This window comes from Sceloporus occidentalis, unplaced genomic scaffold (genome assembly GCF_023333645.1).
Source record: "Sceloporus occidentalis isolate IW3139 unplaced genomic scaffold, rSceOcc1.0.p SCAF_4, whole genome shotgun sequence".
NCBI classification, from domain to species: Eukaryota; Metazoa; Chordata; class Lepidosauria; order Squamata; family Phrynosomatidae; genus Sceloporus; species Sceloporus occidentalis.
In genome coordinates, this window is record NW_028316984.1 from 169,487,728 (window position 1) to 169,559,816 (window position 72,089).

A 72,089-nucleotide genomic window follows, 5' to 3' on the forward strand; every position below is an offset into this window, starting at 1 on the left:
TAGGTGATGAAAATCAAGGGCTAATTCAATTCAATGACTTCCATAACTTGAAGGAACACCTCTTCAAAATATTGTCTAGTTTGATCCTAGGGATGCAATGTTACGCATATTTACTTGAATTATTTGCTATTTATTCCTGAGTAAGCAAGCACTCAATGGCACTGTTACACAGAAAGAGGGGTTAAACTTCAAACTGAATTTATAGTTCAGCTAAATGAGTAATTATTTTTCTCAGAAATACCACTTCTCTTTTTCAACTTTAAAAAGAAAACACAGGTTTTCATATAGCATTACAGGCCAATCACAAAAGTGGCATATTTATTCAACAAGATATAGTACAAAATGAATCTGTACACCTTTCTATTAACAGGATTTGTTTACACATTTATATTACACTTTTCCAGCCTTTATACTGCATCATTTTAAATACAAAATAAAATGTACAAAACTCCTTATATACTCTTAGCATTTTGGGCTAACAGTAGACAAAAAACTTTTCTCACTAGCCCTCTCCAACTGTACATATTCAGTTGCATTTCTGTAATCATACCAACCTTTTAAAAATCTGGGAAAATTCTGTTTATCATGCTCTGTTTAAAATAGCAAAGAACTGGGAGACTTTCCATCCTTGTAATCAAATTAGATGGAATTAAATCCTCTTTAGAAATATCAGGGTGCAAGTTCTGGCCCTAATCTAGCTTCAAATTACCATGACTTTCAGCCTGATCCTGAATGCTTTTACTCAGAAGTAAGTCCTGCTGTGTCAAAAGAGACATAGAACCAGGCAAGTGTGCACAGGACAGCAACCTCAGTTCCACTGAAATTAAGGGAACACATCAGTTGCATCAAAAATCTCTGGATGAGATGCATGACACTGATGCCCTATTGTTGCACATACAAGAGCTAATTACTTTTTATACCCAATAAAATTTGCTTGAATTTTCATGCAAGTTCTATTTTTGCACCAAACTCAGCATCATGTGAAGTCAGACATCAGTCACAAACATGGTTCATTAGTTTCAATGAGGTTACCTAGCGTTGAAGAAAATGGCTACCTTTAGCTGGAGTGCTGTACATTTCTATTTAGTGGAAAACACTTTTCCTAATACACCAGCATTAGCTCTTAAAGGCAAGCTCCTCTCTCTTACTTTATTCCCCCAAGGATAATAGTCACAATAGTGCAATCTTCGCTCACACACAACCACACTGTGCATATCTGATTTATGCTATATGTGTGACGGCTACCAAGAAGACAAAGGCAGAACCTACAAGCCTCAACACAGATCTGTGGCAAAACAGCCACTATTATTTAAAATAACTTGTTCGTTCCCAGTTTAGCGATTTAAGACTTGAGTAACTCCCCACTCAAAGACTATTATTTCTCTATGTGCAAGTCTCAGGACAAATTTCTGTAAACATGAAGAGCACTACTTACATTCAGGTATGCAATGTTTATCAAAGCAAAATATAATCCTATTCTGTGAAACATGCTGCTCACATTCAGAACACCTACTTCAGCAACTTTTAAAGATGTTAGAAACTGAGAGGTTTTTAGTAACTTCTCAGTCAGTTCCTTTATATGTTCTAATCCTTCCTGGACAAAAATATTCATTCGGGGGGATGGAGGTGGTAAAGGAGACAACTTTTCATTGCACAGCCTCTGCTTTTGGGATATATTCACAGACCGAACTCAACCGTTTCATTTATGTCAATTAACACATTTAAAACTAGGTCCTATAAAGCTGTTCCTCCCTTTACTTCTAACAAGGCATCCCTTGCACAGTTGATACTCACTAAGATCACGACCCACAAGAAAACTTACAAGTCAAGGCCTATTTTCCTAGTACCAGCTGAATGCGAGCAATTTTCATACTGACAAATGCTAGATCTAGTTTGAAAGAAATTTTAAAAGGTTAAGAAAGAATAGAAGAGGGTATTCAAAGATATCAAATTCTTGTCAGATAACCTAGGTCTACGCAACGTTCTTAAATCCCTGAGTTAACTTGATGTTTTTCTATGTATTCTACTATGTCACATCCATAATGGATTTCCTTTAAATAGACTCAGCAATAGCAGAATCTGAGAAAACAAATTGCTTATTGCTTATTTTGATTTTTTTCCACCATTGGTAGGGAAGAAATCAGGTGGTTTGGTTATTTCTCAAAGTTTTTAACTGCATATGTGGCAATGGTTGCTTCATTTAGATGGAGATAACAGAGAAAACAAACCATCGTGTCCTTCCATCAATGAAAAAGAATTAGGAGTGCAACATGTATCTACAATAGCAATTAAATGTAACATTGGCGCTAAAAGACTTTGGAAATACATGAATACTATGTAGTTACTGTGACCCAGAGAAGTGACATTTTATTCCAATGAAACATGAAGAATTCTGTCACTGTTTAAATATCAATAAAATTAAGTATTTTTGGATTTCTGCTATAGTACTTTACACAAATTACAAATATTTGCAACCACCATTTCTAACAAGTTGAACATTTTCATAGTTGCAGGTTTTATTATGAAGTTTGTCTCTAGGGCTGTGAGAACTACTGAAATGGTAAAAAAAATAATTGTTTCACCATGCAGATTGCTCCTCTAAACTGCAGCCTGTATAGATACTTTCAACTGTGCCAGTTTCTTTTTGTCAAAATTATGGATACTTTTATTCATGGTAAGAGATTTTAATCTCATCCATTTGCTGGGTGCAAAATGTTCCAAGGTTCCACACAAGATTTTCTATCTTCACAATACTGTTGTTATGCCACAAAATGTCCTGCTGCTAGAAGACCTTCCCAGAATTTCTAGAATAAATTACTAGCAAGGCAGTCTTGTTCAACACTATCCATACATCTGAGAGACATAGTGTCTTTCATTTTAGAAGATGCCCCTGTTGCTCCAAATATAAATCAACTGCTTACCTAACAAAAGCTCTGTGGAAAGGTAGGTTGTATCCTTCTTAATAGATCCACATGAGAGCTACCTTCTAAAGAATGTGACTCAAAAGCAACAATGCTTTCAAGAGGACAGGCAGCTAATATGATGCTTCATAGAAACAGACATCTGCTCCTGCTACTGTAGTAGTAGAAAGGAACATGTTTTTTAGTCCTCAGAAAGCTATTCTTGTAGTTTTAATCTGTGTTATTTTAAAAAGAACAATATGTTAAAACATGAATCCCACAATCATGTCACTGCCTAGAACGTGTTTTAGTTGATTTCATAGCATGGCAAACTTTTGAATTACATTTTCCACTGTAACTCAGCCCTTAGTTCCTGCTTTGTGACATTCAGCTTTAGAAATCCCCACAATCTTTCTAATGGACAGCCCTAATCTGCAAGGAGGTTAAAAACCACATGTCCTCTACCCAGATCAGGACTGTCACAGGGAATTCTGCTGTCAAACTGGCATAATCTAAATGGTAAGACTGTTATTAACTAATACCTTTAGAACAGTTTAGTATATGCTAATATAGTGCTATGCACGCTAGACTGCATGTGCATTTTTTAAAAAAAGATTATGTATTTTAGAGAGGTATGCAGATTACATATCAAATAGCTCCACAATCCCCTGCCACTATGATATTTAATTAAGTCTAGCTCATTAAAACTGCATCATGATGAAACTGAAAAGTAAAGCAGCTACAAATGCAAGAGAGAGAGAGAGAGAGAGAGAGAGAGAGAGAGAGAGAGAATGAATATGAGACTGTATTAAAGGGGTTTTCTGAAATTGATTAAAATTGGTACTTTTTCCAGTCCACTGCTTGGCTAATCTTGGCATATTTGTGGAACAATTAAGAAAAGAAAGACTAAAAAAAGTTACCTTGTGTATTTGGGGGATGGCAGGAGAACACTGCAAGTTGTAGGCAGGCTTAATCAAACATATCTGAGTTTTACACACATTGTGGTTTTTTGTTGTTGCTGTTAAATTAAATTTTCTCTTTGATAGTGCAATTCATACCTCAATCCCTGCTATTAGGAAAAGACTATATCCAAAATAGGAAGGATACCTACAGAGCACAGAGAATCTGAAGTATATTTATCATATTTACTGATTGTCTTTATCTCCTTCTTATGACTGGTAGACCCAAGTTACAGCATCAAAAGGGTGCAACATACAAATAAGGGATTAAAATGATTTAGAAATAATTGGGAGAGCCAGAAAGTAAATCAAAGTTTATCAAAATGCAGAATGCACTTTGATATGAGCACCCTTTTAAAAAACTACTTAGTGGAAAAGCATGGGCCTGATTTTCTTGTACTGAGTTACACAATATTTTCCTTTCTGTTTAGTGCAACTTCCACAGGGCGTTCAACCTATTGAGGAATAATTCAAAAGAGCACTGAACAATGTGGATACAGCAGGCATCACTTTTGAAGTAGTACACTTTTGCTTCACAAAAAGCTGCTTTGTTATTCCATTGGCACTGAAATAACATTCAACTCCATCTTGAAGAAAGATGCTCATCCCTGAAAAAAAGGCATAGCTCTAAACTGTTTTCAGAATGTGTGTATGTGTATCTCTTGCAGATGTGGCCATTTGATCTGGTGTCACAAAATCACATGAGCTGTTCCAGGTTGAAAATCCAGTTCGCTTCACTAAGACCCCTGGTTCTGCTACTGTGCTGCCTGATGTTCTGGCGCAGGCTCCTGGGGAGGCACAGCTGGCCGCGGCCCTGCAGGCCTTGGGATTGCCTGATGTTGCCTCTGCCTGTAAGCTATAATTGTGCCCAGAAGCAAAGCAATGATGGTCATGAGGTAGAGGTCCCACTCAGGGCCCAAGAGCTGGTCCATGTCAAGATGTGAGAACACCTCTTTGATCTAAACAAAGACAAGGCATATTTTAAAAGAAGATCATGGGAGGGAAATCATTGGCAATATAATCATGACATTTAAGAAGTAGCCCAGACTATCAACATATCTTCTTTAGTAAGATCAGCATATCTAATAGGCAACAGCATATCTGAAACATCGCAGCAGAACAATCCAAGCTACTTGGGCATTCCATTCTAACATTAAATCTTATTCACTGCACTGGAATCTGGTACCTGTGTGAGAACCTTCGAGAGTTGTTTTTGTTTTGTATTTCCCATCGACATCCACTGGGTATTACACACACCATCTATTTCAATTTTATATCAATGTTATTGTAAATGCAAAGGGCAGCAACAAGACTTTCTACTCGCTCATCTCCAAATATCCCACTCCCCTGAAAAGCAGCCTCTGTCTTATCTTATAAACAGAGTGTTTCTTTCCTGTACTTCCTCAAGAGAAAAGAATCTTAAGTGACCACTCAGAAGGGTGTTTGGATGGAAGTGAAGTTTCAGGCCAGATTTTCAGCTTGACTTTTCTAGTTTAATGATTGGCAGAATCATGATCATATATGGTCAGGAAGAAGAAAGGTATGCAGGACCATCTAAGAAGCTAAAGGGCAGTCATTATTATTTTTTAAAGTCTATTACTATTATTTTTAAAGTAAAAAAATATGATTTAAAAATATTCCAGTTAAAAATGTGTTTTTAATTATTAATTTGTTTCCATTATTATGACAACTGGCTGTTAGCTATTATGGCTAAATGAAGTCTGTATCTGTATATCAAAAGACTTACAACCCCCTGCCCTGGTCAGGGCTTTTCTATCTGAGTGTTAAAGTCATCCCAAACTGACAATGAGTGTAATAAATCATTGGATCACACTGAACAGTCTCTGGGTCTACAAGACTTTGTAATTCACAATACTGGGTGTGTAGTGTTGAACAAAGGTAAAGTTTTCTTCCTCTGCACTAGTTGAATAGGAGTGAAATATGAGAAGTACTAAGCATGACAAAGAAATATAAAATCGAACTGTAATGGGAAAAGAAGAAAAACTAAGCACACAACATTAACTAGAAAACCCAACTCTACCAGAAACTGTTCTATCTATAGGTAAGTATTCTTACACTTTAACATTGTGCTACATAATATTTATATTTTAAGCCATCCAAGTTATTCACTTGAGAGGAGGAAAAGAGGTACACCATTCAACACCATTCTTTCCTTTGCAATACTTACATTAGTTTCCTGTACATACTGGAAGGCATAAATGATTCCTAGTTTACAGAGTGCAAGGAAGACAGGGACCTGAGCATCTGGACTAGCATCAGCTGCCATGTCATAGAAGCGTTTTGCAAGATGTATATCCTGCAATGTAAACACAAACATGTTAAGATATACTTTAAATAAAGCCCCAAACAGTTAACTCCAACTTGCTAATGCTGATTTCCAAATAGCAGTGAGAGGCATTACCCCCTTTTCCCAAGCTATGTATTTCATAAGAATTACTCAGATATGGTAGAAAGCATAAAATTCCTACAACCCTCCAGGATGGATGCTTATGCTACAGCAGATTGACAAAAATAACAGTATATCTCAAGTTGTGCTTACCTGCTTGATTCCAAGCCCTTTCTCATGCATATACCCTAGATTAAACATAGCTTGGGCACTGTGCTGTTGCTCTGTTGCCAGGCGGTAGTGAATAAATGCTGTTTCATAATCGATTTCAGTGCCAAACCCATAGAAGTGGTAATCACCAAGTTTCAGTCTAGCAACAGTATAACCTATCAGCAAAAAACAAACAAAAATCACATCTATATGAAGAGACCTGGAAGTTATTGTACATAAAGCTTTCATTTCAGCACCAGGTTCATTTGAACCACTGACAGAATATGAATCATCAGTATAGGGCTAAACATGAGTGTCTCAGCCCTTTTATGCAAAAGCACTGTAAATGGCATCTTTTGGGAAGCTTCAATGACTGACTTTAGAAATGACAAGTTTGGGACTTAGATTTTGTCCAGACTGGCCTGAAAGGCAAGCCTGAGGGCAGAGTCAGAGTGTAGCATTCTGACAACGCACGCCTGACTCTGTCCCCCCAGGGTACCCTGATGCCGTGCGTGCTCCAGACAGTGTGTGGCTTATCATGACATGCCTCTGACGCTTTGTCCAGATGACGCAGTGCCAAAGGAGCGCCATATAGGTATGCTGCTGTGGCTATGGCACCCTTTTGAGGGTACAAAAAGGAGCCACTTTTTGCGACTCCTTTTTGTGTCCTCGAAAGGCCAGACTGGGGCCACAGCATGAGGTTGCCACGGCCATGATCCAGCTGAAGAAGGGGCGGCTGGAGGCCACCCCTTCAGGGCTGTTTGTACAACCCCCTAAGCTGACTCCACCAGTTGTGGACCAAGACTGTATTTTGTCAACTGATGTAGATCTGATAATAGTTTATTTTTCTAGTATGTAGATCTGCCTTGGTCCTGCTGGTAGTTAGTACTAAAATCAGGGAGAGGGCAAAGAAAAGATTCATGTGGCATAAAGCAACACATTTATATAACTTGGAACATGTTTACCATGCTCTATTTCCTGTAATTAAAAGGCATCTCAACAACAGTGATCTTTCCTTCATTTACCAATCACTCCAGGCATTTTCAAAGGTGAAAACAGGATAAGTTCAAGTGTGACTGACCTTGAGAAGCTGCTCTGTTCCAGTGAAGTAAAGCTCTAGGGTAAGTCTCATTCTCTTCTATTATGCTAGCCTCTTCTGTAGAATCATGGGGGAAGAGGGAATGGAAGGATTGAGACATCAGTTAGTTAAATCCCTATTTTTTTTTTTAAAAACCCCACATGACCTATTCTTATGTTACTCGGTTGAGCAATTCTGGAAATAGGTTGGATCACACAAATCATGATCTACTGCACATTTAAGAATCTCAGATGGAAGCACAGTTGATTTGTGCTTTACACTTTACAGGATTGCTTATTTTTACACTGTGCTGTCACCTGAGATTATCACATGTCTAATCCACATAACAAGGTGTGCAAGACCACCACTCCCTTCCACGTGGCAGTTGGATATAAAGAAACATAGTACTCAAATATAACCTCCCTCCCCTTTTTGGAATATCTCTAGAAGCAATTCTATGAAGAGAAAATTTAACAACTTGCCTTCCTCAAGACAGGAAGTAGGAAGGAGTCAGTAACACATGCAAAAGGACTGTCAGTGAATTTTCTCACTGACGTTGGACTAACTGAATGCTAGAGGCCCTGCTTCCACTGTAAACTTTCACATCTTAATTCCAGTTCCTGAATCCTTAACTGACGATGTGGGTTGTAACCTAAATAATATTCAGGGGAATCCCTGGCCAAGGTAATGAATCTAACACACACTGGTTACAATACCAGTATGAAATTTCCAGTAGGAAATGAATGACGTGACAGTGCATCAACTGAAGTAACATCAAAAATTCAGAAAAATAATACCTGCATCCAATGAAACACAACTCAGAAAACCTAACTTGACTCACACATCCTACCAGGTTACTCTAGACCAATGCAAAACGGTGCCTATTTACTAATTTCAAATACACTTTAACAAAGACCTTTGTATTCAGGCAGGCCTTTGGCAAATTACCTCCTTTTTAATTGAAAGTATTTTTAATTGGATGGGAGCTCTATTTTTCTTTTATTGTATTTTTAATTTTAATGCTTTTATTTATCTTGAGTATGTGCATGATTGTACTGCAGGTGCTTGAAATCCCATTCATGGGAGAAAGCAGGAGATAATAAATGAGTTAACAAACAAGATTATGAGGAAGGAGAAGATAGTGACCACTTCAGCCTGCTAAACACTATTTTCTGGAAGACCTTTAAAGCAGTGCATGGAATTGGTTTGGATTTACACTTGGGTGGTGCAGGTAATAAGAAGACATTTTTATTGCATGTTTTATATATCCATCCATTTTTTAATAGGATCTAACACAGTAACTTCTGTTGGAGTTATACAATGTGGGCCATTTGACTTAGCAATATAGATCAGAAAGAGAACTAAAACATTTCCAGGAATTTGTGTTTTAGGCTGCATTTACACTGGCATGTCTCAATGCTATGGAATTCTGGGATTTGTAGTTTCATGATATATTTATATCTTCTGTCAGAAAGCTCTGGTGCCACAACAAATTACAAACCCCAGGATTTCATAGGATGGAGCCATGACAGTTATAGCAGCATCAAACAGCAATGATTCTGCTTTGTGGCATCAGCCTTAGTTTGTTTTTCTGACCCGTTCATGTTTTGATACAGGCTTTGAAATTTTATTTCTGTATTATTGTACTGATTTGTTTGTTCGTCATGACTGTCAGTTTGAAGACTGAAGATAACTTTATTCCAAAGTAATACAAATAGCTTGTCATGCTACTTCATGTCAGGTTCTTTTGCTCTCAGAGCCATGCCATTAAGAATGAGGCTGCCTGGATAATTAACATACATCAAGCTAGTATTATATACAAGCATTCACTTAATGACTTACTCTGATCAAGAATGAAGGCAGCATTGCTTTGTGCAACCTCATAGCCTTGTTCTGCCAATAGAAGATACTGAACAACTGCAGAATTTGTATCACCATCTTTGTAACTGTTGTAGGCAGCCATAAGCCTCTCAGACCAACGTCCTCTTTCACAGACATTCTTAAATAGCTGCAGAGAGAAAAATATACACACACCAAATATTGCACATATTCAGGATAGACATAAACTTCAGTTATTTTAGAAAGCAATACAGTATTGTTAAAAATACCATTGGGTACACAGCCACCGAACAAAGATGAGAGGAAGAATTAAAAGTGACAAGCACTAGATAAAAGAATTAGAAAAACTAGTCAGATGTTCATTTACAGCAGGGCATTTTACTTTTAAAACCTCTGTTTTGGGGGATAGGAGAGGTAGTATATGTTATCATGCTCTTCTTCTTTGTTTGTTTGCCTGTTTATATTTATGTTGAATTTTATGTAGACATACTTGTCTGTATTTTGAAAACTATTAATAAATATTTAATTAAAAAAACTTCTGTTTTATAAGAGCATACTTTCTAGGTCTTGCTGGCCTTAGAGCTCTTCACTGTGTTTTACATCAGGGTGGGAACTGTGATGTAATCCACATGTTTTATCTTATATTAATATTTTCATGAATATTTCTGTATTTTTTGTTTTAAAAATATATATTTTTAAATATGTTGTTAGCTTTTTTGAGTCCTATTATTGGATGAAAGGCAGGATATAAATGAATATAATAATAATAATAATAATAATAATAATAATAATAACAACAATAATAATGCAGTTCCTGGCAGCAATATGGCCAATGGTAAGTAAAGAAAACTCCAGTCAAACATGTGGAGGGTGCTTGATTCCTACCACTGCTTTATAATAAGCTCCAGAGCAAAGTGTTTAATGTGGGCTTTTTTTTACTAAACAACTCACAAGATATATAGACTTCAATACCCAAACATAAGTGATGCCTTTATCATATTAGTTGTTGTTGTGTCCCTTCAAGCCATTTCCAACTTATGGAAACCTTAATGTGACCCTATCACGGGGGTTTCTTTACAAGATTTGTTCAGAGGAGGTTTGCCATTGCCATCCCCTAAAGCTGAGAGCACGTGTCTTGCCCAAGGTCACTCAGAGGGTTTCACATTGTATTAGACTAATCTGAGTAGTTCATACAGATAAGTTCCTTTAAGACAGGTAAAAAACATTTAATTGAACACACTGGAACTAAACATTTACTAAAAGCATTTAAACTTAATGGACAGCAATTAGAATTCAATGTAATATCAACTCACAGTGTACAAAATACTGCCGCTTGCCTGCATCTGCAATTATTTTGTTCATGCTTGATTAAAGACAAAGGCAGAAAACAAACTGACTCCTACCTCGACTGCAGTATGACAGGAACGCATCACACCTGTGCCAGTGGCATGCATCTGTGCCAGGTTATAGAAGGCTAGAATATGGCCTCCCTGGGAAGCCATATTAAAATACTTATAAGCTTGCTTATAGTCTCTCTTGACTCCAATTCCATCTGCAAAAAGAAAAGTGACAACAGATGGTTAACATCAGCTGGAATGATTGAAATGGTATCCCTTGGAGTGGAATCCAATGGCACATGAAGAAAAGTCTCTTTATTCCATGGAATTTCCTCCCTCTGTCTTCCCTGTTCTCGTTGTTATGTGCCTTCAAGTCATTTCTGACTCATGGACTTATCACAGGCTTTTCTTGGCAGAATTTGTTAAAGGGGGGGGGGGTCCCTTTGCTTTCCTCTGAAGTTGCTAGAGTGTGACTTGCCCAAGGTCACCCAGTAGGTTTCCATGCTGTAACTTTTCTAAATTATGCTTCCGAAGGTCATCCAAAAAGAGATTCTGAGAGTGAATGAGTGAGTGTGTGCGCGCACATATGTTGCTGAGAAGGAGGGGAGGTATCTACCTCTTGGATCTGTTGATGGAACTGAATGATTCTATGATTCTATAAATGGATGCAAGCTGCAGGAAAAGAGATTCCATCTCAACATTAGGAGGAACGTCCTGACAGTAAGGGCTGTTCAACAGTGGAACATACTCCCTCAGAGTGTAGTGGAGTCTCCTTCCTTAGAGGTCTTTAAACAGAGGCTGGATGGCCATCTGTTGGGGATACTTTGATTGCGAGTTCCTGCATGGCAGGGGGTTGGACTGGATGGCCCTCTTACAACTCGATGATTCTATGATTCTATGAAGCAGTACATTTAACCAGTGAAAATACTGAATTGGATCCCACCATTGTCCTACCAACATTCACTCTTTAAATTCAAAAGCACAAAAGCTCCATTACTGCAGTATATTAAAAAAAAAACATTAGTCATTTTTATGGAAAAAAATAATATGTAAGTTGTGAAGGAGCCTAAGAACTACTAAATTTCTGGGTAAGTTGTGCCTTTTACTTTATCACATGACCCAATATGCTACCTAACTACTCATCCTAGCTTTCAAATATATCTTGTCCTAATTTTTATTAAGTTCTACAAGGTGTTCTTCCTTGTTAAGGCTGCAAATCATAGTCAGCTAAAAATAAAGTATATAAATCAACCCCCAAAAAGATAAAAAATGGGTAGGAGGATTGAAACATGCAAAAAAAAAAAAAAAAGTGAACTAATGCACACTTTGTCACAATCATCCTATTTACTTAGTCTGGACAACACCAACAAGAAGCATCAAATTGGAGATAGTTAACATCTGACTGAGGACACTTACTGTAATACATGGAGCCCAGCTGAAGCTGTCCATCCACCCATCCTTGTTCTGCTGCCTTTTGGAAATATTTAAGTGCCAACTCATAATTCTGCAGGAAGACACAAGTAATCGTTAGGAATACTAAAATTCTCTCTTACACTGAAAGACATAGACACCTAAACCCATCTTTGTGACTATTACTTCACTGTATAGACAAATACTGATATTCGAAAAAAGAATCTTGAACCTACTACTGAAAATTATAATCTCAGAATTATGGCAGATGGGAGGGGGAGCAGGTTGGCATAATGAACTGGAATGGATGATGATGCATTCTATGACAAAGCATTATTTTCTTTAGATAGCCGGTATCCAGTTTTTTTTTTCTTTTGGGTGTCAGGGAGTTCCACAATTTTGCTTCTATTTTAGTATAGGCATTGGCTGTGCAGGGACCATGGCTTGAAGACTTCATTTTTTAACTCATCCACAACACATTCTGTATCTTTCCAAGGATTCTTACTTATTTCCTGTCATTTTTATTCATCTTCTCCTTTCCAGCTTATATCCAGCTGCCAGTTTCCTTCATTCTTCCCTACAGAAGCTTTTATGTTTACTTCTCCCATAACTTCTGTCTCTTATCTCCTTTGTCTCTACTTCCAATTTTTAAAATGTATAATAATTATTTAAATAATTTTAACTCTTAACTTTTAAAGCTTCCTTTGGCCCTCTGATTGTTCTTTCAAGGCTGAAGAAGTGACTGCTACCATGTCCAAGAGGAGCAACAGCAGCCCAAGGTGCTCCCCCACTCCTCTCTTTGCATGTGCTCTTTTCACCGCACTTGGTTATTCAGTCTAGCTGCCTGTTTCTGCTCTCTTCTCTCTCTTTCCCTCTAACATGGCAGGGTCATAGTCTTATTCTCTAATTTCTGTTCTCAGAAATGCTGGAATGCAGGGAATTGCTAATATTGGCCTAACTTAAATCAGGACAGTGGCACAGTGAGGAAATTGAAGGAGGTGATAATGGGCAAACTGTCACGGTGGCCTATTAATCATCCCCAGCTCACAGGGTGAGTAACAGTGAACTAATAATAATAATAATTATTTATTAAAGTTTATTTATATAATGCCGTACATTTTACACACCGCTTTACATAGTCATCAAACAAGATACATATAAAAACCTGCCTACGGCATACAATCTAAAATAAAAAAGCAGCAAAATTATAAAATAGCAACTTAATATTAAAATAACCTTAAAATAGTAGGCTATAAAAACAATACATGTTATTATACTGTAATATAAAATTAAGATCTATAGATTTGCACAGTCATGATGTGTGTATGTGTTATGTGTGACAAGCTTTTTAACGTCCTTGTAAATATTAATAAAATAAAACTTATTTATACCCCACTTTTCTGCTACAGGAGTAATCAAAGCGGCTTACATGATTAAAAGATAGCCAATATACATTAATATATCTAACCCTCCTAAAAATAAATAAAACTTTTATTTATTAAACCTTGAGGTGGCTAGAAACTTAAATGTGTATTAAGCACTGCATCTGCCACTATGTATGACTCAGCATATGATATAATGCATTATGCCATATTCTGGAGAGTTGGATCAGCAGTGTATATAAGGCTGTGTCTAATGTAAATTATTGTCATGTTGGTTATTGAGATGAGTGGTTAGAGTGGTGGAAAGTGTAATTGCAGTTTGTAAGTGAGTATCAAAGAGTTCTGTGTGGCTGTGAGCTACTTGAGGAGGAAGACAGTGCATTCTTCCATCCTGGATCTCAGTTCTGTTCCTGCTTTTTAAATAGCATCTCCTTATCACTTGTAAATAAATATCTTAACTGTGAGCAATCCTCTTCCGCTTCCTGATTTGTTCAATGTATCTCAAGGCTGAGATAAAATGTATCTCAAGGCTGAGATACTGAAAATCCCATTCACATCTCTTCGCAGCAAGACAATACACGCTAATCTAATGGTTAAAATCAAGCTGTAAACTGAAAAACTTCCCTAAACAAAGTTGTCTTTAGTTCAGACTTAAATTTAACTAAGGAACTGATAGTCTGCAAATGTTTGGAAAGATGATTCCAGGAATGAGGAGCAGCAAGAGAGAAGGGGCGTATTCTAGCTGGGGAAGAGAAAACCCTTGGCTGGGTCAGGAGCCCTGAGTTCCTGGAACATAAAGCACGCACAGGATGGTAGGAAGAAACAAGAGCTGACAAATAAGGGAGGTGGGAGACAAATCATGCAGGGTTTCAAAGGTTAAAAGAAGGGGTTTATAATGAATCCTAAAAGGAAGAGGGATATAATGAAGAGATGACAGCAAAGGGTTAATATAGTCATAAAGGTGAACCGAAAAAATAATCCTGGCAGCAGAATGTTGAATAGAAATCAAGGAACCAAGGTCGGACAGACAGAGCCTCATCAACAGAAGGTTGCAGTAATCGAGGCGAGAAATAACCAGGGCATGAACCAAAATCTTAACAGTAGATTCTGAAAGAAAAGGTCTAATTTTAACTAGATTATTGAGAAAAAATCGGCATGATTTGGCTGCAGCCTGGATCTGAGGAACAAATGACAAAGAAGAATAAAAAACAAAGCCAAGGCAATGCGCTTCCTTCACAGGATGGATACAAATGTCATTGACTGTAACTGAAAATGAATATTGTGAAGTTGGTTTTGGTGGAAAAATAAGAAGGAAAGACTATGCTAAACACAGAACTTCCAGCTCTATCAGCCTGCGGGGTTTCTTGTTTGTTTCTGGACTGAACAGAAGCTCCTCTTTTAAACTTCAGGGCCCATATTACCACAACCCCAAGCTTGCTGCTCTCACAATTTGAACATATCCCTTTCCTTTAACTCCTGTTGCTTCAGCCTGCCAAAGCTCTCTTGCTACTTTGAACTCTGTCCTTCCTCTCTTGTTGGAACCATTTCCCAGAACACACTTGTTCTTGAAATCCACCTTTTCTATGAAGACATTGGCACAACTCACATACGCTCATATCTCTTTCACATAATATAATTTTAGCACTTATTTGCCATTCCTTCCTCTGTTTTCCCTATGCAAATTATAGATTGTAAGCCCTCTGGGCATGTACTTGTCACCTTGCATCTTGTTAAGCACTATGGATATTGATACTGCAAAATAATTTAGCAATCTAATTTATGTTACAAGTATGTGCCTCTTTATTGGAAAGTTAGCACTGTGTCAAGAAGACTTACCACTGGAACACCTCTTCCATACAGATAAGCCATTCCCAGTCCACTCTGTCCTACTGGATTACCCTGAAAAACAAAGAATAGAAATGGAACTTTAAGTTTGGATCTATACCTTCACTATGCATTTATAACACTCATAAGGAACAGACAGATGTTTAGGCCTTCTGAAATGTCATTTCAACAGAACACTATGATAAACTAAAAATCAGACACCTGATATTGTCAGGCATTTATCAAACTGCAAACATAAATCATATTGTATGATACTGGAAAGCAGTAATATTACAAATGGCAATGTCTGTGCTGATTGTTGCTATTGTTACCCTTCAGAGATTTTCTGGCCTGGTGTTTATATTCATTCTAATATGAAGGAAGATCACAGTCGAAAAAGTGTGGAATACAATAGTTTAACACCCAGTGAAATGAACATGGCAAGGTTAAAAATAATAAGAAACATACAATTACTTTATGTTTCTTGCTGTGCCATTTATAGCAGTATAGTAACATGAAAATGTGACAATATTTAGGCTTTATGTTAACATGGAGTTGTGACTTAAGTTAAAGACAAGTTACTATGCTGGCAGAGGAAATAAACTGTGTCTTCAAGGGAGTACTGGAACAAGATAGTACAGGTATCCCTCATATAGTCAATTTGTTAGGTTCTGCTGAATTTTCTGTATACAACAGCATGAAACTTAAAATGCATTTTCAATAGAAATGTACCATATCAGCAGCTTTCTTGAAGTACTGAAGAGCAGTTTCATTGTTCTGAGGTACAATATCACTTCCTTCTGAGTACATCTGGAGAAACAAAATGCAACTGCAGGTCAGACAAAGTTTAGAAAGAGTGACATGTTCAAATAATATGCTTTGGGAATACTTAATGTAAAACTAATCTCATTTTTTTAGCACAAATGTTTCTTTCAGGGCCATAACCTGACATAAAAATATGATTAGGAGTTTATATACAGATCAAACTTGCATACAGGTAAGACAACAACTTAAAACAGGAAGTTGACTTTGTTTTTATACCAAGTGTAGCAGACATCTTAGAAGAGGAACTGATCAACAGAGAGAGAGGGATGCCATTTTTAAAGGGCATTTGCTCATTATATGCAGTATCTGTCTCCAGTGATAATAGTGTCAGGATTGGTCAGAGAGTGTCAGTGTGCTATGATTTGAGTGTTGGACTAGGATTCTTGAACATCAAGGTCTGAGTTCCTGTTCAGCCATGGAACTTACTGGTACCCTTAGGCAAGTCACACACTCTGAGCCTCAGCAATGGCAAGCCTCCTCTGAATAAATCTTGCAAAAAGAAACATTCTGTGACAGGTCCACTATAATTCGAAGTCAACTTGAAGGCACATAAGGAAGTGTGCCCTTTTCATCAGCAGAGGTTCAGTTCTGGACCTTCTGCAAATGGGAAAAAATTCAAACACTCAAGCCCCATATTAGTCAATGGGCAGTGACATGTATGCATCCATACAAGGCATCCTTGGCACCACTGAATAATCTGGGATGTGGCAATCTGCAGATTGCCAGCCTGCTGATACAGTGGGTCCATTGTAATATTGGTCAGAAATGAAAAGTAATGTTGGTACTTACCTGTGATACATTCATTTCCAGCAGACAGGGTCCTAACATCCTGAAGCTCAGGTAGCTCCTCACATTTGCTCCTAGTAGCCACTGTTTCTTCTATATACTGCCTACTAGGAGCAAATGCAAGGAGCAACCTGAGCTTCAGGATGTTACGACCCTGTCTGCTGGGAAATCTTCACTGGTATGGGTTTGGAGTGAATTTTTATTATTTTTTAAAAAAATATTGTTGGGTTGCCTTGTGTTTAAATTTTCACTGATCATTTCCATAATAAAGGTGTAATCTGAGCTAGACTACATGTATTGAAAAATATATATTTTTTAAACTGGCTGTCCAGTTTGAGTTCAAACACACTTAACAGGAACAGCATTACAGGATCGGATATGCATTTAGATGTCTCTTTCCCTCCACTAGCAGTTAGCCTTATTTTTGACAGTAATAATAATATAATTTCCAAATATGCTGCCCTCAGTATCAGCACATATTACCTTCCCCAAAAATGCCATTGCATGGGAGTTGCCAGCACCAGCTGCTTGACTGAAGTATTCAAAAGCTCTCTAGAATGAGAGGGAGGAAAAATGACCAGTTGTTCCAAGTAAAAAAATTTGCCCATCAACACATCTCTCAATGTAAGAAATGAATAAACATTTTGTAAATTTTATAAATAAATTACGTGCTAAAAACAGAATGGTATTTAAGTTATTTATCTTATATCCTGGCTTACCTGAGGAAGGTTAAAAATAAAATTAAAACAGATTCAATTTAAAATACAACAATAAAATCTGAAAAATAGTTTCTTTGAGTTCTAGCCAAGTTCATATTCCAAAGGCCAATCTGAATGAGCCAATGTTTGCCTTCTGGTAGAAGGAAAAGAGGATGGGCCAGCAGAGCCCACCCCCTAACTTCAAGGAGTTTCAGGGTCTACATTAGTGGTCCCCAAACTGTGCCCTTCAGCTCCCAGAAGCCTTAGCCATGTTGGCCAATAGTCTGGGATTCTAGGAGTTGAAGTCCTAAATCCCTTAAAGAGCAATTTGGGGACCACTGGTCTACATGGTACCACCAAACTATAATTATAGAATACCACAGTTCTCATTGTTTTCACAAACAAGGTACAACAATTATTTCACTTTCAGGAATAACTTTATGAAGCAATGTTACTACTGTGCAATGCAACCCGCTGCCTTATTTGTATGAAAATAAACCTCACTTTGACTAATGGTACCTAAGTTGGACGACTTCTGATTCACTAGAAATAGTGCACATACCACTTAATCACAGTCCAACAGTTTGCTAGAGCTCTTGGTCCCCATTTAGGATGCACCAGTTGTTGGGATAAACAAAACTAGTTTTTTGGGGGTGGGGTGAGGGAGAAGGTTTCAATAGCCTACTAAAATTCACACAAAGCAGCTCAGCCATAATTATATATCAGGATCTGTTAATCTGTTAATCTGAGAACCACTTGGGGTTTTTTTCTTGCCATACAGAATGTCATACCTCTTGAAGTGTCATAAGATTTTAGTCTAAATAAAAGCTGCATGGTATCCAGCTTTGCAGTTATTCTACCCATAGTTCATCACACTCAGACTTTCCTTTAACTGGTTTAACTATGCAGTTTCCATATTGCCAGTGGCAGGACTTAAGATGAAGGAAGGTTTAAAAGCCATTTCTATGAAGCAGTAGTGAAGCACCTGAAAAGTTATCGTTCCCTGAAGTAGTCACAGGGATCCTGTAATATTGTGCAAAGGGAGAACATGTCTCCCTGCCTGACCCATTTCTGTGCATACTGCAGTAGCAAATTACCACTTCAACATCTTTTTAATTCTCCACATTCTTTTAGATGAATATGATGCAGCAGAATAATGGCAGAATGGATCACTCAAAGTGATGATCTGTTGACAGGTGCTAATTCGGGAGCCACCAGATACCACACCCTAGGGAGTTTCTAGGAAAAAAGAAACAGTTGTAGCCAATGGGAACAAATATGGAGCCACTGTTTGGCATACTGGAGGACAAATGCCACTCCCCTCATAGCCAGTAGCTTGAGAAGCACTTCTCTATCCCCCCCTCCATTAAAGAAACTAAGCCTGAAATAATGAAGCTTAAACTAAGAAACTAAAGATTTTTGTGGGTTTTTCGGGCTATGTGACCATGTTCCAGCAGAGTTTCTTCTTGACATTTCGCCAGCATCTGTGGCTGGCATCTTCAGAGAATGCTTTGCCTGGAAAAGGCAAAGCATTCTCTGAAGATGCCAGCCACAGATGTTGGCGAAACGTCAGGAAGAAACTCTGCTAGAACATGGCCACATAGCCTGAAAAACCCACTAAAAACTATGGATGCCGGCCATGAAAGCCTTCGACTTCTAATTGCCAGTGCCCTTGCTGTGGAGGGACAGAAGAGGCAGGCACAGCTCCATCATGTCTAGGCCCAGCAGATGAAAAGCCCTCCACTCCATCCCAATTTCCCTGCCCTGAAACTGGCATTATCTGCTTCACTTATACTCCCTAACCCCCACTGCCATTCTCTTTTCCTTGTGTCTAATTTAGATTGTAAGCCGGAGGGCAGGTGACTGTCCAACTGACAGTTTGTAAGCTTCTCTGAGAGCCTTTGTGGCTGAGCGGGGTTTATAAATATTTTAAATAATTAAATATCAAGCAGTGTTACTCCAGTAACTGGATAGATAAGGGTTATAACTGTACATAGTGCATTACAATTTTAGCCGAATTGCTTTTTTAATGTTTACTGACCTTTTATTTTCTGGAAACAACCACATGGAATTACAATAATAGCAAAGAATGGATACCTGATGATTTTGCTCTACTCCTCTTCCTCCATGCAGATGTAATTGCCCAAGTCCAACCTGGAACATCAATTCAAACACTTTTCTATAAAGCCGATCCACCCACAAGACACACAACAGCAGAATAAACAAACCACATAGTAAGAGTGCAATGGGCAAATTGAGAGATCCAAGAAACAGTTTGAGGAGAAAAATAACATTGCTTCAATAAACAAAATTATATGGATGACAACAACTACCAATAAATTACTGATAAGAATACAGTAGAGTCTTGATTATCCGACATAAACGGGCCGACTGATAGTCGGATAGCCGAAAATGTTGGATAATCCGAGGCTCAGTGTCCTCAATGGCGGTGCACATGCACACGCACCGCCATTGAGGACAAAAGTCCTTTGCCTCCCCTCCCTCCCTCCCTCCTCTCTCCCTGCTTACCTTAGTCCTTGGATGCAGCCTCCTCGAAGAGGTCTGGGTGCCCGGCCCTGGCCTGTCCTCTGTGGCCATGGAGGACAAGCTGGGGCCAAGGATGCAGCCTCCTTGAAGAGGCCTGGGTGCCTGGCCCTGTCCTGTCCTCTGTGGACATGGAGGACAAGCCAGGCCAAACACCCAGGCCTCCTTTCCCGTGCCTTCCCTTCCCTCGAATGGACTCCTGAGAGTCCGTTCGGGAAGAGGAAAGAGAAGCCGGGAGGGAGAGGCCTCGGCATGGGCCCAAATCTCTCTTTCCCAGGCCTTCCCTCTCCCTCAATGGACTCCCTGGAGTCCTTTGGGGGAGAGGGAAGGGAGGCAGGGAAGAAGAGGCCTGGGCACCTGGCCGGTCCTCCTCTTCCCAGACCTCCCCTTTACTCCAAAGGGCTCTTCGGAGTCCTTTGAGGGGAAGGGAAGGGAGGCAGGGCAGGAGAGGACTTGGTGAAGATAAGTAGGGAACGAGGGAGGGAAGGGAGGAAGGAGGGAGGAGGGGAGGCGAGGGGCATTGGATAATCCAGAGTGTCGGTTAACCGAAGGCCGGTTAACCGAGACTCTACTGTAATAATAAATGGGTACTGTTCAGAACCAAAGGACTACCTTTCATAGAGATGGTAAACCTAGGTCAAAAAGAAAGATGCTCTATTCCACCAGCAGATTATCCACTGGAATAGGGAGAGCCGTAATGTCCTTCTACTTTCTTCCACCTTCCAGAGCCCAAACTCCAGTGTGGACTCTAATTATTTTCCTACTCATCTTTCTGCTCTTTTTTTTTTTTTTTTTTTTGCTTTTCACTCTATTCTCTCCTCATCCCACCCTATCTTTTTATCCTTCTTGCACTGGTTCTGAATTTTCCTCCCCCCCCCCCCCTTTTATTTTAGTGCTCTGTTTGTTCTCTCTCATCTTCCAGCAGCTATGGTAAAGTCCATGGGACAGAAGACAAAGGTAGGAATTGGCGTGTGGGCATGCAGATGAAATAGAATGACTTGCATGTCAAAGAGAAAGGCTTTCATTTAACCTTTTTCTTAACATTTAGTTTTTCTACAGAGAAGTGTTTAATTATGTGAGCTCCAATCTACGGAATGAAACGATACAGGACAGGTTCTTCAATCTTGAGAAACAAAATACAGTGGAGAACTTATGATACAATGATAAAAAAATGTTAAGAATAAACCACAAGATGTCAGTTGCTAAATGGGACAGTTCTCCAACACCATCCTCTGAAAGTATAGCAATGTACTGCTTTTAACTGTTTTGATTGCAGAGAACAATTTTGATGGCATCTTTACTACTATTACCTTATAGCTTACCCTTATAGCTTTCTAGATGTTCACTTATGTGCAACTGCAACACCATTTTCTAACAACAATTTACTACTTGGCTTGGTAAACTAATCCATACCTGTGCTTGAACATCTCCCTTTTCAGCAAGAAACTGGTAATATTGTATCAAATCTTCCTCTAGCATTCCACTTGCCATTCCTGGATTTTCTACTTCATCTGGCAGGCGAATTCTCTGTACTACTGTGCCTCCTGTCAGAGAGATGTCACTTGCCACTAGAAAGAAAGAGGGCAAGTAGATTCAGCAGTTTGTTCATATAGTTGCCTAGAAGAAACAAAGGTTTACCTAAGGAACAGTTCTATCCAGATTTTGTGTTGCTGTGCACAGCTCAGTACACCAAACATGGTCCCAAGGGAGCTGGAATTACCCCAGCTACTCTAGTGTATTTGAATGAGAGATTGGTTCAGCCTTGGCATTCTTGGATGATTGCATAAGTAATCAACACAAATGTGGTTTACTCTCTACGGTCAGCACAAGCAAGTATGCATGGATTGTTTATGCAGTTATCCAGAGAAGAATACATATATTATTTGACAATCCTATGGTTTCAAGGGAGTGTCTGAGGAGTAACAGGACATAGCTGATTTTGCCCACAAGGTTGGAAACATTGGTCCTTGAAGAAGAAGATACCATTTCAGACTCCCACTCCTAGTAGAAATGGCCACAATGTTTGTTTGTTTGTTTGCCTGAGGTGTGAGTTCTGAACTCAAGGGCATGGTGAGTGTTTGCAGGGAAACAGTGTGGATACGCAAGATCCAGAATGCTCCCAAGGGATGGAAGGTACACCAGTCCTGGAGCTGGAATAATTTATTTCCCTCCAACTCTTAAGGGAGGAGGGCAAAACCTACTTTCATCCTTCCTTTCTGCCCTGCTGGCAAGAGCCTGACAGGAGTTTAAGTACACTGGAGCCTCTGTTATTTCACTAGTCTCCCAAAGTGAATGACTGTACCCTAAATCACCCCACATGCACATCTAAACACACAAAGTGTGAAATGGCACTCAAAAGAATACAGAACTACTAGAAAAGTAATAGGAAAATGTCCTATTGCTCCCAGTCAAGAGTACAGCTGCAGCATTCTGGCCCATGTGAAATCTCTGAAAACTTCTGGCATGCTGCAATATGTAGAGCATACAGGATATTAAGGAATGTGCCATTATAGATCTAGCACCTAAAGAAATGGGTCAAGTTGGCACCCTAGCCCTATCTATGCAAATCCTGCCTGCTACAAAAACATTTAGATATTAGGTAATTTCACTTTCACATTTGTTTCCTTAAAGTGCAATAGTGCTGGTAGCGGTGGGGAAGAGGATGGCCCCACCCACTGCCACTAAATAGCTTTTGACAGATTAGCCCTGATGCAATATGGGCCTCGTTTTCCACATATAGGTCAGCAAGTGATTCATTTTACCATAAAAGAAAACAGGGAGATGAATTACTATAAGAAAGCTGATTCACATTTTTAAGACATGCTAAAAAAGATTTTAGAAATAGATCAATATTTCTCAGTAACACTTAATATAGTCAAGTGTCACATTTCATGTAGGAGAGATAAGCAGCAAATGTAAAGAAGCATCTGAGTTAACAAGCTGTTGCAGTACTGAGGAAAGCATTAAATGGCAAGCTTATCACTCAATATCTGATGGACTAAAGAGAACTATAAAATAATTCTATAAATTTAATACTGGTTGTCCCCATGCCATGGTCACTAGGTGAAAATCTAGCTTATGTGTAACAACAATCATACAAACTTTATTTTATAAACAAGAGCTAGCATATTTTCTGAAATCAAATTAAGAACAACAAATTAAAAATATATTATTTTTAATTAATATATTTTAATAGTAATATAATAATATAATAATATTTATTATGTCTCACTGTACTGATACTCTGCATTGATACCCAGTGGAGAAAAATACAGTTGTTTGAGTATATTACCTGAAGTGAAAATAAATATGGAAAACACATACCATGGTTGGCTACTAGACGATAATGTGTAAGTGCAGATTCACAGCTCTGAAGAACTCCTATCCCAGCCCAGTACCGGTAGCCCTGGAAAGAAACAACTCTTATGATTCAGACTTAATAGTCAGACAAAATATTAAAACAAAAAATTCTGGCACTTTACAAGTGATAAATCTTGCTGTCTTACTGTCTTGAAACTACTGAAAGTGGTAGTGATGCTGAGGAAAGGAGAACGATATAGTCATATTGAAGTGTCCTACATCCAGCTTGTTTCAGTTCATGAGCTACAAAAGTAGTTACACTTTAAACAAAATTGAATCTAAAATTTGCCTTCCATAAATATAAAGGCTCTTTTCATCAACATTTTTTTATCCAAAGCAAGGTTTTTACTTTAATTCAGGGGTAAAAGCATGCAGAGCTCCTGATATTGGACTAAAAGTGACATCAACTCCGACCAGCATAGCAAATGATGAGGAATGCTGGGAGTTGCAGTCCCACTTTAGAAAGCCATTTGATTCCCTTGCTTTAGTGGGAATCTCAATCCCTTTAGAAGGCTATGGATCAGTGCCTCACAGGTTACAATCCCACAGTGTGGGCTTGGGAGAGAAAGGCAAGCCTTGAAAATGCACATCTAGGTTTAGAACTTTTATCCCCAAATTCATTCTATGTAACTAGGTGGGGAAATGTACTTACCAAAATCATATGGGCTATCAGATTCCCTCCAAGAGCTCCAAAAGTGTAATAAACCAGTGCCTTAAAACAGGGGGGGGGAAACTGGTTAATCAGACACATTTTTATTGGCATATTTAACAGAAAAACACAGGGAGGGAGAAAAAGCTCAATCAGAACTCTCGTACCTTAGCCTGGCTGGAATCAACACCAAGGCCAGACGCATAGAGAAATCCAAGGGCCTGAAATGGAAATAGAAAAGAGTTCATATGTGGCAATTTCAGGACTGCTTTAATACAGTCACAATCTGCTTTACAAGGTTACTGTTTCCCTATTTTCCTTTAATAACAAGTAAAGATTCCCTCCAAGAGCTCCAAAAGTGTAATAACTCTCTGGCTTTGCTTCACGAATGAAGATTCAGGAAGGACTCATCCCGCACTTTGTACAAGCGTGTTGGTGACTAAAAAGGCCAATGCGGGACAAACAGGTCTGGTTGCAGAAAGCACAGTGGAAAGTCTCTTTGGGTGATGTTTCCGGATTGCGGTTCTTTCTGTGTTGTCGTTTCTCTTCGAGACTCGTTCGGCGGGAGCTTTTGAAAAAAGTTGCAGCATCATGGATAGAGCGTCTCCATGCCTCCCAATGTGAGACCAGGGCAGACCATTGTTGGTTATCAATTTGGCCAAACCTGAGATGTTGTTTCAGGGAGTCCTTGTATCTCTTCTTTGGGGTGCCCCTCTTATGCTGACCCGTGGCGAGTTCACAGTAGAATACTATTTTTGGGAGGCGATGGTCCTTCATCCTAGAAACGTGTCCTGCCCAGCGCAGCTGCGTCCTCAATAGCATGACCTCAATGCTGGTGATCCCTGCTTGCTCAAGGACAGCAACATTTGTCACATAGTCAGTCCAGTGTATATTTAGAATTGTGCGTAAACAGTGCTGATGAAAGCATTCGAGGAGTCGTAGGTGTTGACGATAGGTGACCCATGTTTCAGACCCATAGAGGAGAACAGACAGTACAATGGCTCTATACACACTGATTTTTGTGCTTCGCCTCAAGTGTTTGTTACTCCAGACTCTTTTATGAAGCCTTCCGAATGCACTATATGCCTTTGCTAATCTGTGATCTATCTCTTTATCAATCTTGGCGTCTGAGGAGATGATGCTTCCCAGGTAGATGAACTGCTGGACGGACTTAAGCACAGATGTGCCTACAGTGATGTGGGGATGGTAGTGTTCTTCCTGTGGTGCCGGCTGGTAGAGGACTTCCGTTTTCTTCAGACTGACTTCCAGTCCAAAGAGCTCTGCAGCAGTAGCAAAGCAAGATGTGAGGCGCTGCAGAGCTGCTTCCGTATGGGCAACAAGGGCAGCATCGTCAGCAAAAAGCAGCTCACAGACTAGATAGTTTAGAGTCTTAGTGCGGGCCCTCAGGCGGCTTAAGTTAAACAGGCTACCATCAGTACGGTTGCGTATATAAATGCCGTCTTCTTCTTTCAGATCTGCCGTAGCCCTTTGGAGCATCATGCTGAAGAAGATTGTAAATAGAGTTGGAGCGAGAACACAACCTTGTTTCACACCATTAGTTATTAGAAAGGGCTCCGAGAGAGCGTTGCCACATCTGACTTGACCTTGCTGGCCTTCATGTAGCAGGATGATCATTTTGAGGAATTTGGGGGGGGGGGGGGGGGCATCCTAGTCGTTCCAGGATCTGCCACAGACCTTTTCTACTCACAGTGTCGAAGGCTTTGGCGAGGTCGACAAATGTTATATAGAAGTCCTTTGTTCTGCTCTCTACATTTCTCTTGCAAGTTGTCTAAGGGCAAATACCATGTCTGTAGTGCTCCTATTAGCTCTAAAGCCACATTGGCTTTCAGGGAGAAGCTCTTCTGCAATAGCAGGGCCTAATCTGTTCAGCAGTATCCTTGCAAGGATTTTTCCAGTGATGGAGAGCAGTGTTATAAAAATGTAATAAACCGGTGTTTAAAAACAGGTAAAAAAAACCTAGTTAATTAGACAATTTTTATTGTTTAATTTTATTGTCTATTGGAAGTTTTATCCATCCTTCCCACATGGTTGGCCTAGCCAATACAGTATGACCCCCTGTATCCAGGGGACCAGTACCCATGGTTTCATTTATCCACAATCCTTCCTCACCTATTCCTCAAGAGAAGCCTTGGATATGGAGATTGTACTGTACAGCAGAACACACTGAAATTAAAGGTCTTCCCAAACTTCATAACCCTATCATTGAATCTACATGCAACATAGTATGGTGATACAAGGTATATTTTGCTACAGAGGATGTCCCTCATTTTAACCTTGGATCACATTCAGTTCTGCAAGGTAGCTGAAAATGAGAAAGTGAGAAAACAAGAGGAAGCAAGTGAGAAAATAGTGAGAAAGCAAGAGGAAATCCTCATATCAAATGTTAAATTCTTGCATATACTCTTGATGTTTTAGAAAACTGGCAAGAAAGCTACACACTATAGATTTCTTTTTGATTATGAGAGGATATGATTGGCACCAGAAGGCATCTTATACTATCATAGTGAGAAATTAAGGTGGGAAGTCAGGTTCTATTATTCTGATTAGTGAATATTATGAAAAGGGAAAATGTCACTTGGACTGGTATTTTCACATTAAATTCTATTTCGCATTCAGTGAATATTTCAATTAACACTATGAATAGAAGGGTAGCATAAGAAAATCTGGTACTACCTAAAACCCTTTAGCTAATTATGCTGACCAGGAGAATTCCCTCCCCTTCCCAGTGATGACATAACTAGCACAATCTATTTGGACAGCTAATGTGCATTTTTACACAAACTACGGCAGCTAACAACAAATTAGTTCTTAAGCCTTATGTTAACCAGAATTGGAGGAACCTGTAAATAAATGTGCATGTCTTCAGTGACAGTAAATAAATGTGATCATTTTTAGTTAGTTGATAAGGAGAGGGGGATAAAACCGCACATAGGGCAAACTAATCACAATTCTACATTTCATACATTATTAGTAAAGAAGAATGCTTTAAAATATACATACTGTCTGCCCTTTAGGAGAACCTTCATCAGTTAATTTCTCAAAGAGTTCTTTAGCAGACTGAATGTTTTGCTTCAGGTAGTCTCCAAACAACATAGCATAAGACACTTTTTCCATCGCCTTTGTATGATTCATATCAGCTGCTCTCAGAAGATACTGATAGGCTCTTCAAGAAAAACAAATGCAAGCACACACATGCTCAATTATTTTTTCTGAGTAAAGAGAAAATGCTCCTTAGATGAAGGCAAGAGGGTTTCCTTATTATATTCAGTTAAAATTATAAAATATTAGCACTAAAAAACTAAATTACAAGGCCACAGAGACATTGGAAAGATGCTCAAGTGGGCAGTTCTTACATACCCTTTATATTTACAGTACCTGAAAAGAATTGTCTGGTATAGTAGCCTGACATTACTGTACTGTCCTTTATCATTTACGTATAGAGCATCTACGAGCTAGGGCCTAAGGCTGCTTGTTCCAGTTATGGATGCATCAGAGAGCTATCAGGGCTAACAGTTATTGACATCTTGAATGTTAAGTTATTACTGCATGGAATTGATCTATAAAAAAGTAACAACTCACTCTTTCTTTTGAGCTTTTTTACTGCTTTCATTAAGGATTTTCATCCCACTTTGGTAAACATCCTCCGCCTCTTGCATTTGCCTTCTCTTATTAGATTGTTCTTCAGCTAATAAAAGATGAAGAGATAAAAATATTAATACTTTGAATACTAAGATACTGCTCATATTTTGTCCAGGCCAAGCATTTTGGTTGTTACAGAACATCACACCATCTATTTTACAATGATCTACTATACTTTAAGAAACTATTCCCCTCTTGATCTGCAGCAGGCAAACAAATGCTCAGAAACAAAAATAAATTACAAACCCAAAGTAGTTAAAATTATTGTTTTGTGGCTATGTTACTGAGTGAAACACATTTCCCTGCATTTTAACAAGTCAAAGTTAATGGTTGAGCACTTGGTAGGTGAAAGCTGTTACTTGAAAAGAATATGCTAGGTGCTAAGAATCACCAACATTACACCATTAGTGTATACAAAACGTTAAAGAAACTGTTTAAAAAAGTAAGCAGCCAGTAGACAGTAAGCAACTGTTCTGGGAGTCTTTTGGGCTGAACAGTATTAATTACCTAAATAAATTATATAAATATATCAAATACAGAAAAGAGGGAAGAAAAATAGTTCTGATTTTGCTCAGTAGGAGATACCTAGCTACACCCACAAAAATGCAAGATGAAATTGGTTGTGGTTAAGTCAGATGCTTCTTGGAAGCCTGCAAGTAAAGCTTAAAGGCTATTGCTCCTGCGGATGCTTCAATACTATAGAAATAAATAAGTAAATAATGTAGAAAAATAAAGTTTGACACTATATTAAATACCATGACTCCATCCTACATAATCCTGGGATATTTAATTTTTTGAAGCATTAGCCTTCTTTGGCAGAGAAGGCTGCTGAAGATCATGTTAAACTACAAATCCCAAGGTTCCATAAAATGGAACTACAACACTCAAAATGGTGTCAAACTGCATTCTTTCTACAGTACAGATGCATCCTAAGTTACACTTTGTGGAACAGCAAATTCTATCCATTATCCTTTCTTAATCTACTGCCATCTGTACTAAGAGTTTTGTATTAAGCTTTTAAAATGTATGCTGCCTTGGAACCTATGCTGGAAGAAAAGTGGGATATAAATTAAATAAATACTAAATTAATAAGTCTGATGAAATTGTTGCCAGTTTCTATTGTTATAAAACCACAAATAAAATTTCTCTAAATCCTATTTGTCAGGTGAATCTCATGTAGCCTAAGAAGTAAGAATCTTAGGTTAGCTTTTTTACTCACTCTCACAGAATCCCCACTTTTGGTCACTTTTGTAGTCATAAGTTGTTGCACACCAGAGCCTGCCATCTTCTCTCCCATCCACAGTACACTCTGAGTACTCCTTTTCCAGGAATAGAAAAGGGAAGTGGCATGGTTCACCATCTGCAGTTCCACCAATAGCTGTCAAAACTAAAAAAACACAACACATTAAGCATCCAGAACTTTAATGTACTGCATTTTGATAGATCTCTACAGTAATAAAAATGTTGTTTCTTTTCATTTTCTATGTTAAACAGAACCTGTGGCTTTTTCAAACATTTTCCTTCAGAAATGTATGTTTATGGAATATATCTATCTCACCATTCACGTCTAGAAACAACAAAACCCACTCACAGAAATTTACTATCACGTATGAGCAGGCTAGCATTCTGCCAAACACTAATCATCACATGCAGTTAGAGAAAACACTAGTACAGAAACACTAGTTGCTTTCCCATATCCAGTTGCTGTTGCATAACAACTGCAGTCAGACACCACTGAGCCAACACTCACTCCCTCTTATACACACACACAGAGAATACACATACTTTACATAATTAATATTGGTTTGTAAAAAAGCAGTACAACAGTCTCAAAAATCTCAATTTACAACTGGGATAGTAAACAAAGTGGGCTAATTTTGTTTTTGTTTTCTTTTTAATACAGCTGTTATTTACGGTGAGTGAGCGATAAAATGTTATGATGCAGGGAACCTACCCAACCTTGATTCATCTATGATAAATTACATATACACTTATTTTCCTAAGGGGGGGGGGGGAAACAGCTTCAAGTTTTGGCAGGCTTATTCCTATAATCTAATTTTAGATGCAAGGCTTTGCTGAAAAGTACATGAAGTACAGCTGACATGGCATTAGGAGAGAAGTGAAAATCAGGTGGCACCTGCTGTTTCTGTGATACACAGTATGAAACAAGTCTTCTTTCTTTCTTTTGAATGTTATAGTTAGATATATAAAGGCTTTTCTTATTGGTTTAATGATTATATCTTTTATTCATCTAGAATCATAGAATCATAAAGTTGGAAGAGACAGCAAGGGCCATCCAGTCCAACCCCCTGCCATGCAGGAAATCACAATCAAAGCATCCCTGACAGATGGCCATCCAGCCTCTGTTTAAAAACCTCTAAGGAAGGAGATTCCACTACACTTCAAGGGAGTTTGTTCCACTGTCGAACAGTCCTTACTGTCAGGAAGTTCTTCCTAATGTTGAGGTGGAATCTCTTTTCCTGTAGCTTGCATCCATTGCTCCAGGTCCTAGTCTCTGGGGCAGCAGAAAACAAGCTAGCCCCCTCATCAATATGCCATCCCTTCAAGCATTTAAACAGGGCTATCATATCACCTCTTAACCTTCTCTTTTCAAAGAAATTTTAAGCATGTCCTCAAGCAACTGAGAAATTTCAGCTCTTATATGCTTTCTAAAGCACACCAAATTTACATAAACCCTATGTTCTTTGCACTAGATTCAAGAGGACTGCAGAAGGGATGTACAGACGAGAAGGAAGAAAATTTACATAAGTGACTGGAGGAGAAGCATGGAATCCTCTCTCATTTTGATAACCATGGTCCACACAATTATAATTGAACTCCCTTAGAAATTGAGATTCTCCAGACCTACAAATTTCATCTCAAAAAGTTTAAGCTCTGTAAGAAAAAATCAAAGACTGCACACAAGATCACCTGGTTTTTGTGTTTCTACCTCTTCCAAGCCCTTATTTAGTAAGGTTGACAGTTCTAGAGAATCTATCTCCTCCAAAATCCTTTCCTTCTCTTCCTCTTGGCTCCTGAAACTTGCTCCTTCTTCAGTGTGTGCTTCTTGTTCCTCAGAGTCAATGAAGATCTGACCTGCTACCACTTGGGTTCCTGCTGAATGGTCTTTCACTTGTTCTTCAGAAGGCAAGGTTGTCTATGGAATGAGTAGTATGAAAAAATTAAACAAAACAAGTTTTGAACTGTTTCTCATATCCGTACAATCCACATTCACCCAGCAAAACTGGAGTTCTCATTTTAGAATGTAAGTAAACAGTCAGAATTTACTACCTCAGATTAAGAAAAGTGTTTAGAATTTGTGAATCATTCCTCTCTGAAAAATCTGTTCAACTTAGAATCTTTTATTGGCTTACATCTGTCATCTACTGCTTCAGTTTAGAAGGTTAAAGCCTGTTCTTTGCTCACTGTAACTCATGTCCTCTCATGTACTTCCCACTACATTCATATATTTTAGCCCCAAATATCCTTAATTTTTCATTTTATTCCAAACTGATATTAGCTTCTCTTCCATTCTGGAGTATCTCAATAATTTTATTATATTCCAAGAAGAGTTGTATAAGGACAGAAAGTCAGATTATTCAAATGTTGTTTTTAACCACTGAGGCATTTCTCCTTAAAAACTCCCTGCTACATGAGACACAGTATATGGCATATGTAGATTAAATGTTCTAGAGCAGGAGTGAGTGGCACTTCATATAATTCTCGACTGAAATTTCCACAGTTCCTCACCACTGATTATGCTGAAGAGGCTGACAGAAGTTGCAGGGCAACATCATATAGAAGGTTTCCCTTTGTTCACCTATTTTAGAGTGTTGGTATGGGCAACTGAAAACCTAGTGGTGCTTCTCTCCTGGGAAAACAGGATCAGAAATATGAGGAGAATGTGCTCACCTTTGATTCAAAGGACTCTTCCTGAGCTCCTTCTTCATCTGCAAAATTAAACAAGTATAAATGAATGATATTCAGAGGCATTCAATGTCTCATTCCAAACATTACTTTGTATTTTTAAGAGTTAGATATTAGTATCTGTTTTATTTATTTATTCAAGCCTGAAGTGGTCACATGCTTATTTGCTCTGTTGAGATATCTCAATAATTTTTGTTAACTACTAGCACCTCTAGAAATGTGGAGTTGGACCCTCTAATATAGCTAATAACTTAGCAGAAAAGACCACAGTAACTAACATACATACTGAGGTGTAACGTATGTACGGAATTCCTCTGTAGCTGCATCTTACCAATATTCAGAATATTTGTGGCTCTTAATGAGTTTATGGAATACTTTGGCAGAAAGCAGGAGACAAACTTTCGCTTAAAGTCAGCCCTCCATATTCAAGCATCCATGGCTTGGAAATATTTTTATGAATAAATAAATAAATTCCAAAAAACAAACCTTGATTTTGCCATTTTATATAAGGGACACCACTTTACTATGCCACTGTATATAATGGGATTTGAGCATTCACGGATTTTGACATCCACATGGGGCACTGGAAACAAACCCCAGAAGATACCAAGAACAAACTATATTTCTCTTTCCTCTTTCTGCTCGCTGCTCTGGAGGACTGGCGGACTTTTGGAAGGTGCAGTGAGTAGCAGGGCAAAATCTGTGCAATTCCTCTTGCATTTCTCCAGTGATAATTTCCACTGGATCTCATTTCTTTGGTGAATGGAAGGAGCCCTTCTATCTGTAGAAGGGACACTTTAGATCTAACCCAAAGTACCTAATCACCACCCATCATTAAAATTAAGAGCTCAAATCTCTAATGCAGCTGGTTATACCTATATTAAGTGTTCTGAATAACATTGGAATACATTTTACATATTGCAGAGATCAAACAAAAGCAGTCTTTCTTCCTTGCCCATATTACCATATTTAGTTTTCTTTTTCTTTCATTGTCACTGTAGTTTTTTTTTTGGACAAAAATACCAAGAGTTGTATGGCAATCTTGTCTGCTTCAAACCTGCAAGACCTAAGTCCAAAACACGATGCAGAAAAATACTCCAGTTTGAGACTGCTTAAAGTGCCCTGACTCAGTCCTGGGAATTGCAGCACTAGAGGCGGCTAAATTTCTCACAAAACTGCAGTTCCCAGAATTCCCTAGGACTGAGCCAGGGCAGTTAGAGTGGTCTTAAACAGGATTATTTCTGCAGTTTTGGACCTTAGAGAAGGAACTTCATTCAAGGTAGATAACTCTGGCAATGGAAGAGCCTGAAAGTGAGGCCCCTTAAGAGCCTGGTCACTGAAGCCTCACTAGCAGTGTCAAAAAGTTAAACCAAAACAAAACCAACAAGGCAAAAGAAAAACATCAAAAGACTGTGTTCAAAGTTAGGCAATAACAGTAAATACGGAATTATAAAGTCAGTCTCAACAGGTTAAACTAGCTTTCATAGAACTTGCTTTCATAAAACTAGGTTAAGATTCTGGCTTGGTTTCATTCAGGAAAAGCAGAAAGTCAAAATTTTGAAAGGCAGGTCATGTCAAATTTCATCCCTAAAAAGATGCAAGAATAGCTCAGTAAAACAAACAAAACAAAAAACACCTTTATTATTTATTATTAGAAATTACAAAGTAGCAGATGATGCAAACAAAAGCATCCACATTTTTAACATCTAGAGTTAAAAAAGCTTGACCAATGTTTGCAATGAGAATACCAGGCATATTTTTCTTTCTGTTATGAAGCTGAAGCAATAGTATAAATAATGCTTCATTTAAACAGTAATACTATTGATAGGATTCACATAAGAAACCAAGATTATTTTACTGAACTATTCTTGCATCTCTTTAAAGATGCAATGTGACATGACGAGTTTCAAAATTTTGACTTCTTGCTTTTCCTGAATGAAACTAAGCCAGAATCTTAACCTAGTAACAAAACAAGTAAAAAAAAAGGATTAATGATGAAAGAACTTAGAAATAAATTAGCATCATGGTTTTGAACAAGAATTATATGGAGGAAGCACTGTTTTGATGTGAACCCTCCAAATTATCAGAAGGAATGAACATATTCTTTTCTGTACCCTGAGAGTGAAGCAAGCAGTGTTTCATTCTTGTTGCATCATGTAACATCTCTCTGAAGCAACAACCTCAACAGTAAGGTGCAGAAAAGCAGGCACTGATTGTTAAGAAAACAAATGTTATTTCCAAAGCAAAGTGTCAGAGGAAGAACAAGGCTGTGTTTGTTTAATTCTCTCTTTTTAGTATTTACTGTATATACTGGACTCTAAGTCAAGAAATTTATGCACAAAAATTGGCCCTAAAATCTTGGGTCGACTTATATACGGGTCAAAACAGTAATACTTTCCGAAAGATCCTGTATGAAGTCCATGATTTTGACCCTAAAATCTCAACTTATACAAAAGGTTGACTTGTACACAAGTACAGTACATACGGTATCCACTCTTTCCTTTAAACAGGCAGCTGATTTGTAGGACAGATCACTGAAGGGACCATTTACCATTCTTGGCAAAGAACATCTAAACCCTAGACCAGGCTTTTCAGTGCCCAACTGAAAGTAATACCAAGAACCCCAGGGGTATAAATATCAGTTTATGGAGCTTGAGCATTTACTCTGTTCATACCAATATGTAAAACAAAACAAGAAGACATGTTCATTATAGTTCCCATGAGATAAATCATAAGGATCACAAACAAGAGTCAGGATTGTTTTTCTAAGATGAACAACCAAGATTAAAAAAGGACAATCAGTGATTTCTACAATTCTATTAACTGAATTGCAAACTATATAATCACACACTTCTAGAAAATTACAGATATGGGATTAACTTTCGACTGTTTAAATCAAGCTAGTGTGAATTTTCAGTTATTGCTACAGAGAAAGCTAATATGCTAAACACGTGATCTGAATGCTTTGTATTTTGTCCTGATATCAAGAAAGTAGTAGTCAAGCACCTTAAGTGGTTTTTGTGCTAGCAGAGATTCTTTCCTAGCACTTATTTCACCTGAAAATACATTTGATGAAGTACATCTATCAGCTACTCTCACAAATCAAACCACTTCCATAGTGAATACAAGCAAGGTATAAAACTGAGCAGTCCCCAGCTCCTGTGTGCATATAGAGGGATATAAACCTGGAATCTTATAGTCATGATCTTTTTAAAAAACAAGAATGAACAAATTGCCACTAGGATCACAATAATACAATACTTCAATGAATCCTTACTTCAGGTAATAATAATAATAATAATAATATTTTCCCGCCTCTCCTACTGGATCGAGGTAGGATTACAACATAAAACCACATACAATACAATGGTATCTAAAATACATATTATAAACAATAATTAGTTAAAATTTGAATCGACAAGACTAATAAAAACATCAGTTACCATGTGATGTTACAATCAGAAGTGGGATTTCTTCCATTTCTTTACAGAAGATTGGGTGGGTATGCCTGCCTGAAGAGATCTGTCTTTAGTGCCTTCTTGAAGGCATCTAAAGTGGTGATAAGACAGATTTCCTCCGGTAAGTTGTTCCATAATGTGGGGGCCATGGCAGTGAATGTCCTATGGGAAGTTAATATTAATCTAGTCTTTGAGTATTCTAAAAGATTCTTCCCGGATGTTCTGAGAATGCGGGGCAGATTATATAGGGAGAGGTATTCCCTCAAGTAACTCGGGCCCAAGCCATGTAGGGCTTTAAAGGTGATGACCAACACTTTGTATTACGCCCGGAAGCTGATTGGCAGCCAGTGTAGAGATTTTAAAACTGGTGTTATATGATCTGATCTGGATGTTCCAGTGATCAGTCTGGCTGTTGCATTTTGAACTAGCTGAAGCTACCGAACTTGATACAAAGGTAGCCCCATGTAGAGCGCATTGCAGAAATCAAGACAAGAGATTACCATGTGTGTATCACTGTTTCAAGGTCCTTTTGGTCCAGGTAGGGGCACAGTTGGCATATCAGCCGAAATTGGTACCAAGCACTCCTGGCCATCACATCCAGTTGAGATAACAACTGTAGAGATGGGTCCAGGAGTACTCCCAAACTGCAAACTTTGTCCTTTAGGGGAGGTGTGATCCCATCCAGGACAGGTTGGCAAATCTCCATCCCTGGACTTGAGGAACCTATCACGAGAACCTCCGTTTTCTCTGGATTCAGCTTGAGTCTGTTTTCCCTCATCCAGCCCATTACTGACCGAAGGCAGGCATCCAGAGGAGAGAGGCTATCCTTAGTCACTGTGTCAGTCGGAGACATAGAAAGATAGATCTGGGTGTCATCAGCATACTGAAACACCGTGCTCCATGTCTCCGGATGATCTCTTCCAGCAGCTTCATGTAAATGTTAAATAGCATGGGGGATAGAACGGGGCCCTGAGGGATGCCAGATGTCAGCTCTCTCTTAGAGGCATTCCAGAAGCATACCATGGTCTATGGTATCGAAGGTTGCTGAGATGTCCAAGAGCACCAGCAGGGTCACACTTCCCCTGTCGATGCCTGGATGGAGATCATCGACTAAGGAGACCATGGCGACTAAGTAAGCATAAAAAATTTTTAAAATACAGAAACCAATTACCCACCCCACAAGAGAAAGTTTTTAATTCTGTTACCTTTACCTATAGATGACTAACTCATAGCAAAAATGGACTTGGATTTTTTCAGAATATTTATTTAATATATATATTTTTAGATATCCTCTCTTTTTCCTGACTGGAACACAAGACATGTAACAACAAGACTAAAATGCTGAAACATATGATCTGTAAAACAGCTAGTACCTCGGATTCCTTCTTCACCTTCCTTCACAAACTGGTTATTCTAAAAATACTTCTGAGAAAAGTGCAGATGGTTAGTGAGGATTACACATAACTAATCTCATATTTAAATAAGATAACAAACTAATAGCCCAGTCTTGTCAACATAGACACTGGGCCTGTGGCTCACAAGATCAGGAACATCCTACCACATGTTATGGCATTTAACCTCAGCTGTGTAAGGCATCAACTCACCATCAGTATTGGAATGTTCATGCTTTCCATGGAAGACTTAAATTAATCTGTTGTATGGAGAAGCTGGCTACTAAGCTATCCCATGAGGGTCCATCCCAGTTTTGAGAGAACATGATCCTCCTAAAGCTGAAGCAAGTTAGATCCCACTGAATTCAGCAGAAGACTTAAGCAAGTTCTTAAATTGCTCTCACTGAAATCGGCAAATCTTATAAACTACAGACATACATGAAAAGCAAACACAACCATAAACTTGCCCCCTAGAGATCAAAACGTACATATGTTCACAGAGCACAAAAAATGAAAAAAAAAATCAAAGTGACTATATTCACCATTAAGAAATACATAATTTCTATAGCCACAATATTTCCAGCAGTAATCAAATGCACTGCCTTGGTGTACTTTTAGAATAGGTGGGAACTGGTATATCTACAGACTTGAAGGTATACTAGAGTTGTAAGGCCATGCACCCATTCCTAATTTCAATGTAAATCCATCAGTCTATTTAAATCTGTTAGGTCCAAACCATGCCACATCCTGTGTAAGGACTGACACTGTCTTGAAGGTGGCATAAGTCTATTACTAATACATGATACACAACCATGAGGGTGTCTGTGAAAATGACTCTCAAATGAAATAACTCATCAGGGAATAGCATTTAAAGAAACTTTTTATTACCAAAATGGTTGTGAGCATTGGAATGACACTATAGGATATTTTCTAATTTCTTTTTTAACTGCATCATAGAAAGAAGCTAGCGACCATCGAAAACATTGATAACAAAGTGCAATTTTGCTTCAGCCATCATCAGAATGGTTTCTACATCTGCCCCCCTCAAAGGTGCCATGATGAACAACAAGACATAAGACATCTAAAGTTAACTTCCCTATTTGCTCTATGTTTTCAAGGTCAGAAATAAAACAACTTAGTACAAACACTTAGTTTAATCTTTGGAAGAAAAGGAAGCCGCTACCTGATTAAGGTAATAAAATATCACAATAGTTTCTATCGGCACCCTATGTTTGCTTACTAAACTAATGAAGTGACCTCTATTTTTCCACTCAGTTAATTACAGATACACTGCAGTGAACAAAGCAGATGTGTTCCTGGTCATTACTTTTTCAAACATAAAATTTGGCACCAGAGGCAGGAAAAACACAGAAAGAATAAGGATATGTTCCTACACCATGGAAACGCAGAGGAGTTCAATACAGGAATTTTTTCTATCCAAAACTAAAGTACCGCACATGTAAAATGAAACATCCCTGCCTAGCTAAATAAAAGTATGGGACTTTTTTGTTAATGTATGCTGAGTATGGTATTCTGGAGGCAGATGTAATTTATCTTGTCTGTCGTAGGTAGGCCCACATGGCTGTATGAGGTTCAGTTACAGAAGAATCCCATTCTTTCCCAGTTCAAATTTTACCACAGTGCTTACTACAGACATGCTGCTACAATCCAGCACTTACGCTGTGTGCTTTTCCAGCCTTCCTCCAGCATCTTCTCAATGCTGATGCTGCAAGAAAACTTCCAGCTAGACAGAGGGTAAAGAAAAAAGCAGATGGGGAGCCAAAGACTTTGTAAAAAGGACCCTCTTTGTCAGTTGAGGTATGTCTGTAACCTATCTAAGAATATCTGGTCTCTGTATTGTTGCCTCATTGACCTTTAACTTTCTTTGTTAGGCAAGTTTGTCCAGAATATTTACAACTGCAATTTTTCTGACAGCTTCACTTTGATAGGCAGAACCTTAACAGTGTGACAAGTGTGACAGTTTGCAATCCTACCCAATCTACTATAAGCTCCACTGAATTGTTACACGCAGTTATGTAATTGTTAACACGATCAGATGGTGTACCCCATGGACTAAACAATACTAGAAAGGAAAGAACTGAAAGAAACGTCAGGAATAAACTCTTCTAGAACATGGCCACACAGCTAGAAAAACCCACAAAAAACCATGGCTGCCGGCCATGAAAGCCTTAGACTTCACAAAGAACTGGCTGTTGTTCCCACAGATAAGGTGATGGAATGGTCCTTGCCATGTCACTTCTTTCTCAGGAAACCACATGGAAAGGTAGATGATTTCAACGTTTTCTAAGATGCATGGATACCTTTTATCTGGCAAAATAAAATCTCTTGACATCAGTGCAGTATATCACAGCCTACTTGATAAGTGAAACGGCTACATATACCAATCAACAGAAATAACTGAAACATATTTGCAATGCATTTGCCTGCTTGAGTAATTGCAAATATTAATGCTTATGCATCTGAGGAAGTATACTGAAGTCTACAAAATCTCATGCTGCTAACCTCTTTGTTTTAGTTACTCTCAAAGGTGCTATAAGATCCCTTCACATACTAATTTTCCAGACTAACATGGCTGTATCTTTGAATATCAGTCTAATATATTAGCTATACTGAAAAAGAATTAGTAGTGAATTGAACAATATCAGGATGGGAGTTACCTAGTTGGTTATTTGGTGAGAATAGTGGCCATCAAATCTCTACAATATAAGGCATAGGGATGGAAGAAGAGGTGGCAAACTGCCTGGAATAATATCTGTTGGGAGATACACTATGCTGTTACATCAAACGACTACAACAGAAGGGCTAACTCTGTATCTATTCCTGTAAGCCCACCAAGTCACTCAGTTCTTCTCCAAATGCTTCTTTGCGTTGTTCTTCATCTTACTCTTATTTCTTTTATCTATAATTCAGCAATAATCTTTTAACTGAGACTGTTGCACTTTGGACATATCATACATGAAAAGATATGACTTACTAGAAAATACAATAATGTTTGCTAAGGTAGAAAGCAGTAGGAACAGGGGAAGGCTGCATTCCAGATGGACTCAATCAAGGAAGCCATAGTCCTGAGTCTGCAAAACCTAAGCAGCTGATGATAGAGTGAGTTGGAGGTCTCTCATTCATAAGGTCACCATAAATCAAAGTCAACTTGATCAAAGTCAACAACAAATCTTCTAACATACTTTTAATTTTTGACCACTCTTCATCATAAACTATACTGAACTAAAGACAAAGATTCAGAAAGTAAAAATATTCACAGTGACCCAGCTACAAGCAATGAAAGCAGTACCAGAACAGTATCAGGCAGTTAAATCTGGGGACAGGAATAAGAAGGGAGCAGGTAACCCTCTCATATGACATATATAATAGACTCATTCCTTTTACAGCTTAATCGGTTCAGAAGGAACCCAGAATACTGGGATGTATCTCTAGCATTTTTGTTTTCTACAAAGTGACAGCACTGTACTAGGCTTTTTTATTCAGAAGTCCTATTGCAGCCATACTTGGATGTTTGTGTTCCTGGAACAACTAAGAATCCTGTTTGTAAGCTATACCTTTATAACAAACTACCCACTCATGAAGATTGGGGGGGGGGGGGGGGTTTAGGGCCAGTGATCATGGGTGTGATCTACTTAAGTCTTCTACTTACATGATTTTACACAGTTTGTGGCTGAACAGGGCTTGCGTTCAAAGGGGTTGACTAGGAAGTGAATAGATACAAGTTTTCAACCTGAGACAGCCAGCCAACCAGCCAGCTTCCTATTTTAAGTATGAAAGAAGCAACTCCTGAATCCTTATTATACATACAGAAGAACAAAAATGTGTTTCTGTTCTGCTGATGGAGATATCATGGAATACCTCAGTTGGACCTCACTCTTCTCAAATCCTTGGTTCTAAAGGCTGAAATAAAACTACCAATCTGGAACAACTAGGAAGCAGGTTCAATGTGGGTGTGTCGCAGAGATTAACAAACATTCGGTGTCTGTATTTTGTAATGCCTCTGTATGTGCCTTCAAGTCACCTGTCTGCATTTAATTCTTAGTTGGACTACTGTATTCTGTACTCTAGTGTATCAAACAAGGATGGTTACACATTCAGCGTAGCCAGTTAATTGCATCAATCACCCTGTCTCTACTCAATATGCAGTCCCTTCCCAGTTCTTTGTCTTTATACAGATACATGGCTGTTTGGTTGCTCACATAGCTGCTCCATACAAATTATGAACTACTCTCCCTCTCAAGGGTACCATGAATGCTTGAGTGCCACCCGCCATGCACCTACCATGTTCAATGTAACTTATTCCCACCTTTATTCAACAAGTCCATAACCCACAAGTTCAAAAGGATTCTACTTCCAGCTGGCACCCACCGATACACCTGACTGGAAAGCCCCAACTATCACCAAGATGGACTGGAGCACTGCTTTGGCGCAGCTTCTGGCCTCTTAAGATGCGTGTATCATTGAAACAGCATACCTCCAAAGTGACCCGAAGCAGCTTTATTCTGGCCTGTCTGTATGGGCCCAAAGGTTAACAGGAGGGACCCATACCACTGACACCCCTCGCCTTCCCTTCAGCTTCTAAAAACAGTATCTAGCAGATCTTCTGAAAAGGTAAGGGAGCCAGACTGCCTCCAGCCTTTCTAGAACCGAAACGCAGGTGTTAACTTAGCATGTGGATGTACCAGTGTGCTTAGCCAATTAATTTAAATGCCAGTTTCATGTGCATGGTTTACACTGATAAGACCATTTCCTGCGTTTGGCATGAATAATGTTGGTGAGAGGTAACGCAAGACCTCCAGAAGCTCCCATCATCCCATACCATTGGCCCCCGTGGCCAGGAGGGATGGGGACTGCGCTGCGTCAACAGCTGGAGGACAACACTCATTTGGCACCGTATTATAAATGAAAGCATAATAATAATACTAATATAGTAATGGTAAGGAGTAAGTGTGGTGTAGCTGGGCTTAGGGGCGAAGGTGGATGTGGGGAAACCGCAAATAATAACACAAGAACCCTATTCTTTTTAACTGAGAGGACACTCTCTAGGAACCCCCAGGTCCTCCAGCATAACTCTGTGGTCAGCGTCTGTCAGAGAGCGACCATAGAGCCAAACTGGAGGACCTACAGATGCCTAGAGGAGTCTTTTCTCTGTGAACTTTTAGGTCCTCCAGCACAACTCTATGGTCAACGTCTGGCAAGAGTGGCCCTGGAGGACCTAAGAGATTCCTAGAGAGGATCTGTGAGGGTCCCTGCCTCCGCAGGAAGGCGAGGCCCACCCTTTAACCAGCGCCATTACCGACCCGCTGCAGCCAAGCACAGCCCCGCCGCCAACAGCAACACAGACGCCGCCCGTACGAACCACCACCGCCGCTCCATGGCGCTCCTGATGCCTCCGCTGTGAAGCGAGAGGAGGAGGAAGCCAGGCTACGCTGTCGCAGGCTCCGCCCACCAACACCTTAGCCAATCACGGCCCTCCGCTTCGGCCTCCCCTCGGCCAATGGCGTTTCGGCGACCGACATGCCGCCTTTTCATTGGCTCCCACCTGCTCCGACATGGCCTCTCGGAATTGGACGAAAAAAACCCCTCAGATTCCAATACTGGGGCGGTATGTCAAGGCCTTCCCCCCCAACAGCCAATCAGGTTGCGAGGAGCAAGAGGAGGCGGGGCCTTAGGATGAGGAAGGAGGCTGACGTCATGTCCGGTTTCTGTTCTCAACGTTCCCTGACAGGGGTTTAAAGTTCCATAAACAGAAATAAATAAATACAAATACAAACAAATAAATAAAGACGTTTGTGGTTATTTCAAGGCCTGCAGCCACGGTGGAGAAATAACCCGCATTGGCACCGCTTTAACTCTTTCTGTGGCTCTTTGCTATGGAATTCTCCAACTCCCACAATTCCATAACAAAGAGACAGACGACAAGTTAAAGCGGTTCCAAACCGGGTTATCTCTCCAGTGCAGATGCACCTTTTGTGTGCTCCTGCTCCTCCTCCCACTTTCTGCCCCGCAAATGGAGAATTAGGATGATATCAATCTCGGTCCCGAAGTATAATGTCAAATTCACTCAGAGTTTACCCCTTTGCAGTCACAGAAATTCTTCAGTGGAGTGACGTTGATGTTAGCAAAAAAGGACTACATCACCCAGAAGGCATTGCGGAAAGCAAAGGGTTCAGTTACCTCAATGCCTCCCTCCACTTCCGGGCTTCCAATAATAAGAAGGTTGTTTACACTCTGTGTTTGAACCCTGGACTACGACTCTGGAGACCAGAGTTTGATACCCAGTTTAGCCATAAAACCCACAGGGTGACCTTGGGGTAGTCACATTCTCTCAGCCTCAGCCTCTCAGGGCAAGGCAGTGGCTAAGCCTCCTCTGAACAAATCTTGCCAAGAAAAGCTCATGATAGGGTTGCCATAAGTTAGAAAAGATTCAAAGGTGTGCAGCAAGAACAAACAAATTATGCTGGACACACAAGAACACACAGCTGCCAGTTGTCAAGGTTCATCTATTCTGCCTTGGTCCAGGCCCCACCTGGAGAAGAGAAGGTTAAAAGGTGATAGGATAGCCCTGTTTAAATCGTTGAAGGGATGTCATATTGAGGAGGGAGACTAGGACCTGGAGCAATGGATGCAAGCTCCAGGAAAAGAGATTCCACCTCAACATTAGGAGGAACTTCCTGACAGTAAGGGCTGATTGACAGTGGAACACACTCCCTCAGAGTGTAGTGGAATCTCCCTCCTTACAGGTCTTTAAACAGAGGCTGGATGGCCATCTGTCAGGGATGCTTTGATTGAGTTCCTGCATATCAGGGGGTTGGACTGGATGGCCCTTGTGGTCTCTTCCAACTCTGCGATTCTATGATTCTAACTGATATGCTTTCTCTGTTGCCAACAAAAGAAAATGGCTTCAACCACACTTATTAAACACAGAGACACAGCCTTCTTAGGATGGTTAGAAACTGAGAAATTTGAAACAATCAATGAGTTCCCAAACCTTGGATCAAATATTGATCATAACGGAGATTGCAGTCAAGAACTATGAAAAAGCCTAATATTGGTAAGCTATGAAAGAACTGGACAAGACCTTAAAATGTAAAGACATACAGCTAAACACTAAAGTGGGGATTGTCCAAGCCATTTTATTCCCCGTCGTCATGTAAGGATGTGAGAGCTCGACAGTGAAGAAAGTGGACAGAAAGAAAACCAGCTCATATGAGATGTGGTGCAGGAGAAGACTGCTAAGGATATCTTAGATTGTCAAGAAGACGAACAAACCGTTTCTAGAACAGATGAAGCCTGAACTGTCCCTCAAAGTCAGGATGGCTAAATTGAGACACTGCAGACTGAGTCAGCCAGAAAAATCAGCAGTAGCAGAATACGTTCTAAACCATCCTGGGCATAAAATGCTGTTTGAAAACACTGAAATGCTGGACAACATTTATCCTGTTAGAATGCACAGGGAAGCCATTGAAATCCATAAACACCTGGACAACTTCAACAGGAAAGAAGAAACAAAGTTTGGCTACCAGTCACCCAAAACACCAAAACCAAGACCCAGCAAGTGCAAATGACCCAAAATCTGAAAAATACCAAAACCAAGACCCAGCAAGTGCAAATGAAAACCACCCAGGGTTAGGGGAGTTTTCCAACAGAAAATGGATCATTTATTAAATAGACAGTCTGAGGTCATGCCATTCAACAACAGAACAATACACAGATTAACATGGGAATCATTCCTCTTTACACAGAGTCACACAGTATATATATACCCACTCTTTTCCTGGTCAACATCATCTAAAGATGCCAACCACAGCTGCTGGTGAAACAACAGGAATAAACTCTTCTAGAACATGACCTCATAGCCTGAAAAACCCACAAAAAATATAGATGCCAGCTGTGAAAGCCTTTGCTTCACATTAAATTGAGATTTTCGGGCTTTGGTCACATTACAAGAAGGCTTGATTACAAAAAACAATGATGCTAAGAAAGGTAGAGGGCAGCAGAAAGAGAGGAAGACCACAAGCCAGATAGTTAGACTTGGCCAAAGATGCCACAAGCCAGAGCCTGCAAGAACTGAGCAGAGCATTGAAGGACAGTGATTTTGGAGGTGTCTCATCCACAGGTTCTCAGTGAGTCAAGGGCAGTTAACAACAACAACAAACCATGTTAGTCTGGAATATCAATATACAAAGGGTCCTTTGAATAACAGTGAAATTGTAGCATAAGATTTCAAATGCTTGATCTGCTTTCTTAGGTGCATGGAGCAAACTGTTGCCCAGGAAGTCCCTTTATAATTAGACTGTATGAAGAGACAAAGAAAGATGACAAGTTCAGTTTTAACAATGGTCATTGGAAGACAGAGGCACGAGGAAACATGTTGCCTAATGCCAGGGTGGGTGGATGAACATATGAATGGTGGAGGGAGTTTTTGTGTGTGATGTTTGCAGGCTGGAAGCCAGGAAGAAGATATGCTAAACTGGCCAAGAGCATTCAGTGATCACTTGACTAATTTTTTATATATTTACTCAAAAAGTAACAACAAAAAGGGACAAGTCTGTGTCCCCCTTTTTTTAATGTAAAGGATTGTATTTGTGTTGAAAGGGGAAGTTCTGAATAAGTTAATGTATGATTAGTATTTAATTGTATAAAAGTTGAGTCTCCTTTATGCAAAACCCTTGGGACCAGAGGTGTTTTGGATTTTGGCATTTTTTGATTTTTGGCATATTTGCATATTACATAACGAAATATCTTATAGATGAGCCTCAAGTCTAAATATGAAATTCATTGGAGTTTCGTATACACCTTATATACAAAGAGCTACCAACGAGGCAAGAGAACTACTGTAGGTTTGGGCTAGATAATCAGCTTGATCAGGGGTAGGGACAATGTGATGTTTGGACTGAAAGGAGTCCCTAAACTGCTTTTTTGCAGACCTGAAGCTCCAGCTTGCCAATCAAGATCACAGAGTTGATCGCATTTGACAGAGTGAGGCTACTGCCTCAGGCAGATTGTGGACCAGTGGTGACAAGACTCCCAGCTGTTCTTGAGTCCAAGAAGTGTGTTTCCCAGTAATGGATTAATAAATTACAGGTTGTAGGTTGGATGCAGAGCTGCACTGGAGCCCCTATAGTAGTCTTTGTCACTTCAGGAATGGCAGAGACCCTGGTAGAGATTCTATGCCATGGTCTACATTTTGTAACTTTATGAATCCATAGCTACATTGCAGAAATGCAACCAAACTCCATTAGTGAACTGCAAGATGCACATCCAGGCACCAGCAAGAATGTTCTGATGCACATTGGGTGCTTCTGGTCACTTCTGATGCACATCTGACATTGATGATGTGCACTGGACACTTGTGATTCATACTGAGTCTTTCTGGTTCACATTGGACATGTCTCATGTACATCAGGCACTTCTGATGCAGATTGGATACTCCAGTTGTGCTTGGACACTTCCTAGCCAGTGTCTAGATGCACATTGGGACTGCTCCAGTACACATCAGTGTCCATTGAACAGTGGAGTCAAGATGCATCAGTCACTCCACTGGCTACCATTGCACAATGGATGCCAGTATGTTATCACATCAGCATCAAGGTGAATATGGACACTGCAGAATTGCTAAATTATATTTCCAGCACACATCATTCTACTTTCAAAGATGTAAGAAGCCCCATGAATTCCCAGCAATTTTGGGATGTTGTGGTTATGGTTATATTTATTTATATCCTATCTTTTTCTCAGCGTAGGCTCAGAATGGCTTATTGCAGTTAAATACAATGGGCCCTCTTCTTATGCGGGGGATCTGTTCCAGTTCCCCCCTCGTAAGGGAAAATCTGACTGTGCTTGAGCCCCATAGGATATAATGGGGTGCGTGCATGTGGAATGATCTGCAACTGGAACGATTGGGCATTTCTAGTTTTAAATACACATATGTTCACCCCACACAGAAGTGTGGCTGATATTCAGCCAGTCACCTGCATCTTCTATCTGCCAGGGCCCCAAATCTACCCCCTCCTTGCAAAACCATTATAACCTTTTTTCAAACAACAGTGGCTCCAGGTGGGCCTCATTACCCCTTACAGATAAATTGGTGTGCAATCTGAATTGATGGATTGATTTGACATCGGACTGTGGTTTACACTATACTTGCCCCGATTGCATTTTCTGTCATTTTCTGGCATCAGAATAATCCACTTGTGGTTCACATTCACGAATGAATCAATTCAAGTTGATTTGGCTCCAGCCGGCCAAAGGGCAAATATGAATTGATTCTGATCCACTTGTGGTTCACATTTACGTTGAATCGATTTGGTGAAAAAGACGTGGAAAAAATCAGCATCAAAAAGACATGGGTTAAATGTATATGGTGCATGGCCCCCCTCACCCAATCGCTTCAGCAAATCAATTTAAGTGGGAACCAGGGTTGTTTGAACCGGTTCAAACTGAATTGCAATCCAGTTTAAAAGGTAGTGGGAATGAGGCACTGTGGTTAACCATTTTGGTTTATTTATTTATTTAGGTATTTATATCCCGCCCTTCAGCCCTAATGGCTCTCAGGGCGGCTTACAATTTTTATTTTTAATCAGACAGTTCCCTGCCCTCAGGCTTACAATCTAAAAGACATGACACAAAAGGAGACGGGAATGGTGGAGGGAAAGGGGATGAGGTCCAGTGGTTCTTCTCTCCCTCTGAGGCCTGGACCAAGGCAGATGGATTGGAGGGAGGGCTCTTCCTTCTTCCAGGCTAGCCCTGATGGAAGGGCTTTTTTTGGTTGCTTTTTCCCTGCACTCTTTCCAGATCTACAATATCTTTTTTCAGATGTTATGGCAATGATCCAAACTGTTTGAAATATTGCAAATTAATGTTCCAGTCTCACCATGGATTTGAATAAAGTCCTTGGGATACTGACAGGTTTACTTTTGGTCCCTTTGATAGCAACCGCCAACATTGATTTTGCCTTTTCCATAGCAGCTGTACATCGTCACACAGTTGAGATAAGCAATCAGGAACTCTTCCATAACACACATATTAAAGGTGTGACATTCATGCAGTAGGTTCTGAGGGGGAGGTTCAAAATTGTCCCATGGGACCCACTGATGGTGCCCAACTATGCCTGCTCAACTTATCAACAAAAAAGATTGATTTAAGCACATTTTCTAGTGCATTTCTGCTTCCACAGTTGCACAAAAACAACTTTCTTGTGTTTTATGTGATGTATGTGACACTTAGACAATAAATGACAACATCAAGATGTTCCCATGTATTTATCATAACCTATCTCAAATGCTTGAATAAACACTTTAAAAAAAAAACAACAACACCCTATTCAGCCAGATTGTTCTCATCAAGTGACTTGCCAATATGGCTTATTAAAGAACTATCCAGACAGGCTAAGTTCAAGTGGAAAATGCACCTAGGAATTAATTAGCTTTCTTTTATTTTCTCCCTGGAGATGTCAATCAAGAAAACTGTTTTGGAACCGATGTGAAGTCGAAGACTTTCATGGCTGCATCCATGGTTTTTTGTGGGCTTTTCAGGCTATGTGGCCATGTTCTAGATCTAGAAGATGGTCGCATAGCCCGAAAAACCCACACAAAACCAATTTTGGAACCATTAGCTTGCTAGTAAGATAGACATCTTCTATAGATGTTCTCTAGAAACTGAATTAAAAAAAATGCTTTAGCAACCTATTATGATATCATGGATAGCTTTTTTTAGTTTAGTCATGTAATGTAAATATGTAAACGTAATAAGCTTTTCCTTTTCGATGTAAATCTAATTTATTTTTTTTAAAAAGCTTTTTAGTATAAACAGAATGCAGTGGCATGTTTTCACTAACTTGATTATATCTTGCGAATGATAAACATGTAAGTAAAATGTTGGAGGATATGCATGCAGTTATTAAAACTACAGGAGCCTTGACTGAACAGAAAGAATCAACTCTGGGCTATTCCTCTGAAGCTAATAGCTTTCATCACAATCTGATCTCTAAATAGACAAACAAGAACATGTTTTTTGGTTGGAAGTTAAGTTTTTCAAAAAGAAAGTACTCTATGTGTTACATGGAAAATAGTTTTTCTAGCTTTATTTTCAATAGTTTTGCAAGTACTGATTTTAAAACCAGTGGCAAGCTGTAACCCAACCAAAGAGAGTTTTCTGTGCTCTACTTTGAACAGAAGAATACCCAAATTCCTCTCAGCTGTGTCACTAGGATTGCCATCACCCAGTGCAATAACTCTGACTTCCTCCCATACTATACCATATAGAATATACTGGTGCCTCGGGATACAAAATACCCAGGTTACGAAATTTTCGGGATACGAAAAACGTGGATTGGAAAAAACTGTTTCGGGTTACGAAATGTTTTTCGGGTTACGAAATTCATTTCGGCGCGAAATTCAAATGATGCAAAGTGCAGCTACAGGCTTTCCAGGGATTTCCAGGGCTAACGGAAACCTAAGGGGGCTGGGTTAGGGGTTAGCTTTGGCGCGAATTTTGAATTTCGTTAGCAGCAGTGATTGGCTTGCGAAATCAAGCTGATCAACTGTATTGGCTAACGAAATTGGGGGGGGTGGCCTGGCTTGAGATACAAAAGCCGGCTTCCATTGATCTGCTCCTTTGTCTGGCCCTGTGGACTGTGTGAGGAAGAGTTGATATTCTGAGCTCTGACTCTTTGGTTCCACTTGAGGTTCGGACTTTTCCTGGCCTTTGGACTTTTTCTGCCTTTGCCAGGTGTATCTTCGGATCAAGACCGGCCATCAGGAATTTCTCTACAGGTAGGTTGATGGATTTTTACCTTCTTCTTGTGGGGTGGGGTGGGGTGAGACAGTGTGACCATGCTTTTGCTGTGGGGTGCTGGGTTTTTTGTTTTTTTGTTTTTTTTTTCAAAGTGTGGATTGTGGGTTTTGCTACTGGCATGTTCAGATTTGTGGATTATGGGCTTGAGGTGCTGGGTTGCTTTTTTTGGGTTTTTTTGCTGTTTGGGTGACATGCTCTGATTTGTGGATTATGGGCTTGAGGTGCTGGGTTGCTTTTTTGGGTTTTTTTTGCTGTTTGGGTGGCATGCTCTGATTTGTGGATTATGGGCTTGAGGTGCTGGGTTGCTTTTTTGGGTTTTTTTCCTTTTAGGGTGGCATGCTCTGATTTGTGGATTATGGGCTTGAGGTGCTGGGTTGCTTTTTTTGGGTTTTTTTGCTGTTTGGGTGACATGCTCTGATTTGTGGATTATGGGCTTGAGGTGCTGGGTTGCTTTTTTGGGTTTTTTTTGCTGTTTGGGTGGCATGCTCTGATTTGTGGATTATGGGCTTGAGGTGCTGGGTTGCTTTTTTTGGGTTTTTTTGCTGTTTGGGTGGCATGCTCTGATTTGTGGATTATGGGCTTGAGGTGCTGGGTTGCTTTTTTGGGTTTTTTTCCTTTTAGGGTGGCATGTTCAGATGTGTGGATTATGGGCTTGACATGCTGGCTTGCCTTTTTTGGCTTTTTTTCCTTTTAGGGTGGCATGTTCAGATGTGTGGATTATGGGCTTGGGGTGCTGGGTTGCTTTTTTTTGGTTTTTTTCCTTTTAGGGTGGCATGTTCAGATGTGTGGATTATGGGCTTGACATGCTGGCTTGCCTTTTTTGGCTTTTTTTCCTTTTAGGGTGGCATGTTCAGATGTGTGGATTATGGGCTTGGGGTGCTGGGTTGCTTTTTTTTGGTTTTTTTCCTTTTAGGGTGGCATGTTCAGATGTGTGGATTATGGGCTTGACATGCTGGCTTGCCTTTTTTGGCTTTTTTTCCTTTTAGGGTGGCATGTTCAGATGTGTGGATTATGGGCTTGGGGTGCTGGCTTGCCTTTTTTGGCTTTTTTTCCTTTTAGGGTGGCATGTTCAGATGTGTGGATTATGGGCTTGGGGTGCTGGCTTGCCTTTTTTGGCTTTTTTTCCTTTTAGGGTGGCATGTTCAGATGTGTGGATTATGGGCTTGGGGTGCTGGCTTGCCTTTTTTGGCTTTTTTTCCTTTTAGGGTGGCATGTTCAGATGTGTGGATTATGGGCTTGGGGTGCTGGCTTGCCTTTTTTGGCTTTTTTTCCTTTTAGGGTGGCATGTTCAGATGTGTGGATTATGGGCTTGACGTGCTGGCTTGCCTTTTTTGGCTTTTTTTCCTTTTAGGGTGGCATGTTCAGATGTGTGGATTATGGGCTTGGGGTGCTGGCTTGCCTTTTTTGGCTTTTTTTCCTTTTAGGGTGGCATGTTCAGATGTGTGGATTATGGGCTTGGGGTGCTGGCTTGCCTTTTTTGGCTTTTTTTCCTTTTAGGGTGGCATGTTCAGATGTGTGGATTATGGGCTTGGGGTGCTGGCTTGCCTTTTTTGGCTTTTTTTCCTTTTAGGGTGGCATGTTCAGATGTGTGGATTATGGGCTTGGGGTGCTGGCTTGCCTTTTTTGGCTTTTTTTCCTTTTAGGGTGGCATGTTCAGATGTGTGGATTATGGGCTTGACGTGCTGGCTTGCCTTTTTTGGCTTTTTTTCCTTTTAGGGTGGCATGTTCAGATGTGTGGATTATGGGCTTGACGTGCTGGCTTGCCTTTTTTGGCTTTTTTTCCTTTTAGGGTGGCATGTTCAGATGTGTGGATTATGGGCTTGACGTGCTGGCTTGCCTTTTTTGGCTTTTTTTCCTTTTAGGGTGGCATGTTCAGATGTGTGGATTATGGGCTTGACGTGCTGGCTTGCCTTTTTTGGCTTTTTTTCCTTTTAGGGTGGCATGTTCAGATGTGTGGATTATGGGCTTGACGTGCTGGCTTGCCTTTTTTGGCTTTTTTTCCTTTTAGGGTGGCATGTTCAGATGTGTGGATTATGGGCTTGACGTGCTGGCTTGCCTTTTTTGGCTTTTTTTCCTTTTAGGGTGGCATGTTCAGATGTGTGGATTATGGGCTTGACGTGCTGGCTTGCCTTTTTTGGCTTTTTTTCCTTTTAGGGTGGCATGTTCAGATGTGTGGATTATGGGCTTGACATGCTGGGTTTTTTTTTCTGTTTTCAAAGTGTGGAGTGTGGGTTTTGAAACTTTGGCCATGGTCCCATGTGGGCCAGAGAGTCCCACCATAGGGTGGCATTTTCAGATTTTGGGTTTCTGGCCTATGGGCTTGTGTTCTTGTGTGCTTTGGCCATGGCTGTGATGATTTGAGAGTGTGGGGTGGGACTTTTGCAAGTTTGGGCCAGAGAGTGTGACCATGGGGGTGGGGGTGGTTTCCAATTGTGGCTTTTGCTCAGTGCCTGTGCCTTTTGTCCTTTTTAGGCTTGAGCTATGGCTCCCAAGCCAAGCGGTGAGAAAAAGAAGAGGGCTCCCTTGTCCTTGGAGGACAAGAAGGACATCATCGCCAAGCACGAGAGGGGCGTGCGCTTGGTGGACATTGCCAAGGAGTATGGACGAAACCCTTCGACAATTGGCACTGTCCTCAAGCAGAAGGAGGCCATCAGAGCTGTTGTGGCTCCAGCGAAAGGCGTGACGACGATTGCCAAGCAGAGGACACCGAAGCACGAGGAGATGGAGCGCCTGCTTCTCCTCTGGATCAAGGAAAAGGAGCGAGTCGGGGACACTGTGACCACCTCGGTCATCTGCGAGAAGGCCATCACCATTTTCGAAGACCTGGCCAGCAGGGAGGCAGATGAAGGAACTTCTTCGCAGGAGGAGCCAGCCACCCCGGACTTCAAAGCATCACGTGGCTGGTTCGAGAAGTTCAAGAGGAGGACCGGGATCCACTCTGTCGTCCGTCACGGCGAGGCGTCCAGCGCAGACCACCAGGCCGCCGAAGCATTCGTCGTCGAGTTCAAGGCCATGGTGGAGGAGGAAGGCTACGTCCCACAGCAAGTCTTCAACTGCGACGAGACGGGCCTCTTCTGGAAGAAGATGCCTCGCCGCACCTACATCACCCAGGAGGAGAGGAGACAGCCAGGCCACAAGCCTATGAAGGACCGCTTCACACTTGCGTTGTGTGCCAATGCCAGCGGGGACTGTAAGGTCAAGCCCCTGTTGGTGTACCACTCCGAAAATCCAAGGGCCTTCAAGGCACACAACATCCAGAAGGACAGGTTGCCAGTGATGTGGCGCTCCAATGGCCGCGCATGGGTCACACGCCTCCTTTTCGTCGAGTGGATCAACAGTGTCTTCGCCCCGACAGTGAAGCGGTACCTGGAGGAAGAAGATTTGCCCTTGAAGTGCCTCCTCCTCTTGGACAATGCTCCTGCGCACCCGCATGGCCTGGAGAAGGACATCCTTGATGAGTTCTCCTTCATCAAGGTCCAGTTTCTGCCGCCCAACACGACCTCCCTCTTGCAACCCATGGACCAGCAGGTGATCGCCAACTTCAAGAAGATCTACACCAAGCACATGTTCAAGCGTTGCTTCGATGTGACGGAGAGCACACAGCTGACCCTTCGAGAGTTCTGGAAGCAGCATTTAGATATCGTGGTGTGCTTGAAGATGGTGGACTTGGCCTGGCAGGAGATCACCAGGCGCAACCTGATTGCTGCGTGGAGGAAGCTGTGGCCTGATGCTTCTTCCTTGGAAGGGTCACAGTCCGAGGGTGCTGAGCCAGGTGAAGAGGAAGAGGTGCACGAGATCGTCTCCATCGCAAGGTCCCTGGGACTCGACGTGGACAACGAGGACGTGGAGGAACTCATCGAGGAGCACAACGAGGACCTGACAACAGAGGACCTGAAGGCCTTGGCGGCGATGCAACACTCGGCCGTGGATGAGGACGTGCTCCATTTCGACAGGGGCCAGGAGGAGGAGGCTGTGGGGGCATCTTTGCCAACGGCAGAAATTAAAGACATTTTGCGGCAATTCCACAATGTGTCTTCATATGTGGAGAAGCACCACCCTGAGAAGGTGCTCACCAGCCATGCCATTGCCCATTTTGATAATGTCTGCCTTAGCCATTTTAAGAACCTGCTTAAGGGCCGGCAAAAGCAGACATCCTTGGACCAGTTCTTCACTAGAGAGGGAGAACCGTCATCCAAGAAGGCAAAAGGTGACCCTTAAAAAAAAGGTGACCCTTAAAAAAAACACCAAATTCTTTTTAAAAAAATGGTTAACTTTGTTAAATTGGTGGCATTGGCTAAATTGGCTGAATTGGTTAAATTGCTTGAATTGGATAAATTGGCTGAATTGGTTAAATTGCTTGAATTGGATAAATTGGCTGAAGTGGTTAAATTGCTTGAATTGGCTGAAGTGGTTAAATTGCTTGAATTGGTTTAAATTTGGCTTTTTGGGCTGCCCCTCTCCTCCTCCTCCTCCTCCTGCCTCACTCCGAGATGCCAGGACCAGATGCCAAGACCAGCAAAGATAAGAAAAACACTTTTGTATGGTCATGGGTGTGATGATTTGAGAGTGTGGGGTGTGGGCTGTGAGTTTTGCAAGTCTGGCCTTGATTTGATGCGGGCCAGAGAGTGTGACCATGGGGTTGCTTTTTTAGATTTGGGGTTTCTGGCCTTTGGGTTTGGGTTCTGGGGTGGTTTGGCCATGGCTGTGATGATTTGAGAGTGTGGGATGTGAGTTTTGCATGTTTGGCCTTGATTTGATGTGGGCCAGAGAGTGTGACCATGGGGTTGCTTTTTTAGATTTGGGGTTTCTGGCCTTTGGGTTTGGGTTCTGGGGTGGTTTGGCCATGGCTGTGATGATTTGAGAGTGTGGGATGTGAGTTTTGCATGTTTGGCCTTGATTTGATGTGGGCCAGAGAGTGTGACCATGGGGTTGCTTTTTTAGATTTGGGGTTGCTTTGGTCATGGCTATGATGATTTGAGAGCTCCTCCTCCTCCTTCTCCTGCCTCACTCTGATGCCAAGACCAGCAAAGATAAGAAAAACACTGTTTTTCTTTATCCTTTAGAATGGGCCTGACCATGGGGTTGCATGTTCAGATTTGGGGTTTCTGGCCTTTGGGTTTGAGTTCTGGGGTGGTATGGCCATGGCTGTGATGATTTGAGAGTGTGGGGTGTTTGTTTTGCATGTTTGGCCTTGATTTGATGTGGGCCAGAGAGTGTGACCATGGGGTTGCTTTTTTAGATTTGGGGTTTCTGGCCTTTGGGTTTGGGTTCTGGGGTGGTTTGGCCATGGCTGTGATGATTTGAGAGTGTGGGATGTGAGTTTTGCATGTTTGGCCTTGATTTGATGTGGGCCATAGAGTGTGACCATGGGGTTGCTTTTTTAGATTTGGGGTTTCTGGCCTTTGAGTTTGGGTTCTGGGGTGGTTTGGCCATGGCTGTGATGATTTGAGAGTGTGGGATGTGAGTTTTGCATGTTTGGCCTTGATTTGATGTGGGCCAGAGAGTGTGACCATGGGGTTGCTTTGGTCATGGGTGTGATGATTTGAGAGCTCCTCCTCCTCCTCCTGCCTCACTCTGAGATGCCAGAACCATCAAAGATAAGAAAAAAACTTTTTTTCTTTATCCTTTAGAAAGTTTAGAATGGACCTGCCAGTCATTGTTAAGATCATTAGAAAGTTTAGAATGGACCTGCCAGTCATTGTTAAGATCATTAGAAAGTTTAGAATGGACCTGCCAGTCATTGTTAAGCTCTTTAGTGCCTCAGGCAACTTGTATTGTAGGGTACTTAGCTTAATAGGCCTCTATTGTGCCTTTGTTTTGACTTGCAGGTTCAGTCTGAGGTCATAGAACGCATTAGTTATTTTCAATGGAAAATGTGTTTCGGGTTACGAAATTTTCGGCTTACGAAAGGAATTGCGGAACGAATTAATTTCGTAACCCGAGGTAGCAGTGTACTTAGTAATGTTTTTCGTACTAATATTACTCATAAATCATAATTCCCTATATCATTGAATGTAATGGCAATAGTTGTGACATAAACAACTAGCAAAATTAAAATTATACCTTTAAATTACAACATCATATGCACTGCCTAAACGTATTTATATGTACATTTTTTCATGTGGTTAAAATGAAAGTTTTGTAAAATTTTGTAAAAAAAGGAAATCTACATAGAGAAAATTGGCTAACCTACAAAGTATTACTAAAACAAAAAGAAGGGAAATACTAAATGAAAACAAAGGAGGAGTTAAACCAAGAAGATGTAATATCCCACTGGTTTCTATACTGCCAACTAAAAGAAGGATTTAAAAGAGAAACTCGAAGGCATAGAGACAAGCAAAACAGAATTAGATCAATTACTCGGGTCAGAAAACAATGAAACATAAAAAAATATATACTATAACTTGCTAATGTTGTATGAGATAGAAGAAGAAATGGTCTAGAACAACATGATACGGTAGGCACAGAATGTTGGCCATCCAATACATTTAGAACACTGGATTAAATCTTGGAGATTAACCAACAAGTTCACCAAAAGTAATGACCTTAAAGAAAATTATTACAAGCTTTTCTACAGATGGCATTTAACACCAGTGAAGATAGCCAAAATGTATAACAAACCAAAAAATAATTAGTTGTTTTGTGGGTTTTTCAGGCTATGTGGCCCTGTTCCAGAAAAGTTTCTTCCTGACGTTTTGCCAGCATCTGTGGCTGGCATCTTCAGAGAATGCTTTGCCTGGAAAAAGTTCGGTGTATATATACTGTGTGAGCCTGGGAATGCAGGAGTGATTTGCATGTGTATTGTTCTGTGCTGATGGCAGTGCTCAGGCTGGGAGGCTAATGCAAACGAGGATTAATGTCTGCTAATTGGTGATCATTATCTGCTGGGAAAGCCCCTGACTCTGAATGGTTTCCCATTTACATTTGCTGAGTCCTTATTTTGCTATTCCTCAGGACTGGTAGCCAAATTTTGTTCACTTTAAGAGTTTCTTCTTTCCGGTTGAAATTGTCCAGGTGTTTGTCATTGGAATCCACAAACATCTGGATAATTTCAACCGGAAAGTGAACAAAATTTGGCTACCAGTCCTGAGGAATAGCAAAATAAGGACTCAGCAAATGCAGATGGGAAACCACTTTGATCTGAAGGAAAAGCGGTATACAAATAAAAATTATTATTATTATTATTATTATTATTATTATTATTATTATTATATACACCCAATTTTTCCATGCAAAGCATTCTCTGAAGATGCCAGCCACAGATGCTGGCGAAATATCAGAAAGAAACTTTTCTGGAACATGGCCACATAGCCTGAAAAACCCACAAAAAACTATGGATGCCATAACAACTTACAAATCCCAGTTTTCATAGCATTGAGCCATGGCAGTTAAAGTGGTGTCAAACTGCATTACTTCTGCTGTGTAGATGCAACCTCAGATGGGGATGACAGAAGGGAGAGTGGCCAATGGATCCCTAAAGAGTATAAAGGTTGCAGCAGTGAGGCTAGGAGCACAGAGTGAACTTTTTTGCTTTTCAAGACATTACTCTTGCCCTCAGTTTTCTTACTTTCCCTCCAAAGACCAGAGACTTAGGGCTAGACCTTGAGATCTTGAAACCCTGTCTCTAAAGATTGGAGGTGGAAGCCCGGTGTTGGCAGTGCAATGTTATGCATGTCTATTCAGCAGTAAGCCTCTTAGATGGGGATAAACTGCTTTTACTCCTAAATAAGTGTGTAAAGGATTACAGCCTGGAGATCTATGGTTTGGGACCAAGAAAGAGCTTTATGCTTTGCTTGGCTGAATGTTCCTGCTAATTAGTAAGTATTTTGATAATTTTTATATGAGCATTTCTACCTTTGAAATGAAATAGTACTGTGTCTTCAGGCCTGCATCTCCCTAGCAATTGCCAATAGCAGGCAGAGCTCCAGGTTATATATTATGGAAATAATTACTTAATGGGAAACTATCATTGAAAAATAAACAAACATTTATTAAAGTTTCTGGAATAAGCTATCAGATTTGTTAAGAAGAAAAGAAAGCATTTTAATAGCTGGTGCATAGATAATTTTATTGTTTTCTCTGAATGCACTGAGCTCCTGTAAATATGTGTATATTATATATTGAATGAAATTAGCTGGCGGGATTTAGGCACATTATTAAATTGGAATTAATGAGCTAGTTCAGAAAAACAAGAGGGCTACTCAACAGCCTTTTCTTAGATGAGTAAGTTGAAGGAAGGAAAACTGATACAAACCTAGCCATGTGGGTATTATAGGAAGAAGGTGACTGCCTACCCTTCAACATTTCACAGACAAAAACTGGGACATGTGTGGCTAAGCAACAACAGACTTTAGTAAAGATGACAGAAACTATTAATGGGAACGAACACACAAGCTAGGAGAGGCTGCAGCAGTTTTCTTTTCCCTGAGCCTACTGGGAAGGATTAGTTTTACCCTTGTCTTTCCTGCTGCTGAGCTAACTGAATGCAAATTACTTGAATTCACTTTGAGACAACTGAAATAAGCCGAGGACAAAGGGGGAAAGTGGGAAGAGGAGAGAAACCGAGATATTTTAAAAACAGCAGGAAAAGTGGGTCAAAATAGGATTAATTGGGACCATTCTTAAGAAACTGGGAGAGTTCGAGGGTATGTGAATGTGTGTGAAGTGGTGCTGGTATATGCTTAGTTTCATTCTCCCTCCTCTTAGTTTTGGAAAATATATTAATTTTAGATGCTCTAAATATATCAGTAAGGAAAAGTTGCCCACAGCTTTCATTGGCGGGTTACAGACCGCCCATTTGGGGCGGGCTGTACCCGCCCCTTTCCCTGGTGTATCGGGGCCTCAGCTGCCAGAACGGCAGCTGCTGAGGCCCCGATCTGCCGCTTTTCAGGCTCCAGGGAAGCGGCAAAATGCCGCTTCCCCGCAGCCTGAAAAGGGGTGTCTTTGGGGCTTCAAGCCCTAAGGACACCCTGTGGCGGCGGGGAGGAGGAGAAAGGGGCCGCTTGGCCCCTTTCTCCCTTGCTTCGCTGGGCACAGCCGTCTGAAGGCTGGGCCCAGCGACGCAAAGCGGCGCCGCAAACCAGGAAGGAGCTCTGAAATGGAGCTCCTTCCTGGTCCGCGCAAAGGGCGCACTAGGCGCCCTGGCGCGGAGCGAGGACGTCACGTCCGCTCCGCCCCGTATAGAGGCGGCGCGGCCGTGACGTCCTCATGGCAGTGGCTGTCTGGAACGGCCGCCATCATTTTTTATGCGCAGAGCACGTATTAGGCTTAAGGAGGTGCAGAAGCACCGCACCCCCCTAACCCTAGTACGCGCTCTGCGCGTACTTTAATGGCGGTGTGTAACCCGCCATAGTTTCAATTGGCTGCTAAGTACTAAAGAATTCCCTAATGCTGCTCTCTGGAACTGGCCCTTCAGGTAGGAGAAGAACCATTCTGGAACAGCATCTCTCACAGAGTTGGTCCAGTAAGATACCATGACCAATGGAATCAAAAGCTGCTGAGAGATTCAGGAAGACCAACAGGATAGCACTCCCCCTGCCTTTCCCCCCTAGAGTCGGTTGTCCATCTGACCATCTAAAACCGTTTCAGTGTCATGCCCTGGCCTGAAACCAGATTGAAATGGGCCAGCTAATCTGTTTCCTCCAAGAATGCCTGGAATTGCCCAGCCACCACATGTTCAAAAAGGGATATTTGCAATATAGCAGTAGTTCCCACATTTCTCTAGGTCCAGGGAGGTCCTTTTCAGGAGAGGGCACACCACTGACCCCTTCAAGAGAGCAGGCACCACCTCTTGACATAGTGAGGCATTTCCACCCCCTGAACCCACCCAGTCAATCCGCCCCAGCCAAAAAAGGCAAGAGTCAAGCTTATCTGTGATAGACCAAAATACTACAAGTGTCTTGTCCACATCATGAGGCCTCAAAAACTAAAACTGATCCTATAAAAGTTGGCTGGATGGTATATTGGACACCTCCCTAGGCTTTGTGACAACTGCTGTGTCAAGTTCTGAGTGAATGTGAGCAACATTTCCCTGAAAGAACCTAGCACATTTTTCACAGCAAGTAGCCATGTGTTGTACACCTGAGTTCTTTAGGTCTATACCCAAAAGACATCTCACTATTTTTTTTATTATGCCAGAAATATCTGGGGAAAGTTATTTTGGGGCTACAACTTCCAAAAACCCTTGTCTATAAAGAGTGAATAGTCCAAAAAGTAACTTCTCCAGACTCTAGTGTTGCATTGTGATTTGTATATTAAATTGTCCAACTAACATTACTGCTCACAGAATTTTTGAGAGAGGCATTGTTGTTTTGAGGGCAGACACTTTTAAAGAGGAAAGGTTTGCTATCTGAGGGGCAGAATGTCTAGATGGTGGAAATAGCAATAAACTTCTTCCAGAATCATTAGACCCATGTTATGCGCTGCTGATTAACCTTTACAAAATCTAGTTCCAAGCATATCTTTTTGTCTTGTGTCCAGATCCAAGTTGAATCTGAAATCTCCATCAGAGCACAGAGACTTTTCATGCCCAATGGTCTCAAAGGAAATATCTTACAGCCAGTTTATGTCTGTGGCCCTACTCACAATGAGGAAAAATGTTAAAGGCTATTTTCAATACATTGCTTCCCTGAACGTTGGACTAGGTCAAATGTGAACTGTGTGGCATCTCATCCGTCAATTCAAGCAATTCCCAGGGTTCTGAAAAGTTCCATTAACTCTTCAATGTGCCATTATGCAGACCTAATGAACTATTAGAGATGTTCAATAAATTACTGCTCTGGAGGGTTGCTCAGGGTGGTTTGGCAGCTAGCTGGCTTAATAGTTCAATTTACAACTATCCACTAACCATTTACTCTGGAAATGGCCTGGAGAACTTCCTTAGGGCTTAGGGTTACCTTTAATGTCTCTTTTAAAAAAAGAATTCAGTGCCTGTAATTGTGTAATAAGAAGTGCCTAAATATGAGTAGAATTGCCATGATGAGTCAGGTCAGTAGTTTGTTGTTATGTTCTTGGCAATGCCTGTTGGAAAGAAAGTTGATAAACAAAGAACTTTATCGCATAGGGCTCCTGGCAGGGGATGAGAAAGGGACAAAGGGGCCTGCAAGGGAACAGAACGAGTGGGGGACGCATTTTACTGCACACAGGAAGTCCCTCACTTGTTCCGTTCCCAATCTGTCCCCAGAGGATAATAGGATAATGGTTCTTTAAACCCCCGATTTCCCCCCTGATTTTCCCCTGTGTGGAAAAGTACACTGTTTCATTGAGGTGGTGGTAGTGGTGGTGGCCTTCCACTCAGTGAAATGTATGTGCACAATTTTTTCATGTTTTGGCTTGTTTGATTGCTGAAATCAGCTTCACCTTGTAAAATCCTAAGTTTTAAAATACTGAGTGATACTTCTTTGATTTCAGAGAAAGCACTTGTCTTTTTTTCTAAATCTGTTTTTAATTCTGTAATAATGGCTATATGAAATGAGGTTCCAGCACTTATTCAGTACGTGCAACAGTGTAATTGCAGGAAGCAACGATAACACCAGAGGTCAAATGCCAAGTTCCTTTTCTTTCCATCGAAAACCCATTGCTATGATGTAGAGCAGGGACGAGATCATGTGGCTCTCAGGATGTTGTTGGACTTCTTAAGACCCAGCAGCCCCAGCTAGGTCAGCAGGTGGTGAAGAATGCAACACCTGGAAGGGTCACATGATTCTCATACTTTTTCTAGAGTCCATTTAACTGGAGTGCGGGAAGGACTTTGGGATGAAGGGTCTGGAAACCATGCCTTAGGAGGAGAGACTTAGGAAGCTGGGTATGTTTAGCTTGGGGAAGAGAAGATTAAGCCCTGTTTAAGTATTTGAAGAGGTGTCATATTGAGGATGGAACAAGCTTGTTTTCTGTTGCTCCAGAGAATAGGACCTGGAACAATAGATTCAAATTATAGGAAAATAGGTTCCACCTCAATAGTAGGAGCAACTTCCTAAAAGTAAGAGTTGTTGGACAGTGGAAGGTACTCCCTCGAAATGTGGAGGAATCTCCTTCTTTGGAGATTTTTAAACAGAGGCTGGATCTGTCAGGGATGCTTTGATACTGTGTTCCTGCATGGTAGGGGGTTGGACTGGATGGCCATTGAGGTTTTTTCAACTGTATGTTTCTATGTTTAAATTCACAATTTCTTCCATTCTGTTGGCTGAGGTGGGCTGGTTCTCCCCATTTCATAGGAAGACTAGTCCTGCTGTTTCTTAATGTGTGGTAGGAAATGCAAGCTATACTTTTGCTTGTTATATACTGTATATACTCATGTATAAATCTAGACATTTAGGTCCAAAAATTTATCCAAATAACATGAGCCGATTTATCCACAGGTCAATGTAAGTACTATACTTTCACTGTTATAGAAAAAGGAACCATCCCTTGGTGAAAGGCAAGATTGCAATCTGTCCTAGGCACCCCTCTGCTTTCTCATCCATCCAGCTTTTATAGTGAGCAAAACCAGTTATGCCTGCTCAAACTTTGTAAGTTCCTTGGCAATGTTTTCCTTTTCTTAGATCCTTTGTTACATGCCCCTAAGTTTTACTCTCAACTTAACATGGGTCATATCAATATCCATAATTTTGGTCCTAAAACCTGTCCTTGACTTATGCATGAGGTTGACTTATAGTTGTGTATATGCGGTACATTAACTCTGTTTTTCTCTATGTATTCATTTATTGCTTTAAAAACCTGTTTTTGCTAGCTACTGTTATTGTAGCTTAGCTGTTTAAAGCAGTCAGAAGCAATAAGTCTGTGCTCATTCTCTTGTCAATACAAATGTGCCAGGCAAGACTCCCCTTATATATGTGGCTTAAACGCTCACTGCATCTTGCTGTTATAATCTGAGATAAACCATCTATCCTACTAGTTGGTTATCTAGCATAGTGGTTAAAGCTAAATGTTCTCTTGATGTCGACTGCAGGGATCAATTCATGAGATTTCATTTATTCATTAAAAATACAATCAGGTTATTTATTATTATTATTATTATTATTATTAACCTTTATTTATAAAGCGCTGTAAATTTACACAGCGCTGTACATACAATCTTTTTAATTGGACGGTTCCCTGTCCTCAGGCTTACAATCTAAAAAGACACTACACAAAAGGAGAAGGGAAAGGTGGTGGGGAAGGGGCCTGTCTAGTAGGAAAATACATATAAAATACATAGCAATACAGGAAATGATTCAATAAAACAGACAACAAAAGAACATCAAATAGCAAGTGACAATTATGCAATGCCTGGGAACGCTTCTCTGAACAGGATGGTCTCCAGCTCTGTTTTGAAGCTGGTTAAAGAAGTGATGGCTCTTGTTTGCGGGGGAAGAAGGTTCCAGGAGTGAGGGGCAGCAAGTGAAAAGGGGCGAATCCGAGATGGGGCAGAGGAAATCCTGGGCTGGGACAGCAGACCTTGACTACCAGAACGGAGGGCCCTAGTGGGAAGGTGAGGAGAAAGAAGGTCTGATAAGAAGGGAGGGGCCAGTCCATGGAGGGCTTTAAACGTTGACAGCAGGAGCTTATACTGAATGCGGAAAGGGAGTGGGAGCCAGTGAAGGGATGCCAACACAGGAGAGATGCGGTCAGAGCGGTGGGCGGATGTGATAATGTGTGCAGCTGAATGCTGGACAGAAATTAAAGGACGGAGGTGAGAGAGAGGAAGCCCAGCCAGGAGGATGTTGCAGTAATTGAGTCGTGAGACCACTAGGGCATGGACCACGATCTTGGCAGTAGAGGCAGAGAGATATGGTCGGATTTTGGCAATATTGTATAAAAAGAATCTACAAGCCTTGGCTGTGGTCTGGATCTGAGGGATACACGACAGAGAAGAGTCAAAGATAAAACCAAGACTGCGGGCTTGCTGGACGGGTTGAATAGAAATGTTGTCCACAGAGACAGAAAAGGAGTGTTGAAGGGTGGGCTTAGGAGGAAAGACAAGAAGCTCTGTCTTGGACATGTTGAGCTTCAAATGCCGATGGCGCATCCACTGCGAGACAGCTGTGAGACATGATGAAACTTGCTGTTCAAGCCTTGGAGAAAGGTCGGGGGTGGAAAGATACAACTGGGTGTCATCGGCATACAGATGGTAGGAAAAACCAAAAGAGCTAACGAGTTTACCTAAGGACAGTGTGTAGAGAGAAAACAGAAGGGGACCCAGAACAGAGCCCTGGGGAACTCCAACAGATAAGGGAACAGGAGATGAAGTCTGACCTCCTGCAACTACTGCAAAAGATCTGCCAGAAAAATAAGATCGAAACCAGTCGAGAACAGAGTCTGAGAACCCAAGGTCAGAAAGTATATCCACTAGAATATATCCAGGTCTTCTCACAGCCTTCCTAACGGAGGCAGCCTTTACCACTGAGGCACCAGGTTTCCTGCCATCTCATTAACACAGTACTGACTACAGTTATCTTCTCAGTTAATAATGTTTTCTACTTCTGGCAACATCTCTCAACTGTAATTCCATTCAAAATATGAGTTTATATTTATAGAAACTGGCTAAATGAAATGTATAGGTTTGGCACCAAATATATGGATCTTTGGGGAGTCTATCTTTGAAAAGAAACTAATTGACTCCTAGGCAAAAGTCTAGTTATATTAATACGAATATCAGAGCATTTCATTGGGAATAGTGGAAATGAGTTGCAGGCAGAGCAAACCTTGGGATTGCTCCAAAACCTAAGCTCTGAACCTGCAAATTATATTTTCAAGTATTCTGCTTCATTTAGTGATAGTAGTAATAACAACAGCAACCATTAGTTACATTTATATATTTCCTCAGTGAACTCAAGATACAGTTCTCCCACTTTTATTTTCACAGAAAGTGATTCAGAACTGGATCTTCCAAGTTCCAAATGTCCACATTAGTTTTACATGTGACATTTCTGCATAGCAGTATTCCATAGGCCCGTTACAGACCGCCCAAAAGGGGCGGTCTTGGGCCACTGCCGGTTGCAGCACGGAGGAGCCGCAGCAGCCAAACCGCACGACTCCTCCGTGCTGCAAAAAAGGAGCGTGGAAATCGTGCTCCTTCCGGCAACCTGGAAGAGACGTCGCAAGTGCCAAAGCACGCACTCGTGATGTCTCTTCTGGGTTGGAACCATCTGTATAGGGCGCCGCCATTTTGACGTATTGATTACGCGCAAGGGGCAAGGCGCGTTCAGAAGCGCCACCCCTCGCACGTAATTGTGGTGCGATGATGGCGCCTCTTGCACCCGTCTGTAACGCGCCATAGATACACTCATCGAGGAATCAGACTAATGTTGAAGTCTCTATTCTTTGTATCCTGTTAAGCAAATGGCTTTATGATATGAAATCCTGGGATGTGTAGCTTTGTGAAATGCCCAGAAAGATTTAATGCTGTAGTTCAGGGGAAAGCACTAGTGTAGCCTAAGTCCCCCCCTCAAACTACACATTCCAGGATTCTTTAGGATGTAGTCATAGCAATTAAAATGCGGCCAAACTGTTATAATTGTGCAATATGGATAAACCCATGCTAACTTCTGAATCTGTTCCTTGGGAGCAAGAGTAATCCTCTGCAACCATATCTTAAAATATGTCTCTTTTTACTGCTTGGACAAAACTATCAAGCCAACAGAATAAGAATACAGACAGAGGTGAATAAACAATTATTTTATTAGACAATGTGTCAAATTAAACAAAAAATCACCTAAGTGTGTTCATATAAGCTTGTGGGTTGTTGTTGTTGTTGTTGTTGTGTCTTTAAGTTGTTTCTGACTTATGGTGACTTTGAAGGGGGGGGGGTCCCCTAAAACATAACTCTTCTAAGCTCAAGGCCACTGAAATTTAAGCCCCAAGCAATTTTCAGTCAAACATTAAGGGTCATTACTGCTGATGGATTCCTAACTCATTTTTGGACTTTTAAGTTGTCCTTGGTTCTTGCAGGACAAGAGAAGAGAAGGTGAAAGCAGAAGTCAAGAATAGGTCAGGGAATTCTTTCCTATGCAGGAGGGCAGGAGCATATGCTCCTTTCAGGTGCATTTTCAAAGGAGAAAAGGAGTTCTCTCATGATTTTAGCTGTCTGGGAAGCTACCACTGAGCAGCATATTAAGCACTGCTTCTTAGCAGTCATCTGAGTTGCAGAGAGATTAAACAGTGGGGCAAGAAATAATAGGGACAATTGTAATTGGAAGGAGCGTACGGTTCCAGATGTTGACTCATTTATTTTCATCCTGTCCAATGAATATTTTCCCTGGCTTTGGGTGTAAAATGCATGCTTGTTTGTATAATGGTGACTCTTCCATCTGTTCTTTACAAAGGCATGGTGTTTTATTAGAGAAAAAGCTACTTGTGATCTGTCTCCATCAAGATTTATTAATATTTGCTCACACATCTCCCAAGTCATTTAGTCGTCTTTTCCTTATGTTTGTCATGATAGTTTAAAGTGGAACCTTCATATTTTAAGGCAGTATTACACACTCTAGAGGGCAAAAAAGGGGGACATCTAGCTCTCTCTTGCCTTGCCTATGAATATTATGGGGATATTTTGCTTACTGATAATGGGTGAAGGCAGAACACAGAATCAAAACCGAACACTCAAAGCCTCTCACACTTTAAATAAAAGACCAGAGCTTATATTAGTTGCCATTTGGGTATACACTCCCCTGCCTTTATCATGGCTTCTGAGAGTTGTAGTTCTAAAAATTAACTCTTCCAAACTCTGATAAAGACTAACAACTTTATTGTGAAACATGAAGTTTCATAGTCAGTGTGTTAGATACACCTTACAAGGTTTACTCAGATCTACAAAGGGCTGAATACTATTGTCAGCCACAACTGAATTATGGGCTTTACACAGAAGTTGACTTACTATTACTTCAGTAGTTCTACTCTAGTTGGGATGCACAATAGGATTCAGGCTAAAAAGTCATAGCAGATACACATAGACACACTTAATTATTTTGCTTGTTACAGTTCTATCTTTCCTTTCCTCCAGGGAATTCAAGTGAATGGAGAGTGTCTTCCACTGAACATTATCCTCACATGAACCTTATCAGGCAGTTGATTTAAAGACACACAGTAGCTCAGTTAGTCTGTATCAGACTAACTGTAGTACTTTTGAGACAAAGATTACCATATTTTGTAAAGAAAAAAAGGACACATTTATTAACTTACTACTTCAAACCACGGATTGCTATGATGACTTTTGTTTCAAGTAATCCCACTATAGAAGATGTAACAATTGCTACTAAAAATGTTCCCAACCTTCACTGTATTTAAATAACAATAAATATCCCCTTCCCTTTCCCTGTCACTTCTGACAGTCACTCCATCCACTCTGCCAAGCTGCCCCATTTCATTGTCCCTGCATAGCTGAAGGCTCCCTCAGCCACCTCACTTGGCTTACCTTTCTCCTTTGAGGTCTGTCTCCCCTTTCCATGCAACTTGCTTGCCTTCCTCCTTTGGGGTCTGTCTCCCTTTTTCTGCCAACTCCAGAGCTGCTTTCCCTTTCTCTGAGTGCTCTGTGTTAGTTCGCTTCCCTTCTCCTAGAAGAACTCTCAATAGAACCAGCATGACAGTCATGAGGATGTGGCATTGGTGAGGAGCAGGAGAAGCAGCAGAGGACATTCTAAAACTCCCCAGACATTTTAAAAAGCCATGTAGACAGAGGTTCCAGCTCTGAAAAAAGAGGACATCTCTGTGAAAAGAAGGAATTATGGTCCCGTTCCGCACAGGCCTTTGCAGTGCCCCCGTCACATGCTAGGGGTTGGCCGAGGACCTAGCGTCCATACTGGCCTCACCTTTAGCACATGATGGGGGCGTAAAAATGGCCACCCCCTATACACACGGGTGCGGCCATTTTTACGTGCCGGATGCTTAGCGTCTGCACGTAACGTTGTGAAAATGACGTGTCGAGTGCGCCATTGGCGCCTCGTTGCGTCATTTCCGCAACGCAAGAAGAAGTGCCATTTTGGAGCTTCTTTTTAGCTGCGCCAGGAAGCCTTGCGGTTTGGCCGCTGGGGCTTCTCGGCACAGCTAATGATGGCGCAGGCAGAGCGCCACTTTTCGGCGCTCTGTAACGCGCCATGGTAACCCCATTTGAGACTCAGAGAAAGAAAGAAATTTCCAGCATAAGCTTTTGTGGACTTCAGTTGCATTTGATGAAGTAGGTAGGAGTTCACAAAAGCTTATGTTAGATTTTTTTCCTCTCTCTCATTATCAAATATGGTTCCCAATTGGCAAAGTGGTCACCCAAGGCTACATTCTTTCACCCTATCTGTTCAACTTGAATGAAGAAAATACCATAAGAAGAGCAGATTTAGACTCTGACCAAGGAGGAGTGAAGACAGGAGAAAGGAACATCAATAATCTATGTGGATGAAACCATACTACTAGTGGAAAACATCACAGACTTAGAAAAATTACTAAGGAAGGTCAAAGAGGAAAGTGCAATGGCAGGCCTAAAGTTGAATATAAAGAAAACAAAAATAATGACTTTAGAGGACTACCCATAGGGAACCCTGGCTTGGAGGGAAGGATCCACTGCTCTTGGAAGTGATGGATATATTTACATATACATCTCTGGAAAATACTGCATTTTTACAAGATGTGGATATGATATGCTACAACATGCAGAGACATCCCTGATTACTGCTGAAGTCAGTAAGAAAGAACTGTACACAATCCCCAGTTCTCCTTGTCTATCCAAGTTGTTGCTGTTATTTGGCATAAAGTCGACTCTGTCTAATGGCAACCCTATGAATTAGACAACTTCAAGAGCCCTGGTCATCAGCTGTCCTGCCCAAGTTTAGCAAACTCATGGCCCTGTTCTCTTTTCCCACTTTATCAAATATTATCAAGTTTTCCAGTGAGTCACATATTTTATTTATTTCATTTCATTTCTATGCTGCCTTTCTCCCCAATAGGGTCCCAAGGCGGCTCACATAGTCTCATAATATGAGAACCACAGGCTCAGTTTAGTCACCTTCATTTCTAGTGAGATTTCAGGCTTCATTTGCTCTAAGACCAACTCATTTGTGTTTTTTGCAGTCCACATTATGTGTATGTGAAGTTGGAAATACTCCCAACAGTCCTTTCAAGCATCGTGAGCACTTTCCCACTAGATGGCATTGCAGCATTAAGAGTGAAATTCCATTGCCTGTTTTTCTGTTGAAAACCCTTGGCACAAGTATTGGGATCATAGCTCGTATCAACCTTTAAATTTTAAATTGTATAAGGCTTCCTCCCACAAAAGGATCAACAAACAAAAGCAAGTTCAAAATTACAAGAACAGACTTTTACAATGGATCTATTGTGTTTGGGATTTTAGCTTCACCAGATTTGAGCTGCGAGGGGGCTGGGTTTGGCACATCTTCAGCTGATCTAGTGTAGGCTCACATGGCTCTTGGCCATCTTTGCCTCTTAGGATTGTGCTCTTAGGCTGCTGTGTCCAGAGCAGGATTGCCGATTGTCAATTGCCAGATCAAGATTGTCCCAGGTACTAGATTTCAGGGGCCAAAATCTGAGACCGAGGGATGACGTCTTATGATGTTACAGGGGATGGGCCCTGGTGATGTCATTTAGCAGGATACAGTAAGTACCAACCACAGTTGAACAGAGTATGCCATTCCAATAAAAACATCAAGTCTAACAAATAAGGAAAACATACATACAATATACTTTTTCAGGCACCACTTCCTCTTGCCCTGAGGAATGGAGAAGAATGGCTAAGCTGTGAGACACTGGATGAGGTCTTACAAGCCTAGTCCCAAGGGCTGTAGGGCAGAGTGGGTTGCCCTTACACAACATAGAGAGGAAGTTGGCAGAGGAAGTTGGTGGCAGAGAGGAAAAGCTTAGTTCACAGGTTCCCTGCTGTAGAGTGGGAACTACCATCAGTTTTGGCAATCTACTGTTGATGGGGGGAAAGCAGCATTCCTGGGTTGGACTGGGAAAGGATTTGAGTCAAACAAAGAGAAATCCCTTCTGTTCCCACCACACACCCCAGAACAGTGGGAGGATGGTTTTTTGTGGGTTTTTCGGGCTATGTGGTCATGTTCTATAAGAGTTTATTCCTGATGTTTCGTCAGCATCTGTTTCTGTTCAGAGAAGATGCCAGCCACAGATGCTGGCAAAATGTCAATAATAAACTCTTATAGAACTGGCAAATGTAATATCGGAGCCATTGGCAATAATCTTTGAAAACTCCTGGAAAACAGGAGAGATCCCAGCAGACTGGAGGAGGGCAAACATTGTCCCCATCTTCAAAAAGGGGAAAAAAGAGGATCCCAACAATTATCGGCCAGTTAGTCTGACATCAATGCCAGGAAAGATTCTGGAGCAGATAATTAAACAAAGAGTCTGTGAACATCTAGATGGCAATTCCATAATCACAAAAACTCAACATGGGTTTCAGAGAAACAAGTCATGCCAGACAAATCTAATCTCTTTCTTTGATAAAATTACCAGCTTGGTAGATGAAGGGAATGCTGTGGATATAGTATATCTTGATTTCAGTAAGGCCTTTGACAAGGTTTCTCATGACATTCTTGCAAAGAAGCTTGTAAAACGTGGACTAGACAAGGTAACTGTTACATGGATTTGTAACTGGTTGACCGGCCGAACCCAAAGGGTGCTCAACAATGGCTCCTTTTCATCCTGGAGAGAAGTGACCAGTGGGGTCCCACAAGGCTCTGTCCTGGGCCCAGTGTTATTCAACATCTTTATCAATGACCTGGATGACAGAATTGGAATCATACTTATCAAATTTGCAGATGACACCAAATTAGGGGGAATAGCTAATACCCCAGAGGACAGGATCAAGATCCAAAATGACCTGAATAGACTAGAAAGCTGGACCAAAGCTAACAAAATGAAATTCAACATGGAGAAATGTAAGGTATTGCACTTAGGGTGGAAAAATAAAATGCACAGATATAGGATGGGTGACATCTGGCTGAATGAAACTACGTGTGAAAGGGATCTAGGAGTCCAAGTAGACCATAAGTTGAACATGAGTGAACAGTGTGATGCGGCAGCTAAAAAGGCCAATGCAATTTTAGGCTGCAACCATAAAAGTATAGTGTCTAGATCAAGAGAAGTAATAGTGCCACTGTATTCTGCTTTGGTCAGGCCCCACCTAGAATATTGTGTCCAGTTCTGGGCGCCACAATTCAGAAAGGACATTGAGAAACTGGAGCGTGTCCAAAGGAGGGCGACAAAAATGGTGAAGGGTCTGGAAACCATGCCCTATGAGGAACGACTTAGGGAGCTGGGGATGTTTAGCCTGGAGAAAAGCAGGTTAAGAGGTGATATGATAGCCCTGTTTAAATATTTGAAAGGATGTCATGTTGAAGAGGGAGCAAGCTTGTTTTCTGCTGCTCCAGAGAACAGGACCCGGAACAATGGATGCAAGCTACAAGAAAAGAGATTCCACCTGAACAGTAGGAGGAACTTCCTGACAGTAAGGGCTGTTCGACAGTGGAATGCACTCCCTCGGAGGGTGATAGAGTCTCTTTCCTTGGAGGTCTTTAAACAGAGGCTGGATGGCCATCTGTCAGGGATGCTTTGAATTGGATTTCCTGCATGGCAGGGGGTTGGACTGGATGGCCCTTGCGGTCTCTTCCAACTCTACGATTCTATGATTCTATGGCCACATAGCCCGAAAAACCCACAAAAAACTATGGATGCCGGCCATGAAAGCTTTCGACTTCACAGTGGGAGGATGAATACCATCCTTATAGTTGACAAACTTAACAGTCCCTCCAGCTATGTCCTTTCCATCTTCTGCTTTGGATTTGGTGGCTTTCCCATGATTTCTTCCCTCCACCGGACTGCTTTGTGAAGCCCATATCTACTGATCTGGTGACCCTGCTATCTGAGGTGAGGTGAGTGGCTACTAAAAAAAGTCTTCTCAGTGGTGATGGTCTAGTTATGCAATGTGTGATCTCTAAAGGGTCTGTTTGTTTTATATCTGGGAACATGGGAACCATGGGAGCTCACAATATAATTAAAAAAACCAGATACAAGCTAAAAACAGAATAAATTATAATAGCTAAACACAGTTTAGATGTTAAAATCATCTTTGGGGCCAAAATCCAAAATGTATATTTTTAATCCTGTTTTAATCTCTTTCTTTTATTTAGCCTTTTAAATGGTTTAATGTGTTTTTAGGGGCTTGACAGACCACCACAAAAGGGCAGGCTGGAGGCGCCCAGTTTTCCTCTGGAGGGATGCTGCAGCAGCCAAACTGAGTGGCATCTCGCCACCTCAAAAAGAACCCGGAAAAACGGGTTCTTCTTGGGATGCCACACGGATGTCATGAGTGCGCCAATGGTGCACTTGTGATGTAAGTGACACACAGTGACATCTATATGCTGTGTGTCGCTTACATCATGATGGTGGCCCCCATATGGATGGGAGGCTGCCATTACAATGCCGCTGTGACATGCTAGGGTTAGGGAGCGTGCGTTTGGTGTGTGCTGCTTAACCCTAGAATTGCCGCCAGGACACCATTTCTTGCTGGTATGTACAGGACCTCAGTCTGCATGAATTATGTTGTGCTTACTCCTAATCTGCAAATATGGCTTTGAGGATGGAGGGAATGAGAGGTTATTCTGACTGTGGAAATAATGGAGGTAAAATCTGAGTTGAATCTTTGTTGGTTACATGCATATTGAATGTATCCAATTAAGTTGGTTTTTTTGG

The 72,089-nt window shown here is 40.8% G+C and overlaps 1 protein-coding gene across 2 annotated transcripts; it reads right to left on the bottom strand.

The window, feature by feature from the left end:
* Window positions 1-277: 277 nt before the first annotated feature.
* On the bottom strand, window positions 278-42,134 carry SEL1L (SEL1L adaptor subunit of SYVN1 ubiquitin ligase). Of its 2 annotated transcripts, none has more exons than XM_089522339.1 (21): window positions 41,906-42,134; window positions 31,721-31,758; window positions 30,740-30,965; window positions 29,028-29,195; window positions 27,749-27,854; window positions 27,170-27,332; window positions 24,316-24,369; window positions 24,152-24,211; window positions 23,464-23,545; window positions 21,553-21,707; window positions 19,693-19,749; window positions 17,381-17,449; window positions 16,019-16,096; window positions 15,299-15,361; window positions 12,087-12,174; window positions 10,737-10,885; window positions 9,337-9,502; window positions 7,498-7,572; window positions 6,420-6,592; window positions 6,048-6,176; window positions 278-4,818 (listed from the first exon to the last, which is right to left on the bottom strand). In XM_089522339.1, the coding sequence occupies exons 1-21, from the start codon at window positions 41,979-41,981 to the stop codon at window positions 4,615-4,617; spliced, it is 2,379 nt and encodes a 792-aa protein (XP_089378465.1). In that variant the 5' UTR covers window positions 41,982-42,134; the 3' UTR covers window positions 278-4,614. The 2 variants fall into 2 exon arrangements, with proteins under 2 accessions (XP_089378465.1, XP_089378466.1); XM_089522340.1 differs by lacking the exon at window positions 41,906-42,134 and adding an exon at window positions 38,264-38,319.
* Window positions 42,135-72,089: the final 29,955 nt, after the last annotated feature.

Excerpts from the sequence above, each read along its gene's own strand:
- SEL1L (XM_089522339.1), bottom strand. The coding sequence starts at position 41,981 with ATGGAGCGGCGGTGGTGGTTCGTACGGGCGGCGTCTGTGTTGCTGTTG. Across the intron at positions 19,750-21,552 it reads AGGGAGATGTTCAAGCACAG|GTTGGACTTGGGCAATTACA; the intron begins GTATGGATTAGT and ends TTGATGTTCCAG. Across the intron at positions 4,819-6,047 it reads AGTATGTACAGGAAACTAAT|ATCAAAGAGGTGTTCTCACA; the intron begins GTAAGTATTGCA and ends GTCTTTGTTTAG.